Genomic DNA, 55,766 nt, shown 5'->3' with positions numbered 1-55,766 from the left:
CAAAGTTTTCAATGTTAACAGTTGCTTGAAATCTTATTTTCAAATGAAAATTGTCATTGCCACATATGTTTCATGAGGTCTTTTGTGCGCAAACAATGTGATAAGCTTCTGAATAAAATCCATTGCTTGATAAGTAGGTTTGGGCTTTTGAAATGTTGAAATATGTTGTAAGATATAGAACACTATACATGTATATCAATATGTGTCAATGTTCACTTCAAATGCATATCAGTATATCATAGTCTATGCTGGATGTAATAATACAGTTGAATAATTCAGTGAGGCAGTGTAACAAAAGAACACAGCAGTATACAGCATTACATTAGAATAGATCAGTGATCTGCAAATACATTATTAATTAAATCAAATTACAAATAATACAATACTGTCTAAAGCCTGAAATCTATCATGTACATAATATTACAAAAAAAACAATGTTACAAATACATTATCAAGAAGTAGTAGTAGATCTATATATACAATGTATTTCAAAACACTCTGGTGTGCCAAGTGGTCTATTAATCATAATGATTCATCACTTAATGTAGTCAACATTATCCACATATAATACTCAATTTATACAAAATGGTATTAACATCATAAACACATAAACACATCATAAACACAATACAAAAATACAATGTTTATAAACTTACCAGGTTATGGACCTGCTCACATAAACATCAACACACCCTTCTGAAGCAGTAGCAAATTTATAAAACATGAAGTTTCATAAATTTGCTACTGCTACTGCTGAGCTACTGTGACTGCCAATTTCACGTTTTATAAATTTGCTACTGCTACTGCTGAGCTACTGCTACTGCAAAATTCACTTTTTATAAATATGCTACAGCTACTGTTGAGCTACTGCTACTGTAAATTTCACGGTTCATAAATTTGCAGCTGCTGAGCAACTGCCAATTTTACATTTTATGCTTTTGATACCGCTACTGCTGTCCTACTGCTACTGCTGCGCTAATGCTACTGTTGTGCTACTGCTTATTCCAACTTCACGTTTCATAATTTTGCTTCTGCTACATGTGCTACTGCTGAACTACAATTACTTGCTACTGCCAACTTCACGTTTAATAATTTTGCTACTGCCACTGCTGAGCTACTGCTACTGCCAACTGCACGTTTTATAATTTTGCTTTTGCTACTGCTCAGCTACTGCTACTGCCAACTGCACGTTTTATGGTTTTGCTATTGCTACTGCCAACATCACGTTTTATAATTTTGCTTCTGCTACTGCTGAGCTACTGCTACTGCCACATTCACGTTTTATAATTTTGCTACTGCTACTGCTCAGTTATTGCCACTGCCAAATTCACGTTTTATGATGTTGCTACTGCTACAGCTACTGCCTACTTCCCATATTAAATAATTGTTAGAGTTATAATTTATATAAGCTTTATTTTAAATATGCTTTGTATCCATTTCCTAAATATCTCAGTAGGTAGATCGCAGGACTGATAAATGCGATATCGTAGGTTCGATACCCACTCATGTCACTATCATTTTAAATAAGATTGTTTATTTGATGTTTATAAAATTTTTCATGTTATTCAACTTCTTTCAAGAAAGTTCTTTTCTTGTTCATTCTCGAGTTTTATTTTTTCTCTAAGTAGTTTAGTATTCTAGATTATTCATTGATAACTACCTATAAATATGATAAATGTCTGTACTTCGAGGTGTGTTTGCTAATTTGTGATATTGTGTGATGCTGATATACTAATTGTGTGCTATTGTACTGCTAACATAGTAATATATAATATATAATTCTGTGTGGGGAGTATTTTGGATATATTTTGATAATCTGCTGTCGACATTGAACTTTCATTAAATTGGAGTTGTGGACAATTGAACTTGGAACTGTGAAATAAACTTTTGAATCGTCGATAAGCGGCGTTAAGCTGTCAGTCCAAAGTTCTTGTTTGAAAAACATAGCAATAAAATTAATATGTCTATAAATTAAGAACAGTTTGTTAAAAAACCTTCCCAGGAAAAATTTCTTTTGGCTAAGAGGTCTGATTAGCTCAATCTTGCAAAACATTTTAATGTTGAAAACATTAAGTCTTCTATGAGATAACAAGAATTTTCAAAGGCACAATGTAGATTGATTGATTTTTTTGGCAGAAAAAGAAATTGTTTCTGAAGATTTTCTTGGAAAAATGAAAGTGTGAGAAACAACAAAAGCAGGAAAAACTCAAAGTTGAGCAAGTAATCAAATTTGCTTTCATTAAACATTGAGCAGTGTGCAATTTACAAAACTGCGAAAGAGTTTATTCTGAAAGGCTATGAATAAGTCCCTAAGGCATACACATAAACGTTTAGGAACTGTGAAAGAGTAAGTGTCCAAACTCATGTTGAGTTCTCGAGAATTAAAAATGAATTGTTTGATCGCTGGTGTTTGTCAAGAATGGTTGGAAAGCATTATGATAATTTACGCCAATTGATTCTTGTTGATGATTCCAAGAGTTTCATTTACTCTGATGTCAAGACCTTTTAGATGAGAAACAAATCAAAAGTTTAAATAAAGCTACACGTGTGGCTGATTAGTATTCTTTAACTAATAAATATCCTTTGTTCCTAAATCTATACATGAATATACTACCCCATCTGATTTCCTATTTCTCAATCATCGACTTCATCGTGATTTCTAAACTGTACAATTCTGTGTTACTAAATGTGTTTGGTTCAGGAGATGTCTGCAAATTGTAAACTTGGCGATAAAATGTAGCATATTTGTTGACATGTGCAAACGCTGTTGATGTTTACCATTTACCATTTATTAATCCTAAAACACATTTGCTGTATCAAAATCCATCTTTTATTCAAAGACTAATATATGTTACATCATAAAAGTATTTAATTTCTTTAGTTCTTATGGTTGGGATCTTAAACACCTGCTACATTAACTAAATAAAGTTTGCAATGTAATACAACTGATTAAATGTTAATTAATTCTTGAACGAAAGTGTCATTACTGACGTAAAGTACAAGACCATTATTTTATTTCTAAATCATAAAAATACAATGCATTTAATATGGAATCTTGTCTTTGCATGTCATTGCAAAATGAGTACTGTATGAAACAATTGGTTTGACAGGAATCTAAAACCTGGACCCGCTTTTCTTTGCAAAATTTTACTTGTTATCCAATATATTTTGCTTCGACCAGACCTTTCAATCTTTGACACAACAGAAAAACGTTTCAGAAAGTAAATTTATGCATTAGGTGTCACTTTTTCACAAAAATATGCAACTTAATTATTAACCAAAGAACGCATACCAAAAGCATAGAGAAAAAAACGATAAGTGCTTCTGATATTCAACTGAAATAGAGAACGATTTTCAAGATAACATGCGACTGTTCACATAATTTGGCTGCTTTTTTGATGTTCAACATCAACATTTAACATGTTTTTCTTTTAATTGCAGATGTTGTATTTACATAAATCAAGCTGTCCGTGATAATAGCCTCGTTTTATTAAGAGCAACGTGGTTTAGATCGCAAGAAGATGCGTATGTATTAGAAAGACAACTGAACGCTTCCAGAAGTGTAGAAGCGGAAGTGTGTAAATGCCAGCCTGAATATAAAGACCCATGTACAACACGCTCTGCCATAACGTCACTTCCTTCAATTCTCAAAGCCTGCACATTTTTGTTGATTTCAATCGTGACAAAAAGCTTCGTAAAATGTTGTTGATTCTGATATTATAGAATTTTCTGTTTAAAAGTTGCCACTGTTGATTTATAATTAATATATTTTAAACGCAAATATGTCAGTCTGTGTGGTATTGCTATCGCCATGAAAAAGCAAATTTTTATTTTCAATTTTAAAGAATAATGAACATTTTCCCTTATCATTATGTAAATGGATAGTCATAAGCAATAAACTGTCTCAAGTAAAAAGTCATTCAGAAATCCTTGTTCACCATAAAAACCAGCGATTATTCTATTTCTCTGTTCTATTCTGGTCTTTTCTCGTGTGTATTTATGTTTACTGTGTTGTCAACAACATTATTTTATATTTTTTATGTTTGATATTTGTTTTTTTTTCATATCTTTTTAATATTGCGTATTTATTTTATGCTTGTATTGTGTTTTTGTGTTATGAAAATATTTGGAGTACGTAACGTGTGTATGTATTTATGTGAGTCCGAAAAAAAATAAAACGAAAACGTTCGTTTTCTCGGCATTAACAGTATTGATCAAGTTAATTCCTAAAAATGTACACCTTATTAAGAATATGTACTTTACAACAGTTATTAGTCCCCAATCGGTTCAACCGGAGGGGACTTTAGGTTTACCCTCCGTCCGTCTGTCCGTCCGTCCGTCCGTCTGTCTGTCTGTATGTTTGTCCGTCCGTCCGTCCTTCAGTCAGTCAGTCAGTCAGTCCGTTCGTCCACAAACTGGATCCCGCGATAACGTGAAAAGTTCTGAATATATTAACACATAAACTGGATCCAGTGATGACACAAAACGTACTGAAAATATTTTTATGAAACTTGAAATATTGGTAAATGGTTGTCTGGAGATTAGGCATATCTTTGTTTTCTTCCTGTGTTCAAAATTGTGGTTGCTATGGCGACAAACATACTGAATTTCAAGATTTCTGATACTAGATTTTATGCTTTTTCACTATAAGTTCTTTTATTTCTTAAGAGGTTTTCTTCAAACATTGTATATAAGTTTCTTGTCATCAACCACACCATATGTGACAAGGTTTACAACTCACAAAAATTATCAGTATTACCTCCCATGAACTTTTAATTTTCATGAAAAAAATTTTTTTTTTCTTAAATACCTTCTTTAGTTCTTAATGTATCTAATTTAAGCTTCAAACATATGTTTCGTATTTTCACTCGACTTTTGTGAGGGGGTTCAATATTCTAGCAAGACTATTGCCAGAATTATGCCCCACTTGAACTTAGATTTTTCCAAGAAATTGGTATTTTTTATTCCAACATTTTTCTTTCCGTATAGGATTGACTTCAAACTCTCACATCATAATGGTATAACTAGGTTAATAAATTAAGAATCAACATTCCAGAATTATTTCCTTTTTAATTTTTGTATTTTTCTGTAACTTTCTTATTTATTCGTGGATTTACTTCAAATTCAAAATAAACATAATTTTTATATATAAAATAAAATGATTAAAATAATTGTTCTTTGTTACACTATAACATAAAAACTGTTTCCTGAGATCATTTTTATAGATTTTTTCAAACAATTTTACTTAAAATATAGAAAAGTTGAAACATTAGTTATACTTATTCATCCTGAGAAAATTGGACCTTTTGGTTATCTGTTGTTTTAACGTAATTTCCTTACTAGGCAGGGAAACTTAACACATTATTTTACTATGATATAGACAAAGCTAGAACTCAAAAGATTTAAGTTTATTCATGTCATTCATTCATTTATTCAATGGCATATTTGAATGGCCAATGACCCATCAGAGTGTTGCTGGGGTTCGTTCTAACCGGTAGGGGACTTATGGATTGCTTGCAATACTGTGATAATGGCTTGTTATAATATGATCAAGAATGGTTCAACTTTTCCCAGCACGTATTCGCCGAGTCTTTTTTTAATTAAACGTACTATTCTATTTTCATTTCAACATTATTGTGTTCGTGCATATAATACAATAACGAGTTTTCGTCTTGTCAGAAAATATTACAAAGTTTAAGTACAGTAATTGTGTTCAACCCTGTGGAGGAAGTTAAAAATGAATCTTCAATAAGATATTTATATATGTGCAGGTAGAAAAGAAACCTGCCCTAATTCTTCATTATGACAACTTGTATGATTATTTTATATTTGGTACAAACGTTAGACAGTAAATTAACGTTTGTTCATTTAAAATAGTTTTCCTGTAATGCTGTTCCGCAAAAAATCTAACATCGACCAATATCTTAACAAATTGATTTTTTTTCTTCAAAATCTTGGACATTAGATTATTTACAATCACTCATCATTTATCGCTTTTGTACTCAATTCAGGTTATAAACGGTTAAAAATTAATGGGTAACTAAGATTATGAAAAATAAAATTCCGGAAATTAATTAATAATTACGATATTGGCCGATGTTAGAAAACTTTGGGCAGGGAAGCATTTGAGTAAGACTCCCTGAAATAAACCATATGGGATATACATTTGTCGTTAATCTTCGAACAAACCATATCAAAAACTACAATTAGAAGTGCAAATAAAGTAAAAACTATAGGTCAGGTTCTATGAGAATTTGCTACTTTTTAACAAAGTAGGACACCTAATTCAATGCACGATCAGTTGTTTGGCTTAACGAGAAACTTATCTGGTAAGAGAAACTTATCTGGTAAATATTTAATCGGATGTCATAAATAAATATTTGGTACAAATTGAATATAAGGTTACATTTATTCTTTGACAGTATGCCTGCTTTATAAATTTATCTTTTTTCATCTTATCTGTGATATGCAGGTTTCATAACCTCCTTTTTTGTATCTCTTACTTTTTCTCAAGAACGTCCAAAACGTCAAAATTGTTAATGTGGCCGACTCTGTTGGGTTGAGTCTGTTCATAGGATATGATGGGAAGTGCGAGTCGTTCAAGTCTGGTAAAGTAATAAATCTTAACAACTTGCACACACAAATAAAAGTAAAGAATGCAAAATATCATTGAATTAGTTTATTCCTTCTGTAATTTATAATTAACAAGTGTCAGATTTTTGTCGAATTTAATGACTTTGATTACTGTCAAACATTTATAAGAACACCAGTGAAAGATGGATATCTGTGCTCATTTGCAAGCATTACTAGGTTATTGAATGTACTCTGAACATACACTCGTTCACCAGTTGTAAGTCTTGCCGGAATCGTTGCCGAAGTGCAGATACTTGTCGTCGCGCTGTGTGTTGTTGTAGATGTTATTCTAGTATTTTCATGAACAATAGCTGCAGTCATATATTTTCCATCGGCATTACAAATGTTGATGCTGAATTGGTACATCCCAGATACAGGGGCTGTGAAGATCCCAGTGCTTTCATTATAACCACCGCCTTCATTAAGTAACACGAGAGGAAATACGATAGATTGGTTGACCCCGTAATTTCCACTACCCGTACTGTAATATGCGTTAAATGCTACTTTCGGTGTTGCATTGATAACTGAAAGTAAAATCATGGGAATTTTAAGAAAAGGTCAAACCTGTTTATTATAGTAATAACGCAAGGAATAGGATAACATTATTCTATAAAATACTTATAATCAAATAATGTTTATGTAAAAATGTATGTAGCAAATAATATAATTTAAGAAATCACTTTTTTACATATATCGTGAGGAAATATCTTTTACTGTTATAAAACTGTATTAATATCACCTCAATGATGCAATCCGTCAAATTATTGAATAATGTGAAATAACAGTGTTAAACTCGAAAGTTTAGTCAGGCATTTATTGTAAAATATAAAGCTGAAATTTACCACACTCCTGTGATTCTGCTGTTTCCAGAGTAACCAACAGCAACACACAGATCTGAAATATCACTTATAGAGTAATGTTATAAAAATGAACATTATTCAACTTTGTTACGGTTGTTTGATAAATATTTTACTTGTTACTAAGACAATAGCTCTAGTGATATTATGGGGATTTTAATTGTTAATCACAGCTTTAATTAGTAAAAATGCATATAAGAATTTCTGTTTCAGAATTCAACGCTCAATAGAATATAGATTATTTTAAACAGATTATTGTCTCACGAATTACACGGGAAAATAGTCATACCAAGTAAGGAACGATTGATTTCATCATGCTTTACAGATTGGCAATTTCCCAGAAGGCAAGAACTAACTGAAAATACAAAAAGTAGAATTAACGGTAACACAAAATGATAAAATGCTGTTTTGTGCCAAATTCATATCTGGTGTATCTAACTTCTTTCTTTATATTTTCAGCACTTTTTAATACGTTTATATGAACTTGGTAAGTAACCTTGAGAACACACTATCTGTGGATAACTGAAGTTATAACTTCATTCGCGCAAGCGATGGACATGTATACTTATGAGCTGGGATTTTCCATGAAGCTTAATAAACACGTTTCAAATAGATATAATTCTATAAAATCTACTATGGAATTAGTCATCTTTGTACCACGTGATTGCTTCATAGAACAAGTAATGTTTAATCGAATGACTCTCGAAGTGCTTCTAGGAAGCACTGCCAAATCGAACATGCCTTAAGTCAAGTTTGAAATGAAGGACCAACTATTACGTTGATATGACTAAACTACGGATCGGAGATTTTCTGGCGCAACAGACAATATTTCTTAAGCAAAACAGGCACAACGTTTGTTTTTGTTATGAATACAGTGTAACTTTGTCTTAAAATGTAACAGAGATGGTTACTATAGGTTGTTTTGAAGGAGTCTATGACACTGAAAGCGATGTTTTTTTTTTTACTTAACTTCAAGATACCGTAAACACAATAAAATCATGCAAGCACAATTACAAACCTTATCTGTTCTGAAATAATATTGTTATGTCCACATGATGACTGCTAACATTGATTATAATTAAGATGAACGTGTTCATCCGACATCTGTACAAAGTAATTCTTGAGTAGTCAGTCATCATGCGAGAGAGAAACAGTAATTTCTATGTCATCAGTGCCTTATTAAACATGTATTGCTAATTAAACAAGAAAAATATTACAAACATTCGTATGTTATTAATATAGGTACGATTGCTAACAAACTTCTGTGAAGACTTTTTATGCTTGCTTCATGAAAGGTACTATGAAATATGAACAAACATGTCATCAGATCTTTTATGTTTTTAAACGTTTTCATGGAATGTAATAAATGTATCATAATATCAACGTTGTTTGCCTTCTGATGAAAAAAATTACTTAACGAAAAGAACAATGCACGACCAATTTACTGCTCTTAAACTTCAACACAAAATTACACATCTTCCACTGAACAGACCACATCAAAATCTTGCAACCCACAGACTCAACAAAAACAAGCGCTTGCTTCTTTACCTAATTATGTAGTTGCATGACCATGATTTGCAAACCAAACATAATTACATAAACCCACTAGACAATCAACTAGGTCATACATGTCATAAAGTTGTTTCGAAACAAAAGAAAGATCTAATTTGTATAAAGAACTAATTAAATAATTGTCAAATACATGGATCTCTTTTACTCATAAAGTCATTTTAATTAAATATAGCAAATATATAATGTAAATAATGTTTAAGAAGAAAAGTGAAAATAAGATTATGTTATTCTGTACTCACGTGTATCACTGACTTGACTTCTACGTTGTATTCGCCTGTTGTCTGTAGCACACTAGGTGCTGAATTTATACTGTTTGCCTCGTAACATATTGCATCATTTCAACAGCAAAATCGGCTGACAAAGCAACAGAAGATATGATTCATTTGCTTAATTCTTTGTTTGATAACAATAACATAAAAGAACAAGAGTTTCGATTGAGATAAGATTTTGTAAGCAGTTGCTTAATTTGTAAAACCACGTGAGCAAAAATCTCTAAAATCATTCCGAAAATAACCATATAGTTTCTGCAAAGTAGGACGACGATCTGTCGCGGGAGATGTGATTGTAAATGTTCTAGTAACATGGTAACATAGTTTCTCAGGGAGCAGCCAAATTGATGTATTGATATGATTTGTCCTAGTTGCGTCATACGGTTTCCAAAGAACAACTGTTGTTAGAAATACACAGGATAATGTTATCTGAAAAAACATGCGAACCCATACAGATTTATGCTTTTAGATTATATAGGCCTATGGTTTGTAATGCTAGACATGTGATTTATATAATTGTTGAATTCTCCACAAAAGAACATAAGTTACCACACATGTACTCACACGTACATATCGCATACATGATGTTTCAATCAAAAGTGAATGTTTATACGAGAGTTGGTAAGAGACTAATGGGACTCACAGTCTTGCACCATCTATTCAATTTCAAAAATATTCATATTAAAGCGATCGTGAAAATTTTCTACAATTTGAGCATTAGTTTATTAAACTAATTGTGCTAAATGCTTGTTTCCTGAAATAACCATGGTAACACACACCCGGCGCAGCAAATCAAACAATAATATTGCATTTCAGCTGTACTTCATATCAAGTTTTAAACAGAAGGTATCATAGCGTTGAATATAAAATTTGACGTTTGTTAAAACAAACGGTAGTGTTGTGCATATGTTCAATTTTGCGAATATATATTATCAATGCTCTTTCAGATACATACGAAAAAATATTGAAGGACAATTATTCGGGCACCAGGCCACTCGTTTTCAGAAGGCGCAGGCAAGACTGCGGATACGAGATTTGTACAAGTAAAAGAAAAAAATGACGGAACGTTAGTGACGCCATTTGCAAAAGCACTTCAAAATGGTCGACAGCAACAACAGCATGTTTGATATATATACGTCGGGTCTCCTTTTTCAAATCTGACCAAGAAATTAAATATGAGATATATGAGACATTTGTTTTTAACAATACTTTATTTACTTTCAACAATATATACGTGTTAGCAATAAATTATAGGCACTCCACTGAGGCTCATAAGGCTACAAACATATAAAATTATAATTTTTACATAGATCAACATGTGCACTTAATACAGAAATATAAATAAAATATTACTAAGAAATATACAAGAAATACACTGAAAATCGTATGTTTGTACTATTCTCTATCCGATTTGAGTGAAAAGCGTTTAAACACTTTTCAATTTTGGGTCATTTTTCACAATTCTGATAATTATTATGGAATAAACGGAGCGAGCTATTAATCTGTTTGCACATAACTTATTAGAATAGATCTAAATCAAATGGAATAATAATCTTAAAAGAATATTTCCAGTCCCGTCATGTCAAAAAACCTCAGTGGAGAGAAGAAAAAGAGAAGAAAAGTAAGAAAATGTATGTTCACAAATTTTATGTAGCAATTTGTAATAATGATATATAAATGAAAACAGTATTCAGCATGTGCGTGCAGTAAACAAAAGAACACAGTTATGTATATAAGATAACATTCTGGGTTTTACAATAGTACCTATATTTAAGCTAAGATAAATGCCGTGTGTAGAATTTGTATTATGTAATACAATACGTGAAACATATGTTGTAATTTTCTAAAATGTTTTGTTTTATAGCTATAACGTTTATGTCTTTCGATGTGCCTTGGATGAATCATTTATTCAAAGGCCCATCTTTTATTCAAAGGCCTACTTCATATGCATATTTTGGTATTGAATAATCTAGGACATGCCTGGTAGCATGTGTTGCTATTATGACAAACTCACAATTGTACAAAATCAGATAATGACAATTGACAGTCTTGTCTCAAAGGTATCATATGAAACACCTTTGTTCAATTGCTGTTCATTTTCAAAGAAACTGTTATGTTTAATGAGAGGCAGAAACAAGGAAGACAATAACCTTTTTACATCGTTGAGTGTAAGTATCAATGTATATTTGTATATATAATAGATATGCATTTGTTCATATAGCAATGGGGAAAAATTAAGACTTTTTTGTGCATTTTTGTCTTGGTTTAACAAAATCACATTGTTTTCAAATTTTCTAATAAAAATAGCTTTTATTTTAAACAATTTCAAGTCTTTATTACTCCAGATGATATTTTTAGGTTAAGTGGTCTTTATGTCATACCTTGTTTATCCCTAAAATACCTACAGCGGTTTAATTTCGTAGATATTTATATAAAATGAAATTTTGTGACAAATTTCCATAACACAGTTATTCCAACCATTTAATTGACACTACAATTATATATAATGTGTAACCAAATCCAAAACTGAGAACACCACCCTGGAAGTGTTTAAAGTTACATTAAATAAATATGTAAAAATATTTTGCCGTCGGCCTAAAAATCAAACATTCTACAGTTTCATTAACCTGTTTAATAGTATTGTTGTAAATCTCATCAAATATTGTTCATAAATTAGGATTTTAAACGGGAAACCCCACGGTAACACTAAAGTTCGTATACGAATTTTAACATGCAAATGAAGACTATAATGAGCTCGTGTATGCGCTACGTCACAGTTTTATATATGCTATCCGGAACACAGCAAATGTGATATTTTCTTGTGCAAACACAGTTTTACCGTTTAAGCTTCACGGTGCACTAAACCTGGGGTTCAGTAAAAGTAATCATCTCGTAAAAAGATTAAATTTGTATGAAAACATCCGTTACAATGCGGAAATATACCGTTAAATTAGGACTGCCACTTATAGTCATGTTTGTTGATTTAATATTGATGTACGGATGATCCGAAGGCGGGGTTTCTCATGCAAACAGAAATTGTACTTCCCATTTCGCCACAATGACGTTACCTATTTTCATGCTAATAAAACTCATTTTAGTTGTTTGGACACCAAAATAAGACCTGGAGTCGATATAAAACCCAGTTTATTAATGAAATGTCGCTATTTAGTTTTTTATGAAATTTATTAAATGTAACTATTAGTTTTTTTATAGTTTTAAATGCAATGAAAGTGTTTTGAGGCATAAAACCAATAACGGTACGTGTATAGTGTAAAGACTCGTGTACATTAGGGCTTTGTGTTTATACCAAAAAGTGAAAACAAGCAGGACAACGTATATAAAGATATAACAATAAATAACAAGTTAAATGTTGATGCTGCATATCAAAGACGCCTCCAAATGATGCGAACAGTCTTCATAATGATTATGACTGTTTATAGTAATTTAATAGTCGTGTCTACGAACTTTCCGGACAACCCTCGTATATTCTTAGTTACGTTTTCTTTTCTTATTTATGAAGATTAAACTACCTGATTAAACTAAAGATTGCATATTCGCCTAGAATCTACGTATAGGACCACTAAATGTAGTAAAAAATCAAGGTGAAAGAGAACAATCGTCAGTCACGGAATCCTTCAAAATAACCTATTGCAAATATTTGTGATACATTTTAAAATAAACGTACCTTTTTTCAATCTGTTAATCTGTTTTATAACTGAAATTTTAATTATATTCATGAATTACATGTCGAACACGTTTTGCCTGTTTTGCAAAAATATTTCCGCTGTGTCCGTACCTCTTGTTCCCTGTCCGAATTTGGTTCCCGCGATCGACTATAGGCTGGCTCATTGGTACGTTATTTATTAGGTATAGATCAAATTAAATAACTATAAAAAGAATTTGATATTCAAACATGGCACTATCACTTCAGTTAAACGTTTATTTTAATCCCTTAAAGCTCTGTGACATGTTGTACATCAGAAAAGCTATAATTTTTATTTGAAAATTTGAAAACAATGTGATTTTTTCAAAAAAAAAAAAAGCACAAAATCAAGTCTTAATTTTTCCCATTGCTATACGAACAAAAGCATATCGCACGCGCTCTTGAAAATGCAGGTAGATGTGAACTTATGTAAGGGAAACTAATGCGTAGTCTTCCTTCGCCTTATGAGTGTATTCGATTTGTCTACCTTATTATATCATGCAAACGGACTTTTTTTGAAAAATTAAGTCGGTGAAAGTTTTTGTTTTGGCTTATTTACATAATGTTTTTTATATTTCTTACCATGATTAGTTGCTGATAATTGTAGAAAATCAGTTACATTATAGGTGAAAAAGAAAATGTACATACTTTGATATTTTTTTATCATCTTTTATTACTGACTACAGTAATGACACAAACAGAACAATGTTGCACTACTGTCATGTCATATTACAAGTATTGTTTGTGTTGGAATTACTTTCCTAACCAGGTAGGCATAAGTGAACGCATATTTTATTTATCTTATATCTGACCCTCTTGATGGACAGTGCATAAGTAAAAAAAAGCAACAGAATAGTCGGAATAATGTACATTAGTACTTAATATAAATATAACATGACCTTTGCTTGGGAATGATTTGGTAAGGTATCTGTAATGAGCGCATTTGTTTGGTTTTTTTTGTTTTGTTTTTATTTATTTATTTATTTATTTATTTGCTTCTATTGCAGCAACATTTGTATTCGTTGTAGTAGTATTCGGCACGTTTTTTATTCATTCATACAGTTCACAAAAAGGGAGATAATTCTATTCCGTTTTTTCAATAGCAGAACATATCATAGGTACTTGGTTTCGGGATAAAATAACCCTTTGAGAGGTTTGTAGAACTCAAATATAATTAAATGTTACAATTTTTTTAACGTAGATGTCTCTTTTCTAAAACCGTCATTTTCCCGATATTACTAGTAATATCGGAAAAATGACGGTTTTAGGAAAGAGACATCTACGTTAAAAAAAATCGCTACATTCAATCAAATTTGAGTTCTACAAACCTCTAAAAGGCTTTTTATCCCGAAACCAAGTGCCTATGGAACATATGTTTTAATTTAGACCATCAACCTTGAAACCTTTTTTCCCCAGGAAAATGGCTTACAAACCAGTAATCTACGTTCTCATTGCATGCTTGGTTCTTCAGCCGGCCAGTGGTACGTAAATAGGCTTTATGCTTATTAATTTTTTTTCGTTTGTTGTTGTTGTATTTAAGTAAAAGGATTCTTAACGGTCCGTTTAAAGTTGATTAAAGTAATAATACAGGAAAGGAAACACATCACAGTAGTGATTGCACAATATAAATGACAACGCATTTATCTGTCAAACAAACTTATCATATTTTTCCAGCTGCAGATGTGCTATACGCCATCGCGGGAGGAGTTGCGGGAGAGTTGTGGCCCCTATTGCAGTCCCTACGGCGATTGGAGCCGCAAAGATTGGCATGACTGGATATATAGGAGCAGGAGTGCTTAGAGCGACGCTTGGGGCTAAATATGAGAAGTCGAAAAGTGAAAACGACTAATTGTTATATATCTTATAGAAGTCGAACTTGCAGAAAATGTTTAATATTATTGCAAATATGTTAAAAACGATTTTATGAAAAGATATATAAGAAAATAATGTCCTGGGATTATAATTTGGTCTTAAAGGTACATGGGAAAGTACAAAAAAATGGTATTCGATATCGAAAACGTATACAAGTTAAACATAGTTTACATTCGTGATTTTTTTCATTTTGTTGTTGTTTAGCTTTTTTTTCGGGGGGGGGGGGGGTAAGTGGTTTTTTGTGCCCCCACGTTAGTGGCGGGCATTTAGATTTACCCTTGTCCGTCCGTCCGTCCGTCCGTCTGTCCGTCCGTCCTTCCGTCCGTCCTTCCGTCCGTCCGTCCGTTCACTTTTGTGTCGCACGTAACTCAAAAAGTATTTGACCTAGAGTCATGAAACTTTACAGGAATGTTGATCAGCATGTGTAGTTGTGCACCTGGGTATTTTCGTCTGGATATTTTTAGTATTTTCAGAGTTATTGCCCTTGACTTAGTAAAATTTTGCAATTTTCAACTTGTGTCGCATGTAACTCAAAAAGTATTTGACCTAGAGTCATGAAACTTTACAGGAATGTTAATCAGCATGTGTAGTTGTGCACCTGGGTATTTTCGTCTGGATATTTTTAGTATTTTTAGAGTTATTGCCCTTGACTTAGTAAAATTTTGCAATTTTCAACTTGTGTCGCATGTAACTCAAAAAGTATTTGACCTAGAGTCATGAAACTTTAAAGGAATGTTGATCAGCATGTGTAGTTGTGCACCTGGGTATTTTCCTGTGCATATTTTTAGTATTTTTAGAGTTATTGCCCTTCACTTAGTGAAATTTTGCAATTTTCAACTTGTGTCGCACATAACTCAAAAAGGATTTGACCTAGAGTCATGAAACTTTACAGGAATGTTGATCAGCATGTGCAGTTGTGCACCTGGGTATTTTGGTCTGGATATTTTTAGTATTTTCAGAGTTATTGCCCTTGACTTAGTAAAATTTTGCAATTTTCAACTTGTGTCGCATGTAACTCAAAAAGTATTTGACCTAGAGTCATGAAACTTTACAGGAATATTGATCAGCATGTGTAGTTGTGCACCTGGGTATTTTCGTCTGGATATTTTTAGTATTTTTAGAGTTATTGCCCTTGACTTAGTAAAATTTTGCAATTTTCAACTTGTGTCGCACGTAACTCAAAAAGTATTTGACCTAGAGTCATGAAACTTTACAGGAATGTTGATCAGCATGTGTAGTTGTGCACCTGGGTATTTTCGTGTGCATATTTTTAGTATTTTTAGAGTTATTGCCCTTGACTTAGTGAAATTTTGCAATTTTCAACTTGTGTCGCACGTAACTCAAAAAGGATTTGACCTAGAGTCATGAAACTTTAAAGGAATGTTGATCAGCATGTGTAGTTGTGTACCTGGGTATTTTCGTCTGGATATTTTTAGTATTTTCAGAGTTATTGCCCTTGACTTAGTAAAATTTGGCAATTTTCAACTTGTGGCGCACATAACTCAAAAAGTATTTGACCTAGAGTCATGAAACTTTACAGGAATATTGATCAGCATGTGCAGTTGTGCACCAGGTATTTTCGTCTGGATTTATTTAGTATTTTTAGAGTTATTGCCCTTCACTTAAAATTTTTTTGCAATTTTCAACTTGTGTCGCAAGTTTCTCAAAAAGGATTTGACATAGTCAATAAACCTTATGGGCAGGTTGCTCAGCATATTTATATTTGCACCTGGGGTTTCGCTTGTGGATTTATCCAGTATTTGTAGAGTTATTTCCCTTGACTTAGTGAAAAGATTGACAGAACAGTGTCGTGGTGGGGGCACCCGTGTCCTATGGACACATTTCTAGTTTATTTTTGTTTTACATTTTGTCACATTAATGTTTATAAAAAAGGTTCAAGTTATTATCCTAGGACAGTACCTCTGACACGTTAACGGCTTCTGTGATTTCACTTATCATCATTATTTTGTACTTCCGCCATTTTGATATCATGAAATTGCATATTAACCATATAAGAATGCGAGCACTACTATTAAAAAATCATTATATCTATTGCACACTTCACTTTGTGATATTTCCACCTCAAATCTTCAATTTTTATACTGAACTGTTACATTGGATAAATAATTTTAAATATATTTTATTAAGTACTGTTTTATTATAAGGGGTATACCAACAATTATAACAATACCAACTTTAACCAAGTTAAACTTTTGTTCAGCATAAATGTTTATATTTAAAATGAGATAATAATACTTAAAAAAGTAAAACGTTCATGTACTGATGTCACCTCACTACAATAAATTTCTTTTATCTTTTTATATCATTTGTTTGAATGCGTCCAACTGACCACAAAGTTGAACTTTTGTGATGGCAATGCCTTTAGGGACCGTCCGTCATCCGTCGTTATTAGAAACAACATCCCTCCTAAACCACTGGCTGATTTTGATCAAACTTTACAGTTATGACCCTCTGGTTGTCCTGAATTTTTTTATATAAAATGGTCCCTGTCCGATGCAAAAGTATGCCACAAGAGTTAAAGGTAGACTTCATACATGCCACAAGCTAAAGACGTCCTTGGGTAAAAATTTACGAAAGCCCGGTAGTGCCATTACAACTTAATGAATTCCCGATTTCATCTTCGTGTATTCACAATTTCAACTTTATTCGGAATTTATACCATATTATATATATGCAAATATTGAATTCAACTTCGTGAATAAACGATTTCAACCTCGTGAAATCACGAATTCAGCTTCACGTATTCAACTTCGTAAATTCCAAATTAAACTTCATGAGTTGAAATCGCGAATTCGCAAAGTTGAAATCGTTGATTCACGAAGTTGAATTCAAAATTTGTATATATTTTACGGATAGTAATTTAGTTGTTGATGAGTATATATATTAAATAGTAAACGCGTGCTGGATAGCAATTTGGTTGTTGATGATCAAGGGGCGATTATTTTATGATAATTTGAACATAATTGACATGGCAAATGTGCCGAGCGCCAGCGACATGCCTCTAAATATGTAAACGGTTGTTTGGATATATAACTCCAGCCGATAGGTTGCAAACAACCGTTTACATTCGGCCATATAATATGTTAGGAATCCTTATAACGAATCTATAAAACAGCAAACTGTGATAAGAGAAAAACAAAGATTTCTTCAGAAATAGAAAAGAAGCCGAGTAAATCATAAATTATATGATAAAGTTTATTATAATACTGCACATTTGTAACGTCACTTTTAAATGGATAATCGTTTATATAGTTTTAGATATTTTTATGAAGAAATCTCACTTTTCTCTAAAGATAATGCTTGTTTTATTATAAATTCGTTTAAATATTTCGTGTATTTCGTTTTTTTTGCAATATAACCCTCGCCTCACAGATCGGGTTATATTTCCAAGCAACCGTTTATATAGGGCCATATAGCATGTCAAAAATATTTATAACTAATAATAGTGTACACGGCTGTTGTCAATTTATGAAGAAATCTTGTTTTTTTTTCCTGAATGAAAATGATGCATGACTAGCAGCTCGGTAATATTTCCGAACAACCGTTTTATATAGGGCCATAAAACATGTCAAAACATCTTTATACCTAATAATATAAGAGTTTTAGTGTTGATGGTCATACATATAACAAATATTACTCTGTTTTACATGTGTTTTTATTCTTATATAAATGTTGACATTCCCCTCTATATTATTTTCTTTCTCTTAATGACACCGTGCCTTTTAGTTTAACATTTGTTTCATTATTAAAGTGTAGAGATCTATACGCTAGCAACATTATGACGCTACAAATAAGATAAGATAATATTTTACTTACAGTAACGATTTTTGTTTACATTTAAATGGTTAAGTTACTAGCATCGGTAAACTTAAATTCAACAAATCAAGTACCATATAAATGTTTATTTTATGAAGTTATACTTGAACAATTATCTAAAATTATATAAAATAACATCATCACCAAATACCAGAACGGCAATATGTAAATTAAACTATAAATAAGTAAATCTATATTAAATTGTGTATTTGGTTTATTTGAGTTTGCAATACAAATATACTACTTCTCACGCATTCCACTTAATATCTACAGTACAATGGCCAGTTACCCGCTTATGAAACATTGTCTTTTGGCTTTGCAATGCACCACAATAGAATGTTAACAGTCATATTTTACCTTCACCTTAAACCGAAAATTAAGTTGTAAAAACTTGAAGTGTAAAGAATTTCAGTGATGTGATAGTTGTATATAATCAACTCGTTTATGGTCATCTAACCGTGCTAAAAAATCGCGATCTTATATAAGCGTTAAATTAGAACAAGCTTTTAAAAATACAGGTTTTTCACATACAATTGCTTGTTTTCGGACCTACAAGATGGCTTCTTTTCGGCGGATATTTTTGTTATTTTTTCTACTGAGTGCATGTAAGTATCGTTTGATTTTTATGTTCTTTTTAAAAACGGCATGCACATAATTTTAATAAAGTGCTTAATTTGGTTTTATACTATTGTATGCTATTGTTGTAATTACGTACCAACTTAAACTTTCAGCGTTTGGTCACACCTTGATAGAAAACGTGAAAAGAAAAAAGAACAAAAACTTTGCATTGACGTAACATTTAAAAACTGTATACATGAAATGTGGTAGCCACTCTTGAGCGAAAGATCGATAGAATTATAATCACTAATATAAACAGTTAATATGTAATACAAAAGTTAAAAGGTCTTTTTAGGTCACACCCGTTTTAGCCATAGAATTTCGACCGCATAATAGTACGTTTAAAACATACACAGCAAATTTGCACAATACAAGTACAAGTTTGTTTACTCACACTCACGTGAAATAGATCTTGTGGGGTTTTTATGCAATAATATACCATTTTGTGAGACTGGGTTGAGCTTTCAGAACATTTCCCTCAGACAAGTTAAATAAAACTTATAAAACATTAGTGAAAAGGAGTAGCAGTTATGTAAATTTTTAAATATTTTTTGCAACTCAAATATAGCTTAAATGTTCCTTAGACGTCGAGTAGTAATAGTTCAAGGGTCAATAAGTAGCAGCATATAGTTTAAAGAAATATATACATGAGGCACTGTACGGGGTAACAGTGCCTGTCCAGATATCTCTACAGTGAAATTTATATAAACAGGGCGAATTTGTTAGTCCAGATTACGATAAGGGCCCATATATAATATATTGTATTGATTTAAGAGTTTGAAATATGCCTCTTTATATCAAGATAAATCGCCTCTAACAATACACGTGTATCTCTATCAAGCGCAATCAGACCTTGACCTTTTTATTGAATCAACCATTACTCTAACTCTACCTGTAAAAAAAGAAACCAAACAAATACAAAATGGTTAAACAATATCGGAAAGGCAATATTAACCTACGAGATTCAAATATGCGCTATATGCTATTTAAAGGGGAGCTAACTGGTCATACACTGGCATTCCGAACTCTGACGGAAACAGCCGATAAGTTGAAATTGCAATGAAGTGCACCTGTCCTTGACTTTGCTTCTGTAAATTGTCATTAAAGTTTAAATAGGTTTTCCAATGATAAAGTACTTATTCCGCATTTCGTATAATATAATTATTTGAAATGAAGCTGAAATTCTTATTTATTACAGCTGAAATGGCACGAGGTGGAACGGTACCGAATTCTCCGTGCTCAAGTGCAAATCGTGCAGCAAATACGGCTTTATGTTTGAATGCCATCAATGATTTGCTGTTTGATACCAGTAAATTTTGGTTCGGGGACGAATATGTAAAGAATTGTCCGAATGGAATGGCCAGTGGTATGCAGTGTGCAAATCCGAAACCTTCGGGAACCAATCTCGCCAACCGTACGTTCACAAACACGTCGATAGTAGAGAATGTTGATCGATTCCTGGAGCTACATTTCGAGTCCGGAGGGAGTAAGTACAAATGAAAGAATATCACTATTCCGCTACGATTTCTACATAGAATTTCTAATCATGATTTTTTTTATATTTTCTTTTATTTATCATTTATTATTAGCTCTTATTATTTTTTTTTTGCATGAAGGCAGTCAAAAATGCTCCGATAGATTCCACGATTATATATACATGTATATACCTACACATATATACATTACTTGTACTGTTTGAAGGAAATAAATCATATAATAGTGTACATTACAAGAAAAAATGTCTTTTATAAAAGATATACCATTTTATTATATAATTATAAATGAAATATTGAGAAATATTGATGAAGTAAAACGCGTATTTTCATTTTCCGTATTTTCACTGTAAAAAGTTATTTTTCACTGCTGTGAAACATATCTTCCGTATTTTCATTGGAGTCTTGCCGGAATACTTTCTTTTTAATTCAGCCAATACAAAAAATTAAAGGGAAAGTCTTTCAAATTGTTATGTCAAAATGAGAAAAAAATGTATATAATAAACAGAAAATTCAAGTATTTTCTATATAAGTACAGATTTTATTTTTATCTTGTGGTAATGCTTATCATAAATCATTAAATTATCATTTTAACTCGAGGTTACCGCCACTCATGAAATGAGCCGCGTCACGACAAAACCAACGTAATGGGTTTGCGACCAGCATGGATCCAGACCAGTCTGATCAGGATCCATACTGTTGGCTTACAAACACAATAACAAGTAGAGAAACTGATAGCGAACAGCATGGATCCTGATCAGACTGCGCGGCTGCGCAGGCTGGACTGGATCCATGCTGGTCGCAAACCCACTATGTTGATTTTGTCATGACGCAGCTCATTTATAGAAAAGATTTTGTATATCCTTTATTAATTGTACTGATTAAATATCTGTATAATCGCTAGATGCGAAACATGATAATTATATTTAATACATGTAATTAAATAAAAAGAAACGGTGTTATTTATCCTATAAACCTAAGTTATTTATTTAAATAACAGACATAATATAATCCACACAGTCCTGCCCAAAAATATATTTATCTCATTTGAAGTTAAGACTACAACTGTATCTTTTACATTCGGTTATTTCCGTACATTTACGTGATCTAGTACAATTTCAGAATATAACGATTGAAATAAAATACAATTTCCGTGCAAATGCACCGACGCCTGGAACGCGAGACACACTACCAAATACTTTTGAGGGGATTTCTGTAACTAAATATGTTTAGTTTTATTTTAGAAAACTATACAGCATGTGGCAATCATTTCGTAACAAACGAGACCTGGTCACAAGACATTGACCCAACGTCTGACGTCATAGTGTACCCTTGGTACGTACGGCACTTTCCAGCGTCTGTTAATTGGGATTATGACAGTGGTGATTTATTTACACTGATGGTATATGACATCGGGTACTTTGTGTCACATGGTATCTACGTCAACATTGAGGGTGACGACATGACAACGGCAGAGGTACGTTAACGTTTCCTATTTTTAAACAACGGCTTAGGACTCCGGGTACCGCAGTTAAGGCAGAACACTACAAATATCTTGTTCTTTATCGTTTTAGAATTAAAGTCCCCGTGTCTAATTAATGTTGCTTTTTTCCATGTGAGACAATTAATTTTACTGGTTACCTATAGAAAAAAAACTGTTATGCATCTCGTAAAGGCATTTCCCAGCATGACATACATCTCTGAATTGCATCACGTCTTTAAAATGCCGTTTGTTTTCACAAATTATTTTTTTGAACAATGCAAAGAGCTTCGTGTAGTATTCTTTTGAATCGGTCTTCATAATGTTCACGTAACATTTGTGATTTATTATTGAAATACACTGTACATATTGTCGAAAAGACAATATTCATGACGTATTTTCGTATTTTGAAATATATATCTGCAAAATTTTCCATATTTAGGTTATCAAAGAATACCATGGACCTTTAGTATCAACACAACTTCACATCCCCTACATGTTTATGTTGTTTAAACAAAATGGTCGAGTATCAGTTACCGAGGAGTGGAAGACAAAGGTGAATTATGAAAACTGGGGACTTGTTTGGACGGTGGAAGAATTTTTAAGCTCTATTAATCTTAATAGTAAGTGTAAATATGATAGTGTATCTTAATGACACCCGAGGGTTTTATTATTTAGTACTGTTTAATTTTAAGTCGGTGCTAGGGGGCGTGTACTTTCCACTGCCGTACATGAACCGCCTTTATCAGAATTTTGTGTTTTCCCGTTTTGCGCGTTCTTTGCAGTTCCTTTTTTTGTCTATTTTTTATGTTCATGCTCCATACACATGTTTAAAATTATATTAATTTAAGAACTTTTGTCGTTCGGAAGACCTATATAACTGAAACTTGAGAAATTTGGTTGAAGTTTAAAACGCTTTAAGAACGTTTATATCTTATTGTGTGCATGTAAAACTTTTAGTTTTATAATCATACATGTATTTATGTGGAAGAAAAATGATGATCATCGAGAAAGTTTGGACGAGGGAGAAACAGTCTATAAAATGGGTCAAACCGTAAACGCAAAACTACATTTATAATTAGGCTACATTTTTTATTTTTTGAAACTCAGATATGGTTGCTGTGAACTGGATTGTCGCAACAGGAGACGCTTACGCTGCGCAAACTATGATGGACAATCGTGTCATTGTCATGTGCCCTGCTTACGTCACAAAGGGTAAGACAATTTTAATATATGACAGAAAATATCCTCCTTTTGGAATTAGTCAAGCCGCGATCATATGATGGTACTTATTATGAAACATTTATCATTTATAGCCTACAACATAATGTATCTATAATTAGAAACCATTAGTTAAATGCTTTATTAGCCGACGAATCAAAAACAACGTTACAGAAGATAATGAACATCCGGTGTATATAATGGATTCGGACAAAGTTCTTTCTGTCTCAGTGTATATTTTAATAGTCAGGTTCAAAGACTTGTTCATCATAAATTTTTTATTAACTTACGAGCTCATATGTTGCCTATGAAGTCATTTGACGACCTATTTCGAAGATAAAAGAATAGCTAGAACAGCGAATTTTTGTATGAAAGGGTGTAAAATAAAATGGTTCATACAAGTCTACTTGAAGATTTAAAGCACTTTTGAAAAGTTTATATTCGCACGTTAAAATATGTTTGAAGGGAATTAGTGACCTTGCTGAGCACAAACATTCAGTCTGGCTGTGAACTGGCCTCGATGTTACACAACTTTTTTTCTGAGTTCTGCCTCAAATCTCAGGATTTTCACTGGTCAGTTTGAATTCTTTGGAAGATTCTGACCAATCAAATACTGCGGATCTTCGTAAAAGCAATGTTTGATTTTCATAACCATGGTTCATAAACATTTTTTTTGTAATCAAGGTATTGTATCATAAACATTTTTTTGTTATTTATTACTGGCCAATCATCATTATAATAGTAAATCTTTTGTAATTATTCTTTTTAAGTTCACACCCCCCCCCCCCAAAAAAGAGCATAATACCATTTTTATATAAAGAAGAAAACAAAATCATAAAAAAAAAATATTTTATTTCCAGCGATTCACGAGAAACCCAGACCATTTATACCGCAGTATAGCATGTTGTCTGTAATGATGGACATAGAGTTTATGTCAGAAGGCGGGAATCTTACCGTCTGCTGCAAGGATTATACATACGCGTAAGTACGAAACAAAACGTGACATAAAATTTCAAACCAGGAGTTACGACGATTTATTCCAAAATTAAATCAGATGGGTTTTTAAACAATCTTTTATTGCAAAAGCGTCTTTTTGACAAGAGTGCACATGATCCTGGTCATATCGTTGCTTGCACACGGAAAGCGACGAAATGTGCGGTATTTCCACGAGTCTGTGTCGGACCAACCTATTTCAGTACAAGAGCGGCACAAGACTTTCAATGACGCCAGAAACGGCTATTTTGGTTCTTTGTAAGTAAATATAAGCCGAAACGTAATTTCAATGCATCAATTTTTATTATACAATTACAACTTCTCAAGATTTCAAAACGCAGTTAGAAGGACACCGAATTTGAAGTCCGACAGAGTTGCAATCTGCACATGCGCCTGGTTTAAGGTACATTTAGCGCAGTCATATTTATCATTTTTCCCAATGTTCATAATGCTAAAATTTTGCATTCACAGACCACGTGACTTTAAGTTGAACCCAATAGGTAACCCTATATTTAACACCTTTGATGTCCGAACCGGAACTCCGTATGCTCTTTCATTGATGAAGATGGGAATGTACCAGACTGCTACTGTATTTTCTGGTACGTAAATTATGGTTATTATTACACCTCACGTGATGTATACTATTTAACCTTGTATGGCGACAGATTGACAATGTATGTCCTCTATCAACCCTAGAGCTATGTGTTATTTAATACATTGTATATAGTATCATTGAGTTATATACGTATTTTTGAAACGATGATCTTATTTTTAAATTTCCATCTTACAAAGAATATATATGTACACTAGATTCCTAAGGAGATATGTACATTTCAATTTCTAAGGAGATATGTGTACTTTTGATTTCTAAGGAGATATGCACACTCTAATTTCTGAGGAGATATGCACACTTAAGATGTGTACACTTTTGATACTTAAGGAGGTATATAAAATTTTGAGGAGATAAGAATATACTTCTAATTTCTAAGGAGAAATGAATATATTTAGCAATATATTTTGAGTTCAAATAGATATAACCTTTTTATGATTTTTTAAGAAATGGCCATTTTATTATATATTAAAAAATGCGCTGGCTTTTAAATGTAATTCTACGCACTTTGTATTTTTCAGGAGACGTGTACACTTTGATAACAGTGGATCCGGATGTTCCTTATCCGAACTTCGGTACTGAAGAAAGACCCCTTCTACACGGCATGGTCACTAATATAATTAATGGCAATTTATCCACTGGTAAGAAATGGTATTAACTGGTAAGAAATTAGTGTGGTTTAGTTAATTATCAGTATGATATAATATAGTTAAATGATAGTATTATATAGTTAAAAATTAGTATAATATAGTTAAAAATAGTATTATATAGTTAAAAATTAGTATGATAGAGTTATACGAGTGTATATTTATAAGTAAGATAGAGTTAAATATTAGTATAGTTTAGTTAAATAATGGTATAATGTAGTTAAATTTCACTTTTTGCATAACATTAAAGGTGATGTTGGTTTGGCGTATCAAGGACCTGCTCCCCCGGACAACAAGCCTCACTACTATTATTTCCTCTTGTATAAACAACAGGCTGAGGTGAACGTCACAAAAATGATGAACTACGTCGGTGATAACTGTGGAACTAGGTAATCTCTTTAAGCTTTAAGTGTTCGGAATAGTTCGACACATTCGTAAATCATGAACTATTTTTTTTATAAAATTTATGAGTTAGTGTCCTGTTTGTAACTGCATTTAGCATTTTTAATCGTTAGTTTAACATATTTATTTAAGGTCGATTGTGAAACAAGTTCTTGCAAGTTATTTTAATCACTTTTGAGTCCGCATCCTGAAACCAACCAAAACTGATGTCATATAAAGAAACATGGTCGTGAACCAAGTAGAGCTCGAACCCATGGTTCCTGACCTGAAAGGCAGACACTAGGCCACCGCTCACCAATTTAACCATTATTAAGTACTTGTACAAACATATTACCATAATGAAACACAATTTCTTTTCTAAGCAGTATCGGAAAGATACATAAATAAATTTAAAAGAAAAACATAGAAAAATAAAAATGATTGGCCCAAGTAATTGAACCGACAGCCCTTATTTTCCATATTATTGACATTGATTATAGCAATCGCATCCGTCAAAATTCGGATAAGAATTTAATATTGATAATAGCCGAGTTGTTCGATTGTAATTCTGGCCTATTTAGATACTATTCAGACTAGAGGTAATGCACTTTTTTAAACAAAACTAACAGGTTTTAAGTATATGTCTTACTTTTTTCATTTACAGATATTTGTGTTATATTTTCATTTGCAGATGTTTGTATAACATAAACCTTGCAGTGGCGGAAAATGGTCTCACGCTCGTTGGTGCCACTTGGCTGCGCGCGACCACTGACGAGTATGTTATTTATAGAAATATTGAAAGAGACAATAACGAGGCTCAACAGTGTCAAGGTCGGGAAGGATATGAGAACCCATGCCCAGTTTCCAGTACGTGACTTAAACCTTCTTCTTTTGTAATTCATATTCAAATCCGCAAGCTTTCTAAGTTCACCGATCGTAGATTTTAAACTTACCTTCCATAGAAAAAAGACAATTCATGCAAATATATAAGGCACGCTTCGAAACTTTCCCAGTTCAACGATCATCATCTTTAACTTACCTTCCATAGAAAAAAAGATAATTTATTCAAATGCAAGAAAACTAAGTTAAAATCATGTTATCTCCTATAAAACTTTGGTATAGAGGTACAAATGCTGTGAACGTATAAAGTTAAATGTTTAAATGATTTCTGTCGATGAACAAATATCTAATTAACCTATTACCATATAAAATAGCCTCGTATCTGTATAGTTGAAAACAAGATTCCAACAGAGAAAGAGATGGAGAGGTTTTTTCTTCTTCAAAAGAACACACCCGGTTACGTCAACCAGAAACCAGCGCATTACTTGTTAGGTCAGCCACCACTATATTTTTTCCGTAATACACACACATATATATATATACCATATACAATTCTGTTATCTTTTAATTAATGAAAACCTTTTCAGAGGAGGCTTGTTCGCCTGACAACCGTGCACGTGACCTTAGCACGTGTCTGAAAGGAATAGAGCAAATCATGTACGATACAGACAACTTTTGGTTTGGTGACGATTACAGCAAAACCTGCCCGAGAGGGGAGGCTAGCGGGGACTTTTGTCATAACCCGAGCCCTCTTGGTACAAGCATAGCGACACGGGTGTTCACAAGTCTTGATGCATTGAATAGAATATCTCTAGATAGGTTCTTGAACTTGCATTTTGAGTCAACAGGAAGTAAGTTGGTTTATTTCCATATTTTTTATTTTTACGTATATAGAGCCTATTCTTTTCGCCCAATCTTTTTTCTTACACTTAGATCAAAATATAAGGTCTCTTTTGAATTTTTGTATACTGTACAGCACCGTTTATAACTGTTGGCTGTACATAAACGTATTATACTAGTATTGCAAATAACTGTTATTATGGTCATACAATTTGGCTTTATATAATACAGAAACTTTTCCATATTCTAGAGAAGAAATTATTTCAGGAATTTAAAGCATCCTTGTTTATAAGCTTTAAAACGTTACGATTTATCTATCAATAAAAAGAAGTTCAGTATTATAGGTCTACGCCGTAATTGTCCAATAGAAATAGAGGTTACAAACGAAAAGCAATACATAATGTTTTGTGAAAAATTCATATTTTAATTTGTAAATATTGATCTCAAATATTTTTGCCTATGAAAAGTTTCAGTAAAGATCAATCTATTTTTTAACTTTTTTAGAGGACTACACTGCTTGCGGCAATACATTCAAAACAACGGAAGTATGGAGAATGGACGTGAATCCCACCTCTGACGTCATCGTATATCCCTGGTACGTGAAGAATTTCCCGGTGACGGTTAGTTGGGACTACACTGCCGGGGACCAGTTTACGCTCATGGTGTATGATGTAGGATATCTCATTACACACGCTGTTTACACAAATATCCAAGGAAATGACATGACATCCGCAGACGTATGTTTACATTATAAATGTTTTTGGGGAAAAAAACTAAACAAAACAAAAACAAAACAGAACAGAGAAGCTTGCTTCTTTGTGTATGATATAACAAAATTTCTTTTGGTAAACTTGCAGCCAAAGATTGAATTGAATGTTATATCATATCTTATACATGTGTAACGACGTTGGTAGAACGTCATAATGAGCATGATAATATGCAAATACTTAAGTTGTTGAATTAACGGAAGGGAATAGTTCCCGTATATAAGGACACAAACCACTCTCGGTGGTGAGCTAGCTTTTCACCGACAGGGTTTGTGTGCCTTAAAAACGTTACACATGTCTAACTGCACGTTTGTAACGCCTGTTTTCATTGGACATTGAATTTAATGCGTTGACATGGCTGCTGAAAATGCATAAACCAATTTTAATCTTAATCAGAGAAAACAGATTTGACGCTTTATTAATTCGCTGTTTACGTTGTTTGTTGTTGTTGTTTTTTCGGGGGGGGGGGGCTGTTTGTTGTTGTTGTTGTTGTGTAAAATTCGCTTAGCGTCACCATTCTATTACTGGGGCATGTATTCCGTAAAAAATTGCATGGCTAGAAATTGTTTAAATGCTATCATTATACTAATTATTTCATATAAACATAAACAGATATGTAACCAGTTCTTGAAAAAACCTAGATATTTATGAATTACTTAGGGAAACAATCATATAAACACAAACAAAAACAAAAGTGCTATTGTAATCTAAAGAAATGAACCATTCAATTTAATAGTTTTATCTATGAATAATAGCTCTAATAATACAAATTATTCCCCCTTTTAACTATTTATAGGATATCAAGCCATACCATGGACCACTGGTTACCAATGATATGCATAACCCATATATATTCTTGCTCTTTAAACAAAACGGCCCAATCACGGTCTCTGAGGCGTGGAAGACAAAGGTTCGAGGTCAAGGTGAAAAGTGGACCATTGACGAATTTGCCACAGCGTATAACCTTCAAGGTGAGGTCGTTAATCCGTCACATTCTGAACCAGTTTAATAATTACCACGATTTGCATTAATTTGTTGCAAAAGGCGATTCTTTATGTTTTCCTTATTTTATATTTAGTGCCATTTTAATTATGAATTATACAATTCCTATTAATATAATAAATGTCCATTACATATATTCTTATACATGTAATATGTAGCAAATAATAACCTGCGACAAATTCTTATTGCGTTATTTAGGACCAGTTGCGGTGAACTGGATAGTTGCTACGGGCGATGAATGGGCAGCCGAGACCATGATGTCACGTCAGTTGTCAGCAAATTGTCCGGTGTTTGTTACGAGAGGTAACCTTAATTTATTTTCTTTTTGTTTTGATCTTTCTGGTCTGTCTATGCATAAATATATGCTAAAACTATACCAATAACCAAGTGAACACGATACAGTTGCCACGTGATAATACAATTATATCGTGACAATGATGAAATTATCAAGTGAGCACTATGCGGTTACCAAGTGAGTCCTATACAATAGCCACGTGAGAATACAATTATAACGTGAGCCTGATGAAATCATCAAGTGAGCACGATACAATAACAACGTCGTTATTATACAATTATAACGTGAGTATGATGAAATAATCAAGTGAGCAGGTACATAACAAAGTGAGGATGATATATTAACCGTATCACGATATAAATAATGATAAATAATCATGTAAAAATTAATCATAACCAGATTACATAAAGCACATAACTAGTTACATTTAACATTATCAGCCTTGTGAAAATCTGTTATTTTTTTGAAAATATTTTCAGCAATGCATGAAAAGCCACGGCCTTTTATTCCTCAAAATACATCATTGTCGGTATGGGTGGACTTAAAATTTATGACTGAAGATTACAAATATACAGTTTGTTGTAAAGAATACGAATATAGGTTTGTGACAAAATTATTTTCGTTGTGCTTTTTTCCTTGCAAGTCCATGCACTGTATGATTGTAATATATCTATATTTGGTTGTTAAAATATTGAAATAATTAGATTCAACGCATTGATTCATTGATAAATATGCTGCAATCGCGAATTCACAAAGTTAAAATCGTGAATTCTTGTAATTAGAATCATTAATTCAGGAATTCACTATTTTGAAATTGCAAATTCTGAATGTAGTAAACGTGAATTCATGAATTCAATATGCGGAAATCCCGAATTCATGAAGTTGTTGAAATCTCGAATTCTGAAATCGCTTATTTGTGAAGCTAAGTTCGTGAATTATATAAGTGGAAATCGTATATTCATGAATTCCATATGTTGAAAACTTATGGAGTTTGAAGCATATGTTTCTTGCGCCATTATTGGTGATCCCTAAGCAAAGCAAAGGGCATTATGGGGAGATCGATAGGCCCAAAGTACGGTGGTAAATGACACTAAGATCTACGTTGAACATAGCCTACATTATTTAATTTCTTTTTAACTTTACAGTGCCCGCGAGTTTAGTTTGAATCCCATTGGTAATCCAGTTTATCCCACCTGGGAGGTACGGACGGAGACCAAACATACTGTAACGTTCATGAAACAAGGCACTTATTCACAAGCTCAAAATTTTACAGGTAAAATTACAATGTTTCTAAAGGTGCATTAAGTCTCTGCCATGATTACCTTTTTTCTCTAAAGAAAAGCCAAACGTGTCTGTAATAACCTTGTTAGATTTAGAGAGCATGCTGGACACTATAGACATGTGAGAAAAGTGGAGTTGATTGCGAAACAATGATTAATCATAAAAGCAGCAAAACGGAAACAGAGTAGTGTTTTTGTCTTCCGTTACAAAATACAAAAGTACCAAAACTTAAAAAAAAGTTTAAATGCAAAATATGAAAGATCTGTTCGTCCAGTGAGTACTGTTTTCATAAATTGTAACAGTGCATCAACAATAAAAAGCTTCAACAAAAATAAACAGTTTTGGGGCTTCTGAGGCGGACCTTTACGTGTTTTATATTCAATTTCTTTCTTTCATCTCTAACCATTTTGAAACTAGGTAGATCCTCCTCTATATATGATATAAAATGTTAATTGATTATCTAACTGTAATAAGAATATAAGTTATGTACACATCATTCAATGTGACGTAAAATTGAAATCTTACAGTATTTGCTTTTAAAGCAAATTGACATTTTATTATACAGAGATGAATACAACATCTAGCTCAAAGAACTCGTGCATATTACCACATATAATAGATAAACAAAGTGAATGATGAGTATCGAGTTTTTGCCGTAAATATAGGTTTCATAGGATTGTTTTTGCAGACGACTTTTAAATGTTATGTCCGAATATTCGAATTCGTAAAAGAAAATTAGTGAATGATTAGCTGCTTTAATTCTAGAAAATGTTTCGTATAAAATGACCAATAATTAGCGTCTGAAGTCCTAGAAATATTTGTTTTCATGAACATGTATTGTAATGCTTTAAGGTGACTGGTACACCATGATCACGCTGGACCCTGACGTCCCTAGCAGCACCGCCGGAACAGAGGAACGCCCATTACTTCATGGTATTGTTACAAATATAATGGACGGGAACGTCTCAACAGGTAAATATGTTTCCTTTTGCTGTATTAGGTTTACTTTTCTGAGTGATATTAGTTTCGCATTTTTCTGTGTGATTATTTTCGTATTTTTTCTAGATGAGTTGTTTCGATTACTTCTAACTGCTTAGTTTCGTATATTTCTGATAGTTTTGTTTTTCTCTTTTATAAGTGTTCTGTATTCTTCAGGTCACGTGGGAAGGGCGTATTCTGGTCCTACACCGCCAGATAACAAACCGCATTACTATTATACTCTACTGTACAAACAAAAAGCATCTCTGAACGCGACAGAAATGTTGAATTATGCAGACAGTTCGTGTTCGGGTGGACTAGTTGGAAGGTTTGTGACATTTTTAATATTCTAATAGGGTTATGAAAGTAAAATGAAATGACAGTCTTTTTCATAATACATTGTAGCTTGTTCGGTTGGAAAAAGGAAACCTCAAGTGTTCAAATTGTTAAAAAAAACTCCAAAAACATGCTGTGATTTTTAAAAGCTATAAGGAGTCATGATATACATTGTGCATGCACATTTTGAACTTAACTATTATTTTGTTTAAATGTTTGGCAGGTCATTTCGTTTAAATATTTGGCATCTAATAAAATTTTAGGATTATTACTGCGAAAAAAATCTTTATAGATTCTATATAATATCAAAAGTAACCTTTTAAAACTGCTTAATATATCAAAATAACTAATACATTCCAGATGCTTATTTGACATTAACCGGTTAGTATCCGAAAACGACCTCACTTTGGTTGGAGCCACGTGGTTCCGGTCAACCACTGACGACTATGTCTACTATCGACAAATAGCGCGGAATCCGAGCCAGGAAACAACAATATGTAAAGGAGGGTACAGCAATTACATTGACCCGACATGCCCCGTTGCCAGTAGCAACATACTTATTCCATCTTTTGTTTCAATTTTTATTGTTGCTTTTATAGCAAATTTGTTTACATTTCCCCAGTGATTCATTTTTGCCAAATGTTCAGAAAAAATATTCTTAAGAAAAACGTACCTCTATAGTTTGTTTCAAAATCATATCAATACAAAAGTTGCTTAAAGAGGTTGATCTGTATATAATTAAGGGACATTAGCTTTTTTTCGGTGGCATTCTTTATCTAACTTTCTAAATCGTTCTATATATATACCTCTATATTTAATTCTAAATATGTTATTTTTCTAAATCTATATATCTTAAAATGTTATTTTCTAAACATGTTATTTTCTAGATATGTTATTTTCTAATTATGAGATGTGCTTACTTGTACAGCGGAAACTTCTTGCACTGTACATGTATACATAATAGAATCGTTGTAAAACCTACACATGTGACCAAAGGCTTCCAAATAATTCTTAAATCAATTATAATGTGTGTGCAATCAACCATTAAAATTAATGTTCAATTTTACTTTATGTGGAAGAGTACAGAGGTGTTTTGTTTACTCAGAATTATTATTTATAAACATAAACACGCGACTAAATTGTATCCAAACGGTTTTATAAATTTCTCAGTTCTATGTGCCATCCACAATGATAATACTTAATTTTTTATTTCCAAATTTCAGAATTCTGTTTTTATTCACCGTTTTTGTATCTATTACAAGTGTTTTATTATTGTTACTTAATCAAGAATATGTAAGAGATTTATATTGAATGTTATAATTGTCTGCAAAACGAAGAAACTACGCAATTTGTTTTAAAAAAATAACAAATCATCCTTATCGAATGCATTTTAACGGTAATTTGACAAAACATTTGTCCATGTGTTTTACTCTTATACTTTTTATAGCTTATTTTCTTTCTTGGCGTTGACAGCTGCGCAAATGTCATTTGCACGTGCAATATGATACCGGACAAATGTCACTTGCATGCTTGTTTGGACGAAACCTTGTTTATCTCGATTTGAACATGTAAGGATGATATTTTGCAAGCGTCTTTTATGTTTTCTTGGCTTGTTGAAAGCTTTGATTTTTGTTTGTACATGTTGGGGCAATATTTTGTGTTTTATCTTTTGCACGGCATATAAGTGTGTGTCACTTCTCGCAGATGTACTATATAAATCAAAATATTGGCATTTATTTTCAATTATAAGTATAAATTTCATAATTTTATGTTCGTCTTGGCAAAGATATAGCTGTATTTGTGTTTTGTTTATGTGTTTAATAAACTTTATTAATATTTCAAATTTTGTCCTTTAATTATTAGTTAACGCCGTGTGAATATTTCCCTTTTTCTATAAGCTTTAAAAGATATTCAGAATGTTCTATCCTTGTTGTTTACTTCAACACAAGTTTTGATCCCAAGTACTTCACCTGCGTCAACTAAACTTTTGGTAATATCTGAAATATCAAAGACAGGTAATCGAACGTTCTGTAACAGAAACATTTGATTAAATTTTTGAAAGAAAAAATAAGCACTTTATTTAAAGATCCTGTGACTCAATTTTTTTATGGTTTTATATCATAAATATAATGTTCAAATGAAGATTTATTAATATTGTTAGATCCAAAAAGCATAATTTGTAAATATTTGTTAAAAAAGGGAGGTAATTAAAATTATTTTCTATAAAGTCAAATTTTTCATTAAGAAATGAATACATTTTAATGATTACATATAATGTGGACAAATATTTAATATTTGCAGTACATATTTCACAGATTTTTTGTGTTTGAAAATTTTTTTACATACATACATACATACATACATACATACATACATACATACATACATACATACACACAACCTTTATTAAAAGATACAGGATTTTTAACATATTTTTACTGCAGTGATAGAAACGTTGTTTATGAAATGAGGAAAAAAATATTTTCCCATCAATACTGTTCATGTTATACGGCGACAGTTATGTTTTGAGACATGCACTAGTCCTCGGCTATTATCTTTAATATCCGATAATATCCGAAGACTGACGGAAAGAACCGATAAGTTGCGACATGCACTATTTCAGACAAAAGAAGTTACTCGATTAGAATCACGGACCTTAAGTACTGAATACGTTCTTTATCGTAAGAATTGAACTATTAACATTTAGGGCAAGGTATTCTTAACGTTTTCGTCCAGGAAAATTCTTAAAACTGAATGAAATTTTAATCAGCAAAAATTGCAATGATGTGTTCTACCTTAATTTGTCATTTTGTATGTAAAAACATTGGAAAAACATATTAATTAATTGACTGCTTTAATCTATATAGCATAATCTAGATTATTGTATTCGATAAAGTGAGCATTTTCTGCACAGAGAAGTGCACGATATGTCTATATGGTTGCGTGCTCGTGCGTGCGTGTGTAAACTTTACAAGGAAGAACTGAATATATGTAAACAATTCATTGGTCATTTAACAAGAGCTGTCGGTAGGACAGCAACGCTCGACTATTCTTAGTGCTTGATAGTAAAAAAAGCCTTGATTAAAAGGTAAAATTTTCTAAGTATAGAAAAAAAAGCAATTTGTTTCTTTTAATCCATATTACAATTATAGGCCTTGGAGAGAGTCATATTATGCTCTCAAAGATGAGTATAAAATTTCAACATGTTTGAAAGCCTTATGTCAATGAATTTTGAAAATAGTTGAGGTATTACAAAAACCTTAACGTAAATTCTAAGTCGAAAAAGGGGCAAAATTATGTCCAAATGCTTGAGAGAGTTACCTACTTCTGTCTACATGTAGGGGTCATGATATTGAATAAGTCTGCAAAGTTTCAAAGCCATATTTCAATGGACTCGGAAAATATTTGAGGTATTACAAAAACTTAAACGTAAATTCTAAGTCGAAAAAGGGGCATAACTCTGTCAAAACGCTTGATATAGTTACCTCCTGACTACATGTCGGGGTCATGATGGTGAACAAGTGTGCAAAGTTTCAAAGCCACATTTCAATGGACTTTGAATATATTTGAGGTATTACAAAAACTTTAACGTAAATTCTAAGTCGAAAAAGGGGCATAATTCTGTCCAAATGCTTGATAAAGTTACCTCCTCCAGTCTACATGTTGGGGTAATGATGGTGACCAAGTGTGCAAAGTTTCAAAGCAATATGTCAATGAACTTTGAAAATATTTAAACTATAACAAAAAACTTAAACATAAGTGGTTGCGCCGAAGCCGACGCCGACACCGACGCCGGCGCTAGGTGACTACATTAGCTCTACTTATTCTTATCGAATAGTCGAGCTAAAAATTACAATCTAAAATCTCGATATCTGATTGGTACGGAAGCCCTGGAGGGACATTTATTATTTAAAAACTATTACTAATTACCTATCCTTTATAAATTATCACTTATCATTTACAGATTATTACTTATTTTTAGTATTGAACCTTCCATTGTTTGACAGGAAAAAACTCTGTTTACTACGGAAGCACTGGAGGGACATTTGGTAGTTAAAAATTATAACATATTACCTAATTTTTTTATAACTTATCACTTATTATTTACAGACTATAAAAAAGTAATAAGCGATAAATAATAAGTTATAACTAATAAGTTATATATTATAATTGATAATTATGTTAAACATATTAAGTAATAAATAATACGTATAAATACATATGTTACTATATATAGTAACAAAATCTAGGGTATTTCAGAGCCATTATGGCAAGATTTATGCCATTATGAAATTTTGGCTGCCTTGCTACTCGGTATTATTTTTCATTAATGGGCGAGTGAATGAGCGCACGTGCAGAATGACATAATCAACTCTCAGTGAATTTCAAGATGGCTGCTGACGTTGAATGAACTGTAGTCACTTGCAAACAAAATATTCAAAATATTTTAAAAGTTAAATGGCATTATTTATCACAATCAGCAAAGCTTAACATTAAATATTTATAAATGCAAGACAATACATGACCCTCATAAATTCTAAAAAGTATTTAAGATTGACGGTATGAAAGAGATCGGATCGGTGGCATCAGTCTCAAAAACTGCACAAAACTTCTTAAATAACTGGAACTTAATCTAAATTAAATTCTCACAAAAATGTAAAGAGAAGGATAAAAATAAAAACAACAATAAAACAACATTTCCTTATATTTATTTTGTGTTGTCATGTTTTCCAAGTTAATCAGATAGTTAAACTGTACATGACAGGTATTTATTTACATTGACAACAGTTCGTTTCTTAGAAAGTGCCACAACCAAGATTAGCGGCAATGTCTGAACGCCGTATTTCGGACATAGGTATTAAAGACATTAACACTTGGTTGCTGCTCGCCATTATTCGATAATGGCCCTCGAGTTCATAATGGCCTTCAGGTCATTATGCATATCTTCGGGCCATTATCGCATAATGGCGAGCAGCAACCAAGTATTAACCTCTAAATAAATAATAATTCCCTTCCAGGGCTTCGATCCGTATTATATGACCTTCTATAAATAATGTTCTACTTCATCTTTTACGCTAATTGTTTTGATGTATAATACGGTAATTTATAGAATATATATATATTAATATATTACATATATTACGGAAGCCCTGGAAGGAAAATTATTATTTATTAGTTATTATTTATTAAATAATATGTTTAACATAATTGTCAATTATAATATATTAATTATTTTTGATAACTTATTATTTATCACTTATTATTTATTTCAGTAGAATATATTTTAGTTACATAATGATTTAAGAAGTATTTAGTTTAAACATATTTATTGCATACATTATATAATCAGACTACAACATAAATGAGGTATACGACTGAAATAAGTTATAAGTGATAAATAATAAGTTATAAATAATAAATAATATATTGTAAGTGATAATAAGGATAAACATATTAAGTAATAAATAATAAGTAATAAATAATAAATTTCCTTCCTGGGCTTCCGTATGAAAGCATCTTTTTGAAAATATTAAGATAAGAAATGTGTAAAATTGTGATATCGAAAAGAACTCAAACTTCTCAATTTAGCATGTGTCTAATACTTTGGATACTATGTATAGGTTAGAGTGCATATTGGGTGTTCTTCGTAAATAAGAAAGCTAAAAAGGAGCGGAGCTTGCAAAGCGACTGTAGCTTTCTTATTTACGAAGAACATCCAATATGCACTCTAACCGGCTTAGTGCTCCGCCCATTTTTTTCCGCCCAACACACTGCGTGACGTCACACGATAGCCTAAATGTGTATAACCATATTTGGAAGAGGTAGCGGTACACATTTACGGGTCACGTGTTTTGCATAGCTTATTCCCGCATTCTGTGTAAGTAAATCAGACAATATCACGGTGCATATCCATATCGGTACCCTCTTTGCGAAATATTCTCAAACGGTACCCTCTTTGAACATACACAGGTCATTCTCTACTAAAAACAAACCAGCGATGGATAACAATGCAGTAAAAATTCATTGTAATAAGAAAAGGATGTATAACACGTAGAAAGGAACACTAGAATTTTTTATTTATGTGCTGATTTGTCATGTGCCCGATTTTCATGTACTGCAACTTCACAATAAGCTACAAAAAGTCGACATGTCTTGCCTCGCCTGTCACCTCGACATATTTTTCGGGCTGAAATGAACCTGTAGCTTGATTATACATGCAGCATACATATTTATTATGTTCATATACATATCATCTTCGGACAAATTGCACTATATTGTCAAAAATAAATGTAAAATTAATAAAAACACCCTACTTTCGGTTTTGCAGCGGCACGGGCTGTAATATTTACATAAAAAGTAAGAAATATTACATACATATTTTGTTGGAATAAGTGAACTTTTTATTTGGAAATTTTAAAATGATACTGGTTCCGTAAGTAATGAAACATTTTTACTGTTATTTTGCCCGTTTTCATTTCAATGAACCTCTTTTTTTAATTCTATGCCGTAGTGACGATATACATGTGCGTGTACGGAAAAAACATGATGCATAAATATTGACTAGAAGGAGTAAACTTCAAGATCTCGGCACATGCGTATATTTCACTTTAGCGCTCTTCGAAACTTAGCTCCGCCCACTTGCGTTTTATGATATAAAACGTCCAGTTTATATAAAATCTGTTCTATTAAGATTTGAAACCTGAAAATTTGAAAAATCCTCGTCGGTGATTGGCTTAAGAAAATTGGCGAGCACTAAACATCTTTTATGTACCATTTACAGCCCCCATCGCTTAAAAAAATCGTTGACATGGAACAAACTATGTCGCAGCAATGGTTTTTAACATTCGTCGTACGTTTTAGCTACATCTGTTTACAGTGAAGTTGATCTTATGTATTTGGGATAATAAACACACGAAGTACTTAAAAGAACTAATTCAACACATCAATTTTCTTTTAATCAGTGATGTTGTTGTTTTTAATATAATTAATACGAACGTGTAATTTAAGTATCATCATATTGCATTCTAGTTTAAGGACCTACGAATAAAGATTTATTCAATTACATGTACATTAACATGAAAATAAATTTTCTATAGTTTCAGCTAGATCCCAAATATTGCGATCCCTCGCATAAATATGAGCAGACGACATCACAAAATGGCGCGAATCTCTCGCAGACGACAGCAAAATTTTCCGCGAAAACTACTTGGTGCTTCTTTATTTTATGGGCTCATGCTCGGTATTGGAATGGTGCAGTCAAAATCTCTCCTATGCAACTTGCATAGAAGTGTTTTAACCGACATGGCGCCCAATGAATTCTGGATGATTTTTGGAACACTTTCATTCCTTTTCTGGCTATTGAACTGTATGCTAGTGGAATTTTCTTCACGTATATTTTGCTCAGACCACCAAATCAAAAAATCGCGGTCACGTTTTTACCCAAATTATTTAGAGCCCAAATTTACAAGATCTGGATTAGTATATGGTTATATGTAAAGTTTTCTAATAAAATAATTTATTGAATATTTGTCTCTATCTTTTCTTATCTTAATACAATTGATTCAGCAACATAATCTATGGTGGCCGATTTGATACATTGCGCGTTGCGTTGTCGATAGCGACAATGCAACCTATATCGTTATCGCCTCTTCGTCTTATCGCTAGTAACAACACCACAAAGCGCCAAACGGCGCGTTATCGCCCTGTCTCTTGCGAAGCACGCCAAACGGCGCGTTGTCGCTTGGCTTATTAACCAATCCTTCGATTTGAACCGAGCGACAATGTGACATTGAGACAACACGCCACACGACAACGCGCCGTTTGGCGTACATTGTTAGCGACAGGACGACAAGAGGAAAGTCTATCAACGGGCCGTTTGGCGCTTTGTCCTGTTGTCGCTAGCGCCATTACGACGCACAGAAGTGTTCCAAATCAGCCACCATAATAAACACCTAAAATGTACAAGACGCCATGGAGATAAGGGGGCTACGTTGGGGGCCGTAGCAGGTCCATGACAGTTCCTTTAAACGACATTATGCTCTTTTTTTACTGTCGAGTTGAGTGGAAAAAGTAATAGATTGGCTATTATAATGTTGATTGACCAATAAGTGACAATGAAAAATGGGTATGGAACAATATAAATTCTGCCTATATTTTAAAAAATGACTGTCCAAGTTTTATTAAAATAAAATTGAGCTTATCTATACATTCTGGCCGATATATAAAGAAATTGCTGTTTAACATATGGGTTATAGATTATGTTTTCATAGTAAAATTTACAAGAGCCATGTCAACATGGCCATCCCCCGCCGAATGCGTTTGCTCATTGGAAGAATGTGTATGAAGTAGAGCAGAATACATGTAATTCAATTTTAAGAGGTCTTTTGGTAATGAAAAAACTGATGGCTGAAGTGATTACAGATTTGAAACATATGTGAATACTGATGGCTGAAAATAACAAAGGGCAATAACTCAAAAATAATGCAGGGTAGGTTATCATTCTTCTGTGCTGCACTTCTCCTCAATGAGATCTATCCACTTATGAAGTTTCAAGTTGATACCTCTAACACTTTTTGAGATAAGCTCCGGACAAAAAGTATGAAAAATAACAAAAGGCAATAGCTAAAAAATTGTAAAGGGTAGATTTATCATTTTTGCGCACAGCACACCTTCTCAATAAGATAAATCCACCAATGAAGTTTCATGTTGACATCTCAAATACTTTTTGAGTTATGCTCCACTCGGGTGAAAAATTATGTATGAAAAATAACAAAGGACAATAACTCATAAATTATGAAGGGTAGAGTTATCATTCTTGTGCACTGAACACCTGAGTGAGATATATTTGTATATCTACCTATGAAGTATGAAGTACCATGTTGATTTCTTAAAGGCTTTTTAGTTATGCTCTTGACAAAAATTAAGTATGAAAAATAACAAAAGGCAATAACTGAAAAATAATGCAGGGTAGAGTTATCATTCCTGTGTGCTGCACTCCTCTTCAATATGATCGATCCACCTATGAAGTTTCAAGTTGATACCTCTAACACTTTTTGAGATAAGCTCCGGACACCTAGTCATGACCAAAACCAGTGAATATTTCGTCACAGGCTGAGAAAAATGCAGTCTGATCGGGACTCGAACCCGGGAACCCGAACAGATCTGAAAAAAGTGCGCTCTTATAATTTCATCCCGGATCGTCCCGGATCATCCCAGTAACTTACCGGAGTGGTCCTGTGCTCTGTCGGGAGTAAGTAAGACAGCAGCTTTTCTTATGAAGTACTTTCACAGACACAGGTGGCCTGTTAAAAGATCAAATCGACTCTAATTAAGTCTGTAAATACAATAGGAACTAGGGAACGGACCACACTATTTTTTTTTTAAATTTTACATTAGATGCAAATGAAGTGGAATATTAAGGTTGTTTTGTTTTAATATCTAATAATTCAAATATACCGGTAATCATGTGTTGTATGTAGTAGTCATAAAACTTGTACATTTCACGAGTATTTCGTGCCAACAAGACACTAAATAATTATCATACAAATGTGTATTGAAGCGAACCGCGTCTACTACGCGCTGTACAATTGCAGCTGCGTAGCAGATGGCTAGTTCATAAACATCTTTATTTTTTCTTTTCTTCTTTTTTTGAAGGTAAAATTTAAAAGCTTGTTTTTTTTCTTCTTGTTTTTTTTCCGTGAAATATGCAATGATATAATTCTATACTGTATACAGTATATTTCACAAATTAAAATATATGATTTTATAATGTTTCGTGAAAATATATTCCATATTTCTGATGTCCACTTAATATTGATTTCCATATTTATATAGAACACTGACCCCCAAAAATGGCTGCCACTACATGTTGGCAATGGAGGTAAAAATCGGTTATTTTTCATTGAAGGAAAACTTTTTCTAGGTTATATGTTTATTCTTGGCGTTGAGCTCGACCATAGGTCGGTCCCATGCTTCATGCAATTAAGCAAAGTGAAGAAAGGTAAGAAAAAAAACGTTACTCTACAACAATAATGAATCGCCTTTAAAATGCCACCAAACATGAAAATTTATATCCATGAGTGGATTCTGAAAAAATCTGAAACTATAAAGTGCACACTTTATTTCGTGTTTATATAATTATACTTTCGTGTAATATAATAAGTATATTGTGTATACCTATTCGAGTTCGATTATTGTCATGTCTTCACTGTGTTTTATTTCCCTTATCCTGTATCAGTTTTTTACTTCGTCATACATTTAAATTAATAACAGGAAACCTGTGTAATTTATATAATTTGTTACATTTGACCGGGAAAACATTCAATGACCCCTCAAAGACACGTTAATACCAACCCGCTACACTCTTGAAATTCACTTGTGTACTTCAAAAATCTCGTGATTTTCGAGAAGTTTCATTTTGCAGTGTTGCAGTAATACTTCTGGAAAGAGCTGGACGAATGAAGGTAAAATTTTATTATTTTATGATACATATTAACAAAACAGGGGAGAATAAGAGTTCATATAGTGTTAAAGTACGTTATAAATACTTTAATAAATACTTTTTTTGTGTGTAATTTCCTTGTCAGGAATGTATTTCATTAATTAACCATGTATAATACGTGTGAAGGGCAGGGGAGTAAAATCTCTAACTTGCTGTATATAATCAAAAACGCTATTATAAATTTGCCGTAGCTTTCGGCCTTGCGGCCTTCTTAAGCAGCATTTATTTCACATACAAATGTATCAAACAAAACAATGGAAGTGACGTAACGTCAATGAACGACGCCCGCCGTGGCGTTGGTTGCCGTCTGTCGCGTTATTCTTTAGTATTAACTCCATACGGTCTATAGGTTCTTATATATATGTAGGTTTGTGAAAAATATTTGCATCTACATAATATATATAATATAACCAGCGATTAGTCGGACGCATTAACCACTCGACCACGCCTCCATGTCTTTGCTACTAGTAATAGAAAGAGCACCGAAACACGAGGCTATCTGATTTGTACGAGGGGGCGTAGCCCCCGAGTATAAATCAGATTGCCGAGTGTTTTGGTGTTCTTTCTATTTTGTATCATAGTCAAACATGACAGCACGTTCCCTGCTGTTATAATATGAAACCCCAGAAAAAATTAACCAATGAACGAGCATTTGAATATGATAGTTCTGCCCCTTTCCCTTTCTCTGCCGTCACAATATGTAAACCCCGGCAAAAATGAACCAATCCACGGGCATTATCTGGAGTGCGGGTAACTGATACCTGCACTCCAGTTACCGCACTGTGCATGTATATGTATACGATTTAACTCTGACACTTTTTCAACAGAAAGGTCCCCAAACTATGATACAATATATATAGTTGAGGGTCATTTTGCAAGGCCCGGAACAATGACACGGATTTTGCCTAGAAATTTGCAACTTTGTTAAACAAAATAATCAAAATCAATCTTTAAATCTTATAAGCTATTCACTGAAAGATAGATCTTTAGGATAATATGAGCCGCGTCACGACAAAACCAACAAAATGGGTTTGCGACCAGCATGGATCCAGACCAGCCTGCGCATCCGCGCAGTCTGATCAGGATCCATGCTGTTTGCTATCAGTTTCTCTATTTGTTATAGGGTTTGTAAGCGAACAGCATGGATCCTGATCAGACTTTGGGATGCGCAGGCTGGTCTAGATCCATGCTGGTCGCAAACCCATTATGTTGGTTTTGTCGTGACGCGGTCATATATGGAGATACATCGAAATCAATTTCCGAGATCCATAACTCTGGCAAATACTGACTGAATTATGTCCCTTTGTGAACTTGCAATATATTTGATTAAAGTTTTCCATCCTACACGACTGAATGCATTCACGTCAAACATAAAACATGTCTTCGGCATTATAAATGGAGAGTTTTTATCCAAGGTCCATAACCCTGCAATGTAATTCGACTGATTTATGGGCCTTTATGAACTAACTTAATGAACCTCTTGAGAGTTAAAGTTATGCATGCAATATCTATTTTTAAAACTACTGAAGATGTTTACCTTGACAAGTTATGCACGAGTTCGGGATCTATTATTCATGGCCCTTTGTGAACTTACGGAACTTACGGCAATATCCAATATTAATAACTTTGTCAGTTATCTTGAATGAAGTGTTCCTTTTTGTTGTTAATTCCTACATTAAATACTTGTTTTATTGTTTTTTCAACAGGATGAAGAAAATGATATGTTTGGCTTATGTTTCGTTGCTTCTGTTTGGTAGCATGCCAGTCAAAGGATCAAGTATGTTTTTCTTTGTTTTTTTTGTGTTTTTGCCTTTTAGTACACATGTTAAACACAATCATAGTCTAGGAACTTGCTTTAATATAGATAGTATAACACTAACACTGTGTTATAAAGCCTTAAGAAACAGGGAAAACGTGACCAGTTGATCTTAAGTGGCTGTGTAATATTAGCATTAAAATTACATGATAAAAACCTGTTACTTAAAATGTGACAGCTCTTGTAAGAGCTTGAACTTACTAAATCTCTCATTCTTTATCCTATTGCTTCTGCAGATGTTAATGTACAAAAAGATGCATTAGCACTTTTCCTGCATAAAAGAATAGTCTCGTGTTTCGACACAGACGCTTGGGTTGGGGGTCAGATGCTCCCCCCACGTGAACACTTTGTGTTAAATATTTTAATATTTAAAGATCCTGTATGTTTTGTGATTGATATTATCATTACTGTGTGTACCACACTTACAAGAAATTATATATGTATATAATTATGCATATAAAACAATTTTCAAACATCGTAGATAATGTAAAATATGTACAGCACATATGTGTGCACGTCATATGTAATCAATACATTATATGCATTCATTTCTGATTGGAAAATTTGACTTAAAATTTATAGAAAATACATTTCTAATTACCTCCCTTTATTTACATAAAATGTTAAATTAGGTAATATCTTTATAAATAATGCTTATTGGAACTTACAATATTGACAAATCTTAATTTTAGCATCATATTTATGAAATAAAACCATAAAAAAATGTGTTTCAGGATCTTTAAACACGAATGGGACATCTATTACAACGATAGAACTGGTTTTCAAACAATTTTTACATATATGAAAAAAATACTGTACACCATCAATTCTTTATTGAGATTATCATATAGATTATAGATCTGACCCCCAAGCGTCTGTGGTGTTTCGATGCCCTTCCTAAAGTTACTTATAGTAAAGTAATGACATCTTATATTATTATATGATCTAAATATAGCTGCAATCCCATTGGTCCAAACAGTAGTCAACAGAAATTTTTATAAAATCATATTCACTGGGTATAGTATCATATTCACTGGCTAAATTGGATTTTCCCAGTCTAAAAAAAGATTGAGACTCATATCCAATGACCATATATCGTAGACTGTTAATTATGCATGATTATTAAAAAAATATTGTTGCGTTTTGTTCTTTATGGTATATTTCTCGATTAAAATATCATTACTTTACTATCATAGTTAAAAGTTACACCGCAATGATGAGTATAAACTTGAATTACTTTTGTATGCGCAGCGTTCACGTAGTTGTTGCACGCCTTCCACGTGCGTCTTTTTTCCTGCGCTTCAACGAAACAGACAAAAATTGTACATGTATCAGGTTGTACTTTTTGTGACTTTTCCTATTCATATAATAAAACAATTATTGACTAGTGTGCCATTAAATATGATGTGATATTCACCGACAGAAAGTCATATTGACCTCGGATATGACGCCTCGGTCAATATGTCATCTGCCGGTGAATATCACATCATATTAAATGGCACACTAGTCAATAATTGTATAATATATGACAACTGCAGCTGTAATTAAACAGTCAATACATAAGAGTCTCAATCTATTTTTAGATTGGAAAAATCCTATCCAACAAGTAAATATTATACTTCACCTAGTGAATATGATTACGTAATAGTTGACTACTGTTTGCCAGATTGCAGCTATCTTTAGAGCTTTGTTTTTTTCGAGATAATACATCATTGGAAATAGATATTTACAAGGAAGACAAATTTATTATTTTTTTTGCTCAATTTGCAATTATTTTTCATGTCAAAGCGAAAATGTTTAAAAGAGAAACATCATGTATCAACTATGTACTCTTCGGAATACAAAGGTCTTAAGTGTATATTGAAATGTCAGGTTGTGCAAAAGACTATGTCCTTTTTACATCTATTCAGTTCTTTGGCGGGAGAATTCGCGCTTTTGAATTTGGCCGTCTGTGACTTGTTCTTGTTCTGGTTAAAATTTAAAAAGTACAAGACAATTTTTTATGAAAAAAAAAAAAAAAAATTAAAAAAAGAAAGAAATAGAACAGAAACCTTTAAGACTAGCATGAACGTGACTTATTACAAATAATCTGCTGGAACGTGATAGTGATTAGCCTTAACCACCAGTTAAGAAATCTGTCTGAATAGGCTTTATGCTGTTTGCATGCAGCTCCATATTCGTGTGTTTACATATTGAAATCTTTAAGACGGTTGAGTACTGTTCTTTATTTAAAGCTTGGCAATTACGTTACATAATTTTGGTAGACGATGCGCTTAAAACAAAGCCGCAACCACAAAACAAAATTGAATTTTGAATCGTTCCTTTTTTATTTTAGCACAATGTGATGTTGATTGGATACCCGGCACTACCAGTAATTTTTGTTACAAAGTTATAGAGAAAGGTAGAACATGGCAAGACGCTTCAGCATACTGTCGGCAGATTGGTAGTGAGCTGGCTTCTATCTCTGATGAAAATGAACAGAATTTTATAGCATGTAAGTCAATTATGAAATTAAATCTTGTTTACTTAAAGCTGCTATATCACACATTATAATTTGTTTAAAAAAATAAAATGCCACCAAAAGATAAAAATTTGTACATCTATATGGATCAGGGTGGTTAAAACAAACATCTATCTAATTTTAATTAACAAAAAATGATGAAAAACCTTGGAAATACCTAAAATATAGTGTTTCCATGTTAACATGTGGCCTTTCAACTGATTTTGGTGAAACAGTGTTGTTTTGTGGCATTTTTTTTTTAATTAACAAAAAATGATGAAAAACCTTGGAATTGCCCAAAATCTAGTTTTTCCATGTTAACATGTTGCCTTTCACCTGATTTTGGTGAAAAAAATTGTCGTTTTGTGGTATTTTTTATTTTTTAATTAACAAAAATGATGAAAAACCTTGCAATTACCCAAAATCTAGTTTTTTTCATGTTACACATCGCCTCTTATCTGATTTTGGTGAAAAATTGTCGTTTTGTGGTATTTTTCTTTTTTTGATTAACAAAAATTGATGAAAACCCCTGGAATTACCCAAAATCTAGTTTTTCCATGTTAACACGGGGCCTTTCATCTAATTTTGGTGAACATTTGTTGTTTTAGTGGAATTTTTAATTTGTTTAATTAACCCTTTACCCCATGCATGTCATAAGCATATTGTGAATAATTGCCATAAAAAGCCTCCAATTACAAGTTCAAACTGCTATGAAACTGTGAAAAATGCTTCAATACCGATGAAACTTGGCACCAATGTTTACAATGTTGCACACTGGTCTTAAAAGTAATTTTTGAACATTTTTGCTTTTACAGCCTTTATTATACGCCAAAAGAATTTCGGTGTATAGTATATTGTTATGTACCTGTTTGAGACGGTGTACAGAACATAAGTTTGGACTTCCTACAATTAAAATTGGCCCCATCCCAGGGATTTATTGATTCATAAAGACTAATATGGGACTTTTCGTGTCGGATCTGTTTCTTTTCAACAGGTGGAAGAAAATTCAAACAACTTGAAAGAAATGTTAAGCAAATGACGATTTGCACAGCGCAAGTTTGACTTTTCTCAGGTCAAGGTTAAGATCACACTTAGTCATTTTGATTCAATATCCAAATTGTCCGCACTGTATCTTTTGAACAGATAGAAAGAAATTAAAACTTTTTGGCAGAAATATTACTTATATTGTTATGGTGTGCAGAACACATGTTTGGACTACCTACAGTTAAAATTTGCCCCACCCCGGGGATTTATCATTATTATTTGTCGAATGATAACTTACGTGGTCTTTTTCCTTTGGATTGAGTTAGGGGTCGGTTGGGTCAAGGTTAGCAGTGCTAAAAATTATTTGTTTACTTTTGCCCAGGCAGCCTTTATTCATGGACATATGTCTTTGACATTTGGTAGGGAGATACGGTACATAACTCTGAAACAACAAGGGTTATCAACATGAAACTTTGTAAGAAGATAGATCTTATTGGGTAGATGAACAATCTTTAAGAACCGTAACTCTCACTAATATTGGATTGATTGCCCTTTGTTCATTGTTACACTACTTTTTGAACTGTGTGTGGCACATAAGTCAGAAACCATAAAAGGTGTCAACAAGAAACACTTAGTAGGTAGAAAGATCTCATTGGGTAGATGTGCAGTGCACAAGAACAGTAACTCTGCCTTGCCTTATTTTGGAGTTATTGCCCTTTGTTCATATTGACACTTTGAACTGGGGCGTCCGTGGCCGAGTGGTTAAGGTCGTTGACGTCAAACCACTTGCCCCTCACCGCTGTGGGTTCGAATCCCGACAGGGACTTTGGATTCTTTCATGTGAGGAAGCTATCCAGCTAGCTTACGGAACGTCGGTGGTTCTACTCAGGTGCCTGTTCGTGCCTGAAAAAATGCACGGAGGGGCACCTGAGGTCTTCCTCCACCAGTAAAACTGGAACGTCGCCAAATGACCTACACTGTGACGGTGTGACGTAAAACCCAAATCAAAAAAAAAAAAAAAAAAAAAAAAAAAAAAAACACTTTGAACTAGTCCGAGTCATAACTCTAATACTATAAGATATATTAACATGAAACATGAAAGGTAGATAGACCTCATTAAATAGAAGTACAGTGCAAAAGAATCTGAACCTTGCCTTGCCTATTTTTGGAGTTATTGCCCTTTGTTTATTTTTTCACTTTGAACTTTGTACGGGTCAAAACTCTGAAACCCCGAAGGGTATCAACATGAAACATGAAACTTCGTAGGTAGATAGATCTCATTGCGAGTATATATATGCAATGTAAAAGAACAGTTTCGTAACTCCTCGTTGCCTAATTTTTGAATTATTGCACTTTGAACTGTCTTGGACATAACTCTGAAACTATATACAAAGGGGATTTACATTTCTGTGTCCAAAACCTTTTCGGGAAGCATCACTCGTTTCAACCGACTCATGTCTTACACAACCTTTGTATTATTTTACTAATGTCTCTTAATTAGGGAGAACATGCCTCAGGTTGTCCTTAAGTTTGGGTGGAGTTTGGGATCACTGGATTCAAGGTCAAGGTCTGCATTTAATACATTTGCTAATGTTTTATTGGTAACTTGAATATTTTTTGACTTCATCAGAAAGCAATGACATGACAACTTATATATTTAACAATTACAAAACGTCATGACTCCGTCAAGTAATATAACTGTGTTCACATTTTTTGGCAATTGTTCTGTCTATTATTAAGAAATTGGGTAAACCTTTTTTGAAAAACTAGTACTGACAAATATTTTTGCCTGAGGCTTATGTGTTTAACAATTAGAAAATATTTTTACTGATAAAAATCTTGGAGGTATTTGTGTTTACCATACACGTTCTTGTCTCATGAGCAAAAGAATAACATACTATTACATGTAAGCAGCGTTATTCTTTTTTTATATATAAAATTAAACAATTGTCGCTTTCAATTAAGTGTTTCATGTAAATTTAGATAAACCAGACTACATTTTATTTTTTTAATGACACGCTATTATAAAAAGATTAAGTTAACTTATTTTTCAGCTTTATTTTCAACTCTTCCTTCTTACGTCTTCTGGATAGGAGGGACAAAACAGACACAAGATGGAAGTTGGCAATGGAGTGATAACACACCCTTTAGGTAAACAGTAGGCAATCAATAACACAACCTTTAGGTAAACAGTTGATAATTGGTAACACAACCTTTAGGTAAACAGTTGGCAATCGGTAACACACCCTTAAGGTAAACATTTGGCAATCAGTAACACAACCTTTAGGTAAACGGTTGGCAATCTGTAACACACCCTTTAGGTAAACATTTGGCAATCAGTAACACAACCTTTAGGTAAACGGTTGGCAATCGGTAACACACCCTTTAGGTAAACATTTGGCAATCGGTAACACACCCTTTAGGTAAACAGTTGGCAATCGGTAACACACCCTTTAGGTAAACATTTGGCAATCAGTAACATAACCTTTAGGTAAACGGTTAGCAATCGGTTACACAACCTTTAGGTAACATTTGGTAATCAGTAACACATCCTTTAGTTAAACAGTTGGCAATCTGTAACACAACATTTAGGTAAACAGTTGGTATGAGGTTTTCATTTGATATGTGTATGCATATTTTTGTATTTGGCTCTATTATATAAAGTTGATATGAATCGTTAAAAGTGCAGTCTGAAACGTTGATTACTCAGTGGAGTGTAAAAATGTCATTGAAAGATATCTTACTATATAAAATGCACCAGAGAGAATAATAGAGGTAGAACATTTTATCAATGCCCTTTACAGAGACTTAAGAATCGTAATGGCAGCATTCGTATTTAAGGACAAAAATCATAATTACATGTCCATGTACTTATCAAGATATGCGCTCTTATACATGTAGGATGATTCATATATTGATGTTGATCCTAAATTTCATTTCATGATGTATACTCACCTGATGGAAATTACATTAGGATAAAATTCCGTTTTAAGTCAACAATCCGCTTATAAAAAATTCAAGCGTCTAGTGATAACAATATATCTGTGTCAATTAGACGCACATTGTAAATCCCACTTCTGGAAGTTCTAGCCGTACGCGAGTCACGTACGACTAGCCAGGACTCACTGTATTGTCTAGCCGTACGGCACTTTATATGGAAGTCGAACATGCATATGTTATTTTGTGCCTCACGATTATGATTTGTTGTTTTATTTGTATGAAAGATGAATTTTGGCCGGGTTGCACTTGTGCAAACCCGGGTTATAGTATGGTGAATTTCGGGCGGCGGGCGGGGAAAAACTTTTCGTAACAGTTTTCTCAGCAACTACTTATCACAGCCTCTTGATATTTGGCATACAGCATTGACACGTAGTTCCAAACCTTGGGGTTTTATTTCAGGTTTGTTTCTCATCCATTTCCTGTTTACTGACTTAGTTAAATGTTCGACATTAATGGTCAGTGGTAAATTTTTTTCTTAACAATTCACAGCATCATGATATTTGGTATACAAATGCAACCTGGTCTTTCTGTCTTTAACCCATTTTTGTTAATTAAGCACATGGATCGAAAAAATAATGATCGGAGTGGAATAAATAATAAACACGGATTTATATTACAAATCCGTGATAAAAAGAACATTGAAAAAAAAAAAAAAAAAAAAAACAAAAAAAAAAAAACAAAAACGGTGAAATGCAAAATTAATTGTATAATTTTCAAATACAGTAGATAAATATAGAACATAAAAGCACAATCAATTAATTAGCCTTAATTAAAGCCTACCCAGGGAGTGACAATGCGTTTCACGGAACATGCAAACTTTCCTTATGTTAACAAACTTCTATACCGTCGTTAATTGACGCAATTATCAGAGCCCAACAACAATAATTTTAGTTTTTTTTTGTTTCATTTTAAAGGTGTCGAAAATTAAACTTAATGAAACAAAAAAGGATTATCATCAAAATTTTGTAAACTATTTCAATTGATGTTATTTAACTGCGGCCAAATGCTATTTTTTCTCAACGTCTTGAGATGACAAAGATCGATATTCGTACTTATTTTACTGTAGCCAACACGGCGATTAATCTCTAAAAAGTAAACATACGAAGACAATTGCTGTTTCTTGGTTAAAATCCTCGCTTAAAGTCATAAAATAACATATGCATTTTCGACTGCCATATAATTTTGAAAATGCCGTACGGCTAGCCAATACAGTGTGTCCTTGGTAGTCGTAACTCACGTACGGCTAGAACTTTTGGCTAGCCATACAATAGGTAAATTTCCCTTTGGACAAGATCCTTACTTATAAGACTTTAAAAAGGAGTGTTCAATTTGAGACCACATTTAATTCAACTTTTTGCCTGAATGGGATTAACCAAAAGTTGTAAAAGCTATTCAAAAATATCCTTTTGAACCATTGATGAAAACGTCACTGAAATATGTTACTTTTTAGGCTGTTTTTCTTACAGCAATTACGAAGTTTCCAAAGTCAGCAACTACAGGCATTAAATCTTGGAGAAAAAAATTGTAATTTGATTACGAATTTTATAATTTGATCCTTATTTTGATACTTTGCAATTCAGACTTTGTACAATTACATTCTACATATGCCACATTAGGATCAATGTAATTTTCATACATCAATACAAATAAAATTTGGGCGTCCGTGGCCGAGTGATTAAGGTCGTTGGCTTCAAACCACTTGCCCCTCACTGCTGTTGGTTCGAATCCCGACAGGGACTTTGGATTCTTTCGTGTGAGGAAGCTATCCAGCTAGCTTACGGAACGTCGGTGGTTCTACCCAGGTGTCCGGCGTTTGTGCCTGAAATAATGCACGGAAGGGCACCTGAGGTCTTCCTCCACCAGTAAAGCTTGAACGTCGCGTTATGACTTTTACTGTGTCGATGTGACGTAAAACCCAAAACAAAAACAAATCAAATAAAATCGGGTTCATTTGAATTTGATTCAGATTTTAGAATACACGGGGCATCATTACCATCATACTTATTATGGTAATCATCATCCAAATCATCATCATAATCATTTCAAAAATCATTCTTACCATCATCGCCGTAAACATAATGCTTATCATCATATCTACTGCCGTTATCACCATTATTATCAGCCTCTAAATCTCAATTGATCTATCATTCACTTGGAATTTTCATAAGTGAATGACAATGTACTCCTTATCACCACCACCACTACTATCATCATTAGAATCATCAATTTTCGCATAATTAAAATCATCATTATCAATGTCAAAGTCATCAACCCAGTCATCAACTTAATCATCAATACCATCATCAACTTAATCCACATCATCATAATTTATTTGGAGTTTCTTTAACTGGAAAGCAACGTTATCATCATCCTACTGCTCTTTATTTCCACCATTATCAACATCGTCTCCATTATCATCGTTTTTATCATTTCATCGTTTACATTATCATCTTAAACTATCATTTTCGTCATGTTATCTCAATCAATATCATCATCAGCATCATCATCATCAAATATTTAATCATTAAAGCTATCAAAGTCATTCTCACAATGATGATCAAAGTTATCACCCAAACAAGATATGTTTGTTAAACATGTATGCACCATATCTGCAACCAATTCGTCAAGTAGTGAGGTTATTGTGACTGACTTTTGACCTTTAGGCCAAAAATGCAATAGGGGATTCCTGCTGGTCATGACTAGTCACTAGGTCATTGTGACCGTAAAGGTTGCGTCCAGTGACCCTTAAATCCAGAGATTTTTTTGGCTTATTTTATAGCCGTTATTGGGTCATATTCCCAATTGAAAATAGGATATTATTTTCCCCATCCACAGGAAAATATTCCCAATTGAATGTTACAAAATAAAAATATTGAATAAAAAATTCTAAAATCTTTGAAAATAAGGGCTCCTTCTCTGTAATAATATACTTAAATGTTTGAAGATGCCATTCTATACAGTGATTGTTTGCATTCATTTAATCACTGCAAAATTTCAGTCATGCATTTTTTCCAAATTTTTAACAAAATAACACTAAAATTCTCAATTCCATAGGTATGGGTCATGTTTCCAAAATCCTGGAAACATCCCTGAAATCAATAGGGGTTATTTACTGACCAAGACTAATGCACCGGTAAAGGGTACATGAGTTTTTGAGATATCGATCAGAAACCATTTTTGTGTCGCCTCTACGGAGTAGTGGCGACATATAGGGATCACTTCTCCGTCGTCTGTCTGTCTGTCCGTCTGTCCGTCCGTCCGTCACAAAACTTGTCCGGACTACTCCTCATAAACTACTGGTGCAATTTCATCCAAACTTTACAGGAATGATCAGTACCAAGTCTAGTTGTGCATATTGTCAGCATTTGCCGGTTCAATGATTTTTGTCAGAGTTATTGCCCTTTAATAATTTTTAATTTTAAAGTTTGTCCGGACTACTTCTCTTATACCACTAATGCAATTTCAATGAAACTTTACAGGATTGATCTGTAGCTCAAGTCCTTGCGCATATTGCACGGGTTTTCCGGTTGAATGATTTTTGGCCGAGTTATGGCCCTTTGATAAAAAGGTTTTTTTCTGTGTGTTGCCAGATACACACAAGCTTGTCCGGACTACTCCTCATAAACAACTGGTGCAATTTCATCCAAACTTTACAGGAATATTCAGTACCAAGTCTAGTTGTGCATATTGTCAGCATTTTCCGGTTCAATGATTTTTGTCAGAGTTATGGCCCTTTAATAATTTTTATTTTTAAAGTTTGTCCGGACTAGTTCTCTTATACCACTAATGCAATTTCAATGAAACTACCCGGGTGTAGATTTTCCAAGGTTTTTGGCTCAAAATCCTTGGAAAAAAACCTCGGAGTATTGGAACAAGAAAATGCAAAACTTTGCTATTAAAAAAACCTTGGAAAAATAGGGAGAGGGTGAAAAACCTTGTAAAAAATTTCCGAGTTTTTATTAAAAAAAAACCTCGTAAAAAGTATGACCTCGGAGTATTGGAACAATTTCCAAGGATTTCAGAATAAAAAACCTCGTAAAATAATTTCCGAGGATTTTTTTTAGAAAACCTTGGAAAATGAGTGACCTCGGAGTATTGGAACGATTTCCAAGGATTTTTGAAGTGTTTCTGTGGTTTGTTTTCCAAGGTTTTTAAATGAAAACCTCGGAAAGTTTCTCACAACTGGGAATACTGTTATATTTTCGAGGATTCTTACTTAAGGGCATCAGAGAATTTTCCAAGGTTTATTTGAGCAAAAACCTTGGAAATTTCTAGAATATCCATGGAAAATTAAGAAAATATAACATCCAATGAAATATTCTGAAAAGAGCAATTATATTGTCCTTTTAAGGAATTAAGAAACTTCTTTATAATAATACAGAGCAAAAAATGATCACATGACTCACTGAAAACATTTAATGTCAGTGTGAAGTAAATAGT

At 33.0% G+C, this 55,766-nt stretch overlaps 3 protein-coding genes across 3 annotated transcripts; 2 read left to right on the top strand and 1 right to left on the bottom strand.

Moving 5' to 3' along the window:
* Nucleotides 1–6,664: 6,664 nt before the first annotated feature.
* Nucleotides 6,665–9,368, bottom strand: LOC132723647 (cerebellin-3-like). The gene is made up of 4 exons (XM_060708408.1): nucleotides 9,302–9,368; nucleotides 7,780–7,845; nucleotides 7,476–7,527; nucleotides 6,665–7,157 (listed from the first exon to the last, which is right to left on the bottom strand). Exons 2-4 carry the CDS (start codon nucleotides 7,804–7,806, stop codon nucleotides 6,748–6,750), a joined length of 489 nt encoding a protein of 162 aa, XP_060564391.1. The 5' UTR covers nucleotides 7,807–7,845; nucleotides 9,302–9,368; the 3' UTR covers nucleotides 6,665–6,747.
* A 9,761-nt stretch (nucleotides 9,369–19,129) lies between these two features.
* LOC132723646 (uncharacterized) lies at nucleotides 19,130–34,349 on the top strand. Its single transcript, XM_060708407.1, has 19 exons — nucleotides 19,130–19,348; nucleotides 20,560–20,847; nucleotides 22,099–22,331; nucleotides 22,777–22,957; nucleotides 23,445–23,549; nucleotides 24,416–24,536; nucleotides 25,020–25,147; nucleotides 25,680–25,799; nucleotides 26,056–26,194; nucleotides 26,878–27,053; nucleotides 27,614–27,877; nucleotides 28,371–28,603; nucleotides 29,430–29,604; nucleotides 29,834–29,938; nucleotides 30,410–30,530; nucleotides 31,076–31,203; nucleotides 32,064–32,183; nucleotides 32,367–32,517; nucleotides 32,886–34,349. The coding sequence occupies exons 1-19, from the start codon at nucleotides 19,300–19,302 to the stop codon at nucleotides 33,148–33,150; spliced, it is 3,102 nt and encodes a 1,033-aa protein (XP_060564390.1). The 5' UTR covers nucleotides 19,130–19,299; the 3' UTR covers nucleotides 33,151–34,349.
* An 8,672-nt stretch (nucleotides 34,350–43,021) lies between these two features.
* Nucleotides 43,022–50,507, top strand: LOC132723649 (snaclec alboaggregin-D subunit beta-like). The gene is made up of 4 exons (XM_060708409.1): nucleotides 43,022–43,057; nucleotides 44,733–44,803; nucleotides 47,178–47,336; nucleotides 50,381–50,507. Exons 2-4 carry the CDS (start codon nucleotides 44,734–44,736, stop codon nucleotides 50,479–50,481), a joined length of 330 nt encoding a protein of 109 aa, XP_060564392.1. The 5' UTR covers nucleotides 43,022–43,057; nucleotide 44,733; the 3' UTR covers nucleotides 50,482–50,507.
* Nucleotides 50,508–55,766: the final 5,259 nt, after the last annotated feature.

This window comes from Ruditapes philippinarum, unplaced genomic scaffold, assembly GCF_026571515.1.
Source record: "Ruditapes philippinarum isolate M1 unplaced genomic scaffold, ASM2657151v2 ctg5678_1_1_1_1, whole genome shotgun sequence".
Lineage (NCBI taxonomy): Eukaryota > Metazoa > Mollusca > Bivalvia > Venerida > Veneridae > Ruditapes > Ruditapes philippinarum.
Note: the sequence above shows the minus strand (reverse complement) of the source record. Positions and strands in the feature narration are given on the sequence as shown.

What these genes read in the sequence shown, in the direction of transcription:
- LOC132723647 (XM_060708408.1), bottom strand. Translation starts at nt 7,806, where the DNA reads ATGATGAAATCAATCGTTCCTTACTTG. An exon ending in AATCAATCGTTCCTTACTTG is followed by an intron (nt 7,528 to 7,779) that starts GTATGACTATTT and finishes GTGATATTTCAG; the next exon opens with ATCTGTGTGTTGCTGTTGGT. An exon ending in AGCAGAATCACAGGAGTGTG is followed by an intron (nt 7,158 to 7,475) that starts GTAAATTTCAGC and finishes TTTTACTTTCAG; the next exon opens with TTATCAATGCAACACCGAAA.
- LOC132723646 (XM_060708407.1), top strand. Translation starts at nt 19,300, where the DNA reads ATGGCTTCTTTTCGGCGGATATTTTTGTTATTTTTTCTACTGAGTGCA. An exon ending in CACAGCGTATAACCTTCAAG is followed by an intron (nt 29,605 to 29,833) that starts GTGAGGTCGTTA and finishes TGCGTTATTTAG; the next exon opens with GACCAGTTGCGGTGAACTGG. An exon ending in TGTAAAGAATACGAATATAG is followed by an intron (nt 30,531 to 31,075) that starts GTTTGTGACAAA and finishes TTAACTTTACAG; the next exon opens with TGCCCGCGAGTTTAGTTTGA.
- LOC132723649 (XM_060708409.1), top strand. Translation starts at nt 44,734, where the DNA reads ATGAAGAAAATGATATGTTTGGCTTATGTTTCGTTGCTTCTGTTTGGT. An exon ending in CATGCCAGTCAAAGGATCAA is followed by an intron (nt 44,804 to 47,177) that starts GTATGTTTTTCT and finishes TTTTTATTTTAG; the next exon opens with CACAATGTGATGTTGATTGG. An exon ending in TGAACAGAATTTTATAGCAT is followed by an intron (nt 47,337 to 50,380) that starts GTAAGTCAATTA and finishes CTTATTTTTCAG; the next exon opens with CTTTATTTTCAACTCTTCCT.